General features: G+C 41.4%; 3 protein-coding genes across 7 annotated transcripts; 1 reads left to right on the top strand and 2 right to left on the bottom strand.

Annotated features, from left to right (window-relative positions):
• Positions 1-9,087: 9,087 nt before the first annotated feature.
• Positions 9,088-22,994, bottom strand: LOC307118380 (uncharacterized protein; the record flags this gene model as incomplete). The annotated part of the gene is made up of 12 exons (XM_079803992.1): positions 22,599-22,994; positions 22,076-22,171; positions 20,149-20,259; positions 19,784-19,990; positions 19,519-19,614; positions 19,108-19,371; positions 18,824-18,918; positions 18,613-18,663; positions 17,997-18,381; positions 17,715-17,894; positions 11,770-11,916; positions 9,088-9,092 (listed from the first exon to the last, which is right to left on the bottom strand). Exons 1-12 carry the CDS (start codon positions 22,630-22,632, stop codon positions 9,088-9,090), a joined length of 1,671 nt encoding a protein of 556 aa, XP_079660118.1. The 5' UTR covers positions 22,633-22,994.
• A 9,448-nt stretch (positions 22,995-32,442) lies between these two features.
• Positions 32,443-46,345, bottom strand: LOC307118470 (uncharacterized protein). Of its 5 annotated transcripts, none has more exons than XR_013815547.1 (12): positions 45,902-46,345; positions 45,379-45,474; positions 38,873-38,983; positions 38,508-38,714; positions 38,243-38,338; positions 37,832-38,095; positions 37,548-37,642; positions 37,337-37,387; positions 36,721-37,105; positions 36,439-36,618; positions 35,037-35,796; positions 32,443-32,791 (listed from the first exon to the last, which is right to left on the bottom strand). XR_013815547.1 is itself a non-coding variant. In XM_079804096.1 (11 exons), the coding sequence occupies exons 1-11, from the start codon at positions 45,933-45,935 to the stop codon at positions 35,762-35,764; spliced, it is 1,557 nt and encodes a 518-aa protein (XP_079660222.1). In that variant the 5' UTR covers positions 45,936-46,345; the 3' UTR covers positions 32,443-35,761. The 5 variants fall into 5 exon arrangements, 2 of the variants coding, with proteins under 2 accessions (XP_079660222.1, XP_079660221.1); XR_013815549.1 differs by having other exon boundaries at positions 37,832-38,098; positions 45,902-46,297; XR_013815548.1 differs by lacking the exon at positions 32,443-32,791 and adding an exon at positions 33,515-33,875 and having other exon boundaries at positions 35,542-35,796; positions 37,832-38,098.
• Positions 40,026-41,437, top strand: LOC307119270 (uncharacterized protein). The gene is made up of 3 exons (XM_079805459.1): positions 40,026-40,158; positions 40,698-40,805; positions 41,039-41,437. Exons 1-3 carry the CDS (start codon positions 40,029-40,031, stop codon positions 41,302-41,304), a joined length of 504 nt encoding a protein of 167 aa, XP_079661585.1. The 5' UTR covers positions 40,026-40,028; the 3' UTR covers positions 41,305-41,437.
• Positions 46,346-62,254: the final 15,909 nt, after the last annotated feature.

Below are 62,254 nucleotides of genomic sequence, written 5' to 3'. Positions count from 1 at the left end.
AAACCAATACGGGACGCGATTTGTCCCGTATTTTACACAGGTCCACACATAGTTCAATAAACACATACGGAGTTTGCAGTGTGGAGAATACTGATAGCAAATATAAAGAATCAATTTCACAATAAGTAGTACAGGAGCTCATTTGTGCGTGATTGCGGGCTTTGTTGCTATAGCGGCGGAGTCTCGAGAACATGCGCTGTGCCAGAGTGTGCCTGTAAACTTGCGCGGTTTTTTAAAAACATGTCGAGCTTGCGTTGCGTCCACCGTTTGAAGAACGCAAGGGGATCTCCAGATATAGAACTGAATTAATATCAAAAAGGTATCAATGGGTCTGTCCAGTAACTCATGATGAACCTCAGGCCAACTGCACACTTTATGAGAAGCATTTCAGTGTCTCAGACTGTCTGACTGTGGTGACAGACCAGTCTATGTGACAGACACATCCGTGCTTCTAAAGGTAGGCCTATAGTTTTTTTTAATGGATAATATATTAATATAATATTCCAATACATTATCAGAGCTTGGCAGACAGAATTATTATTTTTTTAGACAGGTTAATTTATAGATTCTAGCCTAATAAATGTTATTATTAATTTATCATTTATTTAGGCTATATCATACATAATAAATAATCCTGTCATTTAAAGTTTATGACATTTAAAAAATATTTAGATAAAAATGGGACAAATAATTACACGATAATATAGTCATAATTTAAGTAAATTATTCAAAGAAAATAAACATTTTTAAAATTCAAAAAAGTGATTAGGCCTGGTTCAGAATGACTTCTTAAAGGGACAGTTCACCCAAAAATGAAAATTCTGTCATCATTTATTCACCCTCAAGTTGTTCCAAACATGTATACATTTCTTTGTTATGTTGAACACGTAGGAAGATTACTGTGGAAGTCAATGGTGCCCCCAAAGCAGCCTGGTACAAACTTTCTTCAAAATATCTTCTTTTGTGTAGGCCTACAGGAGAACAAAGAAACTCATACAGGTTTGGAACATCATGAGGCGTCATAAGTGCACCAAATAGGCTAAGAGTTCTTTAGAATTAAATAAAATAATCAAATGTAAAATAATATAGCATGTGTTCTGTTGCAAATTCACGTACTTGATCTTATGTTTTCTTATGGTTTATTATTGAGCTGTCAAGTTGTTAATGTTGAAATAATCATTTCATGACGTATTCTTTATTTCTGCCCTTTATGCAATTGTTTTTTAGGGGATTTTTTTTTTCGGGGGTGGATATTTGCTGTCAAAGTGAGGCCAAAGTGAATGGGAGTCAATGGGATGCTAACAGCAGGTGATGGCTTGGTTAGCAATGGCTGCCCCTATGGAAGGTACACTTTCCGGGGGCTGGATTACCCCGTTGGGAAAAACCAAACTCTGGTCAGGCCAATCACAGCGTGTGTAGAGTCGGTGGGCGGGCTTTACATAATGACGGTACGAGTTGCGGAGGTTCTGCGTGCCACTCGTAAACACAGAAGGTGGCGAACAGCGGTCTTTTGAATCGGCTTTGACTCTGGAAGACTTGGAGTTAAGCTTGGAGTTAAGCCGTAGTCAACGCTTCTCGTTTACTTTGAATGGGTGACGTCATGCGTTGCCGAACTGAATTGTGGGTTCCGTTGCGTCGCTTCACTCGCGTTGCAAGCATAGGTTGCAAGCGGCAAAAGTTGAAGATTTCTCAACTTTTCAAGCGCCAACGCAGGCGTCATCCAATCAGATCACCCTATGCAAATATCCTAGAGCAGACGCTAGCCAATAGCGTTCGTTTAAAACACTGGTGAATGAAGAGTGAAGAACGATCTAAAATGGAGGAAAAGCTAATAATTGCGGTGGGTAATCACCCGGTCCTTTACGACCAACAAGGCCGGACTTACCATTGGGCTTGACTGGGCTGAAGCCCATGGGCCCCGCCCAATAGGGGGCCCCGCCCTTTTACGTTGATTTTTTTCAATAATATGTCAGTCATTTAATTTTTAATTTAAAGTTTGTTGATTGGAAAACGTGCGTGCTTATTGGGCGCGAAAAGGTCCGAAATCCGTTCAAAATAAGGATGCTAATGTCAAGGCTTCTGAACGCCACTACAAACATCAGAAGAGACTCGATTGATGTCAGAAGTTCGCTTCGTTTGGATGATGTGAACACGGTCTTCCGAACTCGGGTGCGCACCCGCGAACCGTACCAGAGTCCCCTTAAAAAGGGTGGTCTGGGGTACGGTTCATGTGAACTCCGGTACGGTTCGCTGCTGATGTGAACGCAATCGTACTAAATCGCGGAAGTGAACCGATATTAATTACATATGATTTGATAAAAATGTGTGTTTGTGTGTGTTTCACTCATTTCCGCAATCGCAATCGAACTCGGGTTCGTTCCAGGCAATCGAACCAAGTGTGAAAGCACCCTAAAACTCATTTGAATGGTGAGTACTTGCCCAGAGAATGGTTGCTCTACCCACCATCCATCGGTTGTGTATTTTGTTTTGCTTGCCGCCTTTTTGGCAAAGTTTGCCGGTCAATCCCTTTTTGAGTCTGGCTATATGTGATGTAGTAGACATACTGTAGGTCAAAGTCAGCCTAACACTTCCTATATGTGTATGGAGATGTATATAATCTATACAATATGTCAGCACTTACCAAGAACAGTTTTTTTTTTTTTAAGATTTATACACTCATAGATTTAGCTATTTATATGTAATACAAATGATTTGTTTTTCAATATGGTTTCCAGGTAAATAAGTGTTTTATTCTCATTCTGACCAAGACATTTGTGCATTGCAATAAACACATGATCACTTTGAACTTTTTTAATCATTATTTATTTATTTATTGGAAAACTTTTTCAAGCTTCAATCAGTGGTCATATAAATACATTTTCACGTTTTGTATTTTTTCTTTTTTTTTACATGTAACACTGTATACTGTACCAGTCACCTTTTGAAATTAGCTTTGCACTTCAAATAACGATTGGATCGATTATATTGTTACGCCACCAGATGGCGACAAATTACTTTTAAAAAACATTTGTCATTGAATCGTTCATTCAGGAGATTGGTTCAAAGATGCTGATTCATCTATGAAACGATTGTATTTGATTGAGGAATTTAATCATTCATTCAAACCCAAGTTTTTTTTAAATAAATAATTCAGATTAATTAAATTTTTTTATAGACTTCAGCAATTAACATAAATTATGTTATTTTGTTTAGTTGTTTGTTCAGAATCGTGATCTCTATTTTTATTCTCAGTTTATCCAGAATTGTGTTGCTCTAATACATAGCTTATGTATCATTTTGTTCTATTTAAAGTAATGTATAGAAGGTAGGGCCCGAAAGTGACTCAAGCCCAGGGGCCCCCACCACCCTAAGTCCTGCCCTGACGACCAATCATTGTTTACATACTGGGACACAAACCGGAGAGACCAGGCCTGGAAGGAGGTGGCAGAGACGGTTGGAGAATCTGGTATGTATCATGCTTGTATTCTGTCCGTGTACTCTGTTTATCATTGAATGACAGGCAGCATATCATATCATGTGTGGATCAAATAGGCGCTATCGCCCAGCCAAATGAGGAATAAAATATTAAAGTGATCAGTTTTCATACACAAAATAATGAATTACATTTGAGTGGAAGGTGGATTTGACCGTTTATCTGTCAGTTGGCTGGTAGATGGTAAACGCTTAAAAAAATGTATTTATTATGAACCTTGCATAATTGAAATCTATACCAGAACCTGTTTTATTTGGCATGTTTAATTCAGTTCTTATTTTAATAACTAAACAAGTTTAAACACTTGAGCAACACTTGTTGTATTTGAATGAATTGTTTAATTTATTTACATTTTTGCATGTCAGAGGATACATGTAGGACCCGATGGAAGTCACTGGGGGACAGATTTAGGAAGGAGAAGAAAAAAGAAAGGGAAATGACAAGGAGTGGGGCAGGGTCGCCTGGGACCCAACCCTGGCGTTTCATGGCGGTGTTGGGATTTCTCACACCATTCCTTCATGACCGTGAGACGTCCAGCAACATCCCCAGACGACCTCTGCCCCCTTCACATCAGTCCATCAGTCCAGAGCCAGAGGAGGACAGCCAGGTCAGAGAAGACAGCCAGGCCATCACCCAGCAAGCCCCTTCAAGCAGAGGAGATGAGGCAGGCAGTGACACAGGCAGGCAGAACCTAACAAAGCTCTCAAATACATTATTATTTCAGTACTATCAAGGAGGGTTAAGTCATTTAGAAAATCAATGTCAATCTGTGTAGAGCTGAACCATATGCTGCAAAGTTTAGGCCACACAACCGTTGACACCTAATGCGTAATAACGTTATATAATAAATTATTTCAAAGAATGATTTGACATTAAAATCATGCCATGTTCATTGATTATCAATTGTTGCTGTAACTATGCAGGCAGACAGACAGAGCAGGAGGAAACTGTCGAGATCAATGACAAGGGTAGGAAGATAAAAAAAAGGGAAATGTCTTCTTTTGAGAGAGGACTGTTGGCAGCAATTGAGCCCCTGACGCAGATGACCACGCTGCCACATCCACCACCACCGCCGCCGCCTCCAACACCAGCAGCAGATGAAGACGAGGTTTTCTTTCAGAGCCTCTTGCCGTCCCTTCGTAGGCTTTCTGTGCTGAGGAGGGCCAGGCTTCTGCACACACACACACATACATATTACATACATACAGCACTAAAATAAACATATTAAAATAATCGTATGGCTGTATTGTTTTCTCATGTTCATATAGAATAATACAGTAAGTATTTTAAATTTGTCGTATCATACAGCGCTGTCGACGCAATACAATCACTTAAAGGGATAGTTCTCCCAAAAATGTAAATTCTGTCATCATTTACTCACCCTCAAGTTGTTCCAAACCTGTATGAGTTTCTTTGTTCTGTGAAGGCCTTTGTATTTTCTCTCCAGTGAAAATCTGCTCAAATCATGAATGTATTAGTTGAAAACAGGGCTGAAAGGGCAAAGGCTATGTACATTATGACATGGTGATGAAAATATAAAACCAACATGTTAATTTAATGTAAAAAATAATTGTTATGACACTTGGAATCTGCACTTTTAAGAAAAATATAGGTAGCTCTTAAAAGAGCTTTTGGGTTTTGTGGCTCTGAAAAGAGCCTTTGGCGTATTCTATGAATTCGGCTGCCATGGCACTGCACCCTCCTGGTTGAAGTAGTAGGCACAGTACGTCTCTCGGAGTTGGATAGCTCTACGGGTGGCATTGTTGGAGCCCATCCTTGGTGCATCTCGCAGGGCCTCAGGAGCTGAAGATGGCTCAATGGAGGGTTCAGCTCTGTGTGCGCATCTTCTCCCCCTTTCCAGCAGGGGCGGACTGGCCATCTGGCGTACCGGGCGTTTTCCCGGTGGGCCGCTGGACAATGTGGGCCTGCCCGTTGCTACGTAAATATATGAAGAATAAATTATAGTAAAACTACGTAGCCTATATCCTTCCGTCAGCCCAGACGAATGGCCCGCGCAGCCCTCTTGAGGCAAAACTCCATGCAAAACTCTAATCTATAGCCTGCTCAGTCCCAGTGTCTCAGTGGTGTAAAAGCGCTCGTCAATGTCAAAATGTTTGCGATATCCAATCAAATTCAACGAGGCGGGATTTACTGTGCACAGCAGCCGAGCAGCGCGGGCGACACTTGAATGCGAGCCGAGGTAAGAGCTGAATACGAGTCAATGGGCAGCAATATTTCCCGACTGTTAACGATTTTAAAAATGTTAAACGACGGACATTAATTTCCAGGGATGTAAACTACTGTTGAGCTTTCAGAATGAATCAGATTATAATGCCTTTTACGTTATTCGTCGTCAAAGAATTGTAGCAACAATGACCCGATTCAATCAGATTTTGGGCCGAATACATCACCGGATGAGGCTTCTACACACCAACTCGTGACTCTCCTAATCAAATCAGACATAGACAATGGGGTGTGTGTGTAAGAGATATCGAAGTTAATGAACAACCACGATGTCCGCCAGATTGTCTGAGTCTACAGAATGGAGCATCGAATTGTACCGCCTGAAGGCATCCACATGACTTTACACACACACACATATCAGCGCTGAAAGAAGACAATTCTTGCACGACACGTGTTACTTAAAACATGGGACTTAAAGAACTGTCTTAATAATGTTCAAATATATATAATCCGTTGATTTCATGTCTTTATACAATGTATTAGAATAACTAGGATGTTTACTGTTGCCAATCAAAACCTGTATGCCAGTAACTGTGATAATCTTGTATATCTGGACGCGCAAATCGCAGAATGACCGTTCTTAGTATCTCTGTTATCGCAAAATTATGACTAGGCCAAATTTGGTTCAAAAATCAGATTTTGATGCATAATTTCAGAAATACCAGCTTTCTAAAGAAAAAGAGGCTTAGAATTTCCACCCTATTGATTAACTCAGAGGAGGGGGGTTCAGAGAACAATGGAACACTCGCGCCTTCTCGAGAAGATCTCTCCACGGACGTGATTGGATCTTTCCATAAGTCGGGCTCGGCCACTCCATCTATAAATGCAGAAGTTATCATGAACTCCTTGCGCTCCGCCATTCCGCCACTACAAGGACCCTGGCCTTTGACCTTCCTTTGAGAGAGGGATTCCTTTGGCACCAAGCCAAGAGAGAGAGACCTGCAACTTCTGGAGCGACTTTCCTGAACTTCACAGAAATTCTCCGGACTCACCTCCTTAGCGAACTTCCACGACGATTCGAACTCAGACACGTACACGAGAGAGCCTAATGCAAGTATTATATTTCACCTTTAACTGCTTGTACGAGGTTGTCTGAATTAATCCTGATTCACGAAATCATAAATGTCTGAAGGGTTTTGGTGAAGTGATTGAACTGTCTGTCTCTCTCTCTCTCTCTCTCTCTCTCTCTCTCTCTCTCTCTCTCTCTCTCTCTCTCTCTCTCACTTCCGGTGTGGTTGTTGGGGGTGATCGTGTGGAGTGAGTTGAGCGCTGTTGTTGAGAGCGTTTGCTTTTCTTATTTATTTATTTTTTGTTTTGTTTTTTCTTTGTTTCAATTATTTTTATTATTTTTCTTTCTGTTTTTTCTTTCTTTCTCTTTTTTCTTTTCCCCTTGCTAGATTTGTCCACTATAGGGTAGGGAGGCAGAAAGTTTTTTCTGTGTGCGTGCGTGGTTGGTAGCCGCTGGCATGGCGACTGCCAACACGCAGGGCACGTCTAACCTGTCCCTCAGGAATGGCTGCAGGTGTGTGCCTGAGCCCGGGGTGACCGTGGAGGAAATATTGTTGATTATTGGTGATAAACTAGGGTTTGATAACATCGTTTCGGCCTCAAGGATGAATAAAGCGGTGGTTGTGTTTTTAAAAACAGAAGCACTTGTTAACGAGTTGACTGTGAGTGGAATATGGGTTAAAGAGACGTTTGTACCAGTAACCCCGCTATCCGCTCCAGCAACTAAAGTTATAGTCTCTAACGCACCTCCGTTCATTTCAAACGAAGCTATTGTTAAAGAACTGTTAAGATTCGGTAAGATTGCGAGCCCTATTAAAGCGGTACCTCTGGGATGTAAAGACGCCGCTTTAAAGCACGTGCTTTCTTTTAGACGTATGGTTTATATGTTTCTTAGCTCTCCGGAGAGGACACTGGAGGCTTCTTTCCGTGTAACTCACGGAGAGAGCTCTTTCATGGTTTATGCTAGCTCGGAGAGTTTGAGATGCTTTGAGTGTGGAGACTTGGGCCATAAGCGTTTTTCATGTCCGAAAAAACCCGAAGTGCGCGCTTCCACATCGCGCGCTGACGGTAATAACAGAGAACATCATGTAGATGTCGTCGAAACTCCGAGATATGAAGAACAAGATAATGGTGCTACAGAGGAAGTGGAGGGACAGCAAGAGGTGAGTGATTCTAATGTTAATAATGCTGGATGTGTGGAACAACCTGGAGGTAGTCATTTACCTGATAAAGATGTGAGTGCTAGTGTTGACAATATGGGTGATGCTGAGGATAAAAGTATGAGCAGTGAAGTTGTACAGGTAGCTGGATCTCAGGAGCAAATGGATGATGAGTTTGAGTGTTTATCACAGTGCACTGACGATGGGATGAAAGATGATGAGTGGTCTGAGATGACTAAGGAGGCTGAGGAGAATTTGTACAGTGTTGAACAAATCAGTTCCTTTTTAGATCAAACAAAAGGTAAAACAGGGGTTGAGATAAGTGATTACTTCCCGGATACGGAGAAATTCATAGTTTCTGCAATGAGGGCAAGGAAGGTTAGCAGTTATGAGGAACTTTCTATGCAAAAAAGATACCGCCTTAAAAAGCATGTAACAAACTTAGGGAAAAAGCTAGGAAAAGCGAGGGGAAAATTTAGATAATCACTATGGCTGTAAAGGTTTCCTTACTTTTCTTTTGTTTTTTCTTTTTTTCTTTTCTCTCTATGGAGACTCTGAGGGTGGGATCTCTTAATATTAATGGGATGAGGGATGGAAAAAAGAATGAACTACTTTCAGAAATGATTAGATTGAAAGGCTTGAGTGTTACTTTTTTGCAAGAAACTCATAGCAATTGCAAGAATGAAGTTGAATGGGGCCTATGGTGGAAGGGAGACTATATTCTTAGCCATGGTACTAATTTAAGTGCTGGTGTAGCTGTCCTTTTTTCTCCTACTTTTAATGTAAAAATTTTATCAAAACAAGAAGTAGTACCAGGAAGGTTTTTAATTGTTAAGGCTGAAATCAGTCATTTAAATTTTCTTTTTGTAAATATTTATGCTTCTACTGTTGGAGCGGAAAGAAAGTTATTCTTTGCCAAATTAGAAAGCATAATCAAAGAGGAAAGTGATGATTTTTTTATTGTCGTGGGAGGGGACTGGAACTGCACCATAGATTTTGTTCTAGATAGAAATGGGGAAGAACCACACGCACAGTCAGCCTCCTGTTTGGCTAGTGTTTTAAAAAAGCTCAGTCTCTCAGATGTGTGGAGAGTGAATAACCCTTCAATAAAACAATATACATGGGTGAAAGTAAATAATGAGAGGATTCATGCTGCACGTTTGGACCGTTTTTATATATCTTCTAACCTGAAAAATAGAGTTGTTAACACAGAAATTATCCCCAATATTCTTTCTGATCATAAGCTTATTACTGTCGGGTTTATCTTGTCTAAAAGTGTACCTAAGAGCTATTATTGGCATCTGAATACTAAACTCTTAGAAGATAAGTCTTTTTTTTGAAGATTTTGAGTGTTTTTGGGAGAAATGGAAAATAGAACAGAGTAATTTTGAAGATATTATTCAGTGGTGGGAGGTTGGCAAAGCCCATATAAGAGACTTCTCTCAAAAATATACTGCATACTCCTCTGTACGGTTGAAAAATACATTAAAACAGCTGGAATCAGAAATTGCTGTCATTGAAACAAATATGACTGTTAATGATGATGCTAATTTAAAAGACTTGTGGACTGAAAAGAAAAATGTTTTAAGTTCAATACTGGATGAAAAAGTTAAAGGGGCTCTTATAAGAAGCCGCTATGTACATTTGAAGGACATGGACGCTCCCACTTCTTTTTTTTTTTAACCTAGAGCGTAAAGTGGGTCAACAGAAACAAATGATTTTACTGAAGGACAATAATGGACATGTCACATCAGAACCACTGGAGATGCGAAGAATTGCTGTTGATTTTTATTCTAAATTGTACACTGCTGAAAGCTCAGATGAATATTCCAGGACTGAACTGTTAAGAGATTTACCTGTTTTATCTGAAGAAAAAAAACTGTTTTTAGAGAATGATATCACTTTTGAGGAAGTCTCTCGAGCTGTGATGGGTCTATCTTCAGGCCGTTGTCCGGGAATGGATGGACTACCAGCGGAGTTTTACAAGACTTTTTGGCCAATTGTAGGTCAGGACTTTTTTAAAGTGTTTCAGAAATGTTGTCATGAAGGACTTCTTCCAACCAGCTGTCAAAGAGCGGTTTTGTCTTTGCTCCCGAAAAAGGGTGATTTAACACTCCTAAAGAATTGGAGACCTGTTGCAATCTTGTGTACAGATTATAAAATATTTTCAAAGGTTTTAGCAAATAGGTTAAACAAAGTTTTGCATGAAATTGTACATAAAGATCAGTCATATTGTGTAAAAAATCGGTTAATTACAGATAATCTTCATTTAATTAGAGATGTTTTTGATTATGCCAATTGTAATGATCTTAATCTGGGTCTTTTGTCTTTAGATCAAGAAAAGGCTTTTGATAGGGTTGATCATGTTTTTTTGTTTGATACCCTTAATGCTTTTGGTTTTGGGAAAAATTTTATTTCAATGATCAAACTTCTTTATACCAAAGCAACATGTATGATTAAAATGGGTGGTGGGTTAAGTATCCCTATTAATGTAAGAAGAGGTATCAGACAGGGTTGCCCAATTTCAGGACAATTGTACAGTATCGTAATTGAACCATTGCTATGCAAACTGAGAAGGGAATTAATGGGTTTACAGGTTAATACCATGAATTACTCTATTAAATTATCTGCATATGCTGATGATCTCACAATTATAATAAGAGAGGAAAGCGATATTCAGGTACTTAAAGAGTCTTTAGAGTGTTATGGTAAAGCCTCGTCCGCTTTAGTCAACTGGAGCAAAAGTGATGCTTTGTGGTGTGGAAGGGTTTCTAAAGGTCCAATACTTCCTGGTGGGTTACAGTGGGGGAGAACAGGTTTTAAGTGTTTAGGGGTTTTTATAGGGATAGAGGAGTATAGAGATAAAAATTGGGAGGGCCTTGTGGAGAAAGTGTGTGCTCGGTTGTCTCGCTGGAACTGGTTGCTCCCTCAGCTGTCCTATAGGGGGAGGGTTCTGGTATGTAACAACCTGGTTGCTTCTTCATTATGGCACAAAATGATGATACTTGAACCTCCCGAAAAGCTGGTGAAAGAATTACAGCAGCGGATAGTAGACTTCTTCTGGTCGGGACAGCATTGGCTGAAGGCTGCTGTACTATACTTACCAAGGCAAGAAGGTGGCCAGGGGCTGATTGACATCAAATCGAGAATAAAGGCTTTTCGAATGCAGACAGCAAGGAGATTAATCTATGGTGTGGATGTGAGCTGGGCTGAGATCGCATGTGCTCTCCTGAGAAGAGTAGGAGACATGGGACTAGACCGTCACCTGTTTCTGATGGATCTTAACAAACTGAATTTGTCTGGACTGAGTCTCTTTTACAGATCACTTTTTAAATCATGGGCACTTTTTAAGTTCTCAAGGGATGGAAGTGACATTCAGAACTTGTGGCTGAATGAAGAGCCGCTATTCTTCAATCCTGCTCTGGATGTGGATGTTCTTAAATCGGACACTCTGAGAAAAGCCATGAGAGCAGCAAACATCTTAAAGATTGGACATTTGCGAGTTAATAAAGAATGGATTAACCCTGAGAATTTAGCTGGAAAATTGAAAATTAAATCTGTCAGATTGATAAAAAATGTGCTGACTCAGATAATTGAGACCCTGCCTCAGGATTACAAACTGGCAATGGAAAGTTTTGAAAAAGAGACTGATCACTGTGGCTTTCCTCAGTTGCTTTTTTCACCAGAGAATGGAACGTGGCAGGAGAAAGAAGGTTGCTTGTTGTCTTTTAAGAATCATCAGCCGAAGAACTTTTGTAATGCTGATAAGAAGGACATATACACTATGTGTGTGAAATCATGGCATCTTAAAGCACTAGAGACTGTTGGCGAGTCCAAATGGCAAGAGTTTTTTGGGCCAGGCACCTCTCCCAAAGGCAGCTGGAGGTCCCTGTACAAACCTCCCATTGAGAAGAGGTCTGGAGACCTGCAGTGGAGAATAGTACACGGGATTATAGCTACAAACAGACACATAGCACACCTTGATCCACAGGTAGGGGAGGGCTGTCCTTTCTGTGGGGAACAGGAGACAGTTTTTCATTTGTTTTTAAAGTGCAAAAGACTTCAACCAGTTTTTTGTGTTTTAGAAGAGTGGTCTCATAAATTAGGAGAAATTTTTACACCAGTTTCTTTTATTTATGGTCCAAAATACAGTAGAAGTAAGAGGGAGGTGCATGTGTTAATTAATTTTATTTTTGGAAAAGCTAAATTGGCAATTTGGCTTTCAAGAAAATATCGTTTGAACGGGGCTGGGTCAGATGATATTGTGTCCATTTTAAAAGGACTAGTAAAATCTCGCATTAAAATCGAGTTCACATATTATAAACTGGTAAATGACATGGAGAAGTTTAAACATCGATGGGCTGTGAATCAGTGTATTTGTGATATTGATAATGATGATTGTTTGGACTTGTATATTTAATTTAATTTATTTCTCTTTATTTTATTAATTTATTTTTTTAGATGTATGTAGTTTTTGTTGAAAAAATAATGTAAAAATAATGTAAAATTGTATTTTTTAAAATGTTTTGGTAAATAAATGCTTTTTGAGCCTCTCTCTCTCTCTCTCTCTCTCTCTCTCTCTCTCATCTCTCTCTCCCTCGTGGATTCTCTCTTTCCATCATTCTTTTCCCTTTGATTTTATTCGTTAAGTTTGATTTTTCCTTGTTTGTACCATATCGTTTGTTTCTCCTATATATATGCATATTTACCCCTGTGTGATTCGTAGCTTTGTATTCTATAGTGTTTTATTAAAACTCAATAATTGCATTAAACTGAATCCTTATTGTTTTGCTCACAAATCTCGAAGTCACTGAAGCGTAAGATCTAAGCTACCCATTTAAGCTTGATTTTCATGTATTACTACTTTAGTAATACAAATTGTGCAAACATAAGAGATATTATTTGTCCTGATCAAACAGATCAATGTTTCTTAAGGTTTGTAAGATTGATAATTGATGAAGAAATCAATTTGGATAAAGGTTACTTTTAAATGATTAAAGGTTCCGTTATACGTTAATTTTTCTGTACAACAAGCTAATAATATTCATAAACTCATGAATATTCATACCATTTGAATTAATTATTCCCCAGAACTTATTGTTGTTACAGAATGCACAAAGAAACATTAGCGTAGGTGTCGCAGTTTTCAGCATATCAGAGGGAATGTTTGTCTTTCTGTTTCCAGGCTTTCTTCAGTAATTTCACAATCATTTTCAAATGATTCATAATACTCAAAATATCTTTCTCATATATCATGCTAAAACTGGCAACTTTCATATTCAAGTGGCCAATGGAAAGTGACATATGAAAATAAATATATAATTTGCTAGTTACATGCATTATTTTACACACTGGTAATCAAAAGTTTGAAATAATTAAGACTTCTTAAATTGTTTTTGAAAGAAGAAGGCTGAATTTATTTCAAGAGTTTTATTTGTCACATACACAGTTATATACACAATATACAACTGGCAGTGAAATGTAAACAGGTCCGCTCCATGGACAGTGCAAATAACAGTTACAAGAAATTAAATAGAAATAGAATAAAGTTAGAATAAAAAGTATTAACATAAGTAGAATTATAAATAAATCAAGTAAAAGATAAAAATAGGAAATAAGATAAAAATAAAAATATAAAAAATATGTGGATGATAAGTGAGATAAACTGTAGACTTAAAAATAAGTGGTTAACATAAAATATATAATATGTATATATAAAGAAGTATAATGTGCAAGGTTTATTACAGGTTGTTACGCAGTAACAATAGGGACGTAAAGTAAAGTGCAGTGCAATTGCAGTATGTGGATGTTAATGTTGAAAGACCGTATGTTTATGCGTGTGCGGGGGTGAAGTGAGTCACGTGACTGACCAAAAATACAGTAAAACCACAAATATTAAGAAATATTGATACAATTTCCAATAGGCCTAGTTGTTTTCTATGAGAATGTATTGTAAAATGTAATTTATTTCTGTAAAAGCTGACTTTTCAGCATCATTACTTCAGTAAGTGTCACATGATCCTTCAGAAATCATTTTAATATGCTGTATTTTTCATATCATTTTTAAACTCTTTTCCACTATTTGAGCTCAATTCCATAAAATTACAGATGTCTAGATACTATAGCCACTAGAAAGGCACCCTAAAACAGTCCACATTCTGCACTACATCCTAAGTCTTCTAGACCAGAGTCCTGCACGGGTGACGGGTGACCCGCGAATATTGCTGAAACGGGTGAAAAACATCCTACTGTGTCGGATACGGGTGCGGGTCGGACAAGGGAGAACACGGGTCTAAACACGGGTTTTAAAAAGTCACGTGCAAACGAATATAGGCCTATATATAAAAATATATGCATGTATATTGTAGATGTGTTCCTGAAAATATGCATATACAAAAATATGCCTTGCGTGTATTTCAAGTTGATTTTCAAATCCATATCAGTTTATTTGTTCTCCTCCCAGGAGAATCACAACTGCCTGCACTCGTCGAGATGGATCATGAGGAGTTGAAGAAAAGATAGCCGCAAATGTGGAAGTTCATCGCTGAGGAAGCACGCAGCTAACTGTGGTAACAAAACCAAGCACACGCAGTTCAATCGAACAGTATTTTTGTTATGGTTCCTGAGTTTAGTCTCTTAATAACACTGTCTTAGTAGCCTACATTAAGCCACTTTTGTACTTTTGTACATAGTATACGTTATTAGTATTATGTTTACTGAGTTTGGTCTCTTAATAACAGTGTCTTACCTACATTAAGCCACGTTAAGCGTTTTAGAATGTCCCGAAGTTGTCCTTAAGTTAATGGTCGTGTAATAACTTATGTATGCTGGCAATAAACATTTTTGTAAGTGTGTCTGTAGTAAACGTTGTTTGTACGGGAAGAAGGAGGCGGGAACCGGCGGACAATCAAAACATTTAATCAAAATAAAATGGCGGCGACAGCCCCTCACGGTCGACTGCCGCCTACATACAAACAAACACAAAATGAAAATAAAAAGCTGCAGCCCCTCACGGACGACTGCAGCGAACACAAAATAAAACATAACACAAAATCCAGGCCTGGTCCTCTCTCGTCCCTCACTGTCGTCGCTCCTCCTTTATAGTCCCTCACTCCTCCGCGAGGGCCGAGATCGCTGCGGCGCTCAGCTGGCGCTCATCCTCCCTGATGTGCGCCGCCTCGTCCCGCCCTCACGGTCCCTCGGCCTCGCTGCTCGCCACATACCCCCAACGCCCTTCGCAGGCGATCACGGCGGCCGCGGGACCTGGGGGTAAGAACAGCGAGGTGAGAGAACGGAGCGGGGAGCATGAGGAGCGACAGAGACGAGAGAGTGGAGAGAGGAGAAAAGAAAAAAAAAAAAAAAAAAATTCTGGTCCGGTTCCCAGACACACTGCCGCTCGGTCCTCAGCCAGCCGAGAGGCTCTTCCTCGCGGTGCCATGCGGTGGTACTGGACGGCCGGTGGACGGCTCGACACTCCTCCGCCCCCTGGCGGCTGGCGGTGGCTCCTCCTTCTGAGGCCGGCCGGAAGCGAGTCCCCGTCCCGCGCTCCCTGCTCCTCCCCAACCTGGCGGACGGCAGCGCTCCGGCTCCTCCCCAATATGGCGGGCGGCAGCAGGCTTCGGCTCCGGGCAAGCGCTGGGGACTCCTTCGCCCCCTCGCGGACGGCAGCCACCCCACCTCGACCCAGGGGCACGGCAGCGAGCTCTCCGTCCCACCGACCTTCATCCGCTCCAGCACCACCGCTTCGGGCAGCCGCTCGCGGACTTCTCTCCTCCGCGCTGCCCGAAATCCCCCTCAGCTGCGAGGGCTCTTCGACAGCGTGTCCCTCCTTCCTCCCGGGTTTCGGCACCACTGTAGTAAACGTTGTTTGTACGGGAAGAAGGAGGCGGGAACCGGCGGACAATCAAAACATTTAATCAAAATAAAATGGCGGCGACAGCCCCTCACGGTCGACTGCCGCCTACATACAAACAAACACAAAATGAAAATAAAAGCTGCAGCCCCTCACGGACGACTGCAGCGAACACAAAATAAAACATAACACAAAATCCAGGCCTGGTCCTCTCTCGTCCCTCACTGTCGTCGCTCCTCCTTTATAGTCCCTCACTCCTCCGCGAGGGCCGAGATCGCTGCGGCGCGCAGCTGGCGCTCATCCTCCCTGATGAGCGCCGCCTCGTCCCGCCCTCACGGTCCCTCGGCCTCGCCACAGTGTCTATAATGTAATATGCTAAACTGACTTTATTGCGGGTGCGGGTCGGGCGTCGGTTCTATTTTAAGCGGGTCGGGTCGGGTGCGGATTTTAATTAGTGCTGTTGTCGGAGAAGGGGTCGGATGCGGTTTTAAGCACTGCGGGTACGGGCGGGTGCGGGTTTACAAAATCGGAGCTGTGCAGGACTCTGTTCTAGACAATAGCATTTTATATGGTCTGATTTTATGGTAGGTATTGAACTTAATGATATTAAACTACAGTGTATGGAAAAGAGAAATCAAAATTTGTATACAAAAAAAAATAAATACAATTTGCCATGTGCACCAGGAAAGACAAATTATAAACTGAAGAAGTATGCCTGTCATTCAGTATGATAAGCATTTCAATAAAACAATTCATATAATTCATATTTTTGAATAAATAGCTTCTGTGTTTAAAATTGCCCTGTGTATAATGAGCTGGTGGGTTTATGGTGAGGTGTGTTGCACACCGGGTGTGATGGGCCGCTTTGTGCCAGAAAGTCCAGGGCCACTTTTTTGCCCCAGTCCACCCCTGCTTTCCAGTGTCTTCATGCGCAGGAAGTTGTGCAACACACATGTGGCCTTCACACACACCTCTGCAACCTCTGGACTGGTTGCAATGACACGGGCGGTACATCCGCCACCAAGCTGAGAGGATGCCAAAGGCGCACTCAACTACCAACCTAGCCCGGCTGAGGCGGTAATTGAACACCCTTTTCTCTGGTGGGATGTGAAGTCCAGGGTATGGCCGCAAGAGGTTGGTCATCAGTGGGAAGCCCTCATCCCCGGCAGATTGACCATTATTTGGCTTGACACCGGAGTGGTCTGGATCAGGTGATGATGGACCAGGATCGGCTTGGGTTCCTGTCAGGTCGGGGTTGGACTTCTGGTCAAGTCTCGAGCTCAAGCCCTCCACCAAGGACAGCAAGTGTTATCTCCTATCCAATACAAAGATTATATGAACATGTGAACTCATGAATGTTTTTTTTTTTTTTAGCTGATTTACAACAGAACTGAATTCTTGCAATTGCATCACTAATTGTGTTATTTTCCTGTTTATTACTGTGAAGCTGCTGTGAAACAATCTGTATTGTATAAAGCGCCGTATAAATGAAGCTGACTTGACTTGACTATAACAAGAACATGAACACAAATTTGAAAACCTCACTACAAATAATCCAGAATTGAAGATAAATGATATTAATCCTACTCTGTCTGTTACACTACCTCACACCTGAAATCACTGATCGAGTGAATCTCCTGAACTTCTCCTGAACTTCTCCAGATCATTTCTAATCCATTCATGTTGTAACACCTGCTCTAACGTCGGCCGTTTCGTTGGATCCCGGGCTAGGCACTGGCTAATCAGATCACTGCATTCTGTACACATTTTATTAAGGAGAGAGCTGGTTAGTCATGATGACCATGTGACACGAATGTTGGCAATTATGAAAACAGCATCTGGTGAACTATAAACTGAATGCATTTCAACTTGAAACATCTTACATACTTCACCTTTACCTGTTTCTAAACAGAGCCTTTGCTTTATGTGTGTGTGTTTATCGATATTCTTCACTCACCTTTGGATAAGTTGGAGTTCTGAAATGTAACTTTGGCCTGTGTGATTTCCGTTCTATTGCCAAAGGGAGAACGTCCGTTAACCATCAGGTACAACAACACCCCTAGAGCCCAGACATTTGCTGGGACGGCGTGGAATCGAGATTCTGTGAAGACTTCAGGTGGGCAGTAAGAAGGTAATCCTGTGAGCAAGACATTTTTGCACATTGTTGAGCAATTTCTTCAAAGCATCAAATAATCAGAAAGTCACTACATCCAGGTTTCCACACTCCAAAAATACTCACCACGGTATATTTTTGTCTCGTAGCCATCACCACTAAGTAGCTGACCGCAGCCAAAGTCGATCAGCTTGAGCTCTAACGTGTTTGTCTTCACCAGGAAATTCTCTGCATGAACGTCATTATGAAAAACGCCATGCTCGATGCAGTGCTGTACCGCCAGCGCAGCCTGTCGCAGGATGACCCGTGCTGTTGTTTCATCCAGTTGACACGAATGACGAATGATGAAGTCCAGCAAGCTCTCGCAGGGGTCAGGGAACTCCATTATGAGAACGAATGTCCGAGGATGTTCAAACCAGTCGTACAGTCGGACGACGTAGGGGCTTATGGGTTCATGCCTCATCATTAGCAGCAGCGCCACTTCTGTAACGAGAGGTTCGGGATGCCCGGGCTAGAGAAAAGTAGTAGACAGAAGGTTAGCTGGGTAAAAATCTGAAGAAAACCTATCATTTTTAAATGTACTTTTCTTTGATCTTTACAGACACGATCATCAGAGCCTTTCCAGGTTTATTGATCTATTACATTTACACCTAATGCTTCCTACAGGTGTATTGACTACAGTAATCAGCACTTAAACAACAAACAGCACTTAAACAACAAATACAACTTTTGACCAACTTACAATATCAAGATAACGATCATTGTCAATCTTGTGCATCTGCTTGATGGCAACCTGCAAAAAAAAAAACAGCGTTCAATAACGGTATTCAAGCGCCTGACTTTGCACATAACATTTACGATTTGAGCATCTAAGTATTAACCCATCTGTATTAAGAATGTTTTGATGCATGCAAGAGCAAAAATGTTTGTACAATTCAGCAAGATTGCTTTACCTTTTTGCCATCAAACTTCCGTGTTCCCTTGAACACTCTCCCAAAAGTTCCGGATCCAATCATCTCTCCCACGTTATAGAGAGTCTCAAAGGAGTCTGAAAAACAAAATATGAGAAATGTATGAGCTTGCAAACAAGACGATAATAATACTGTTTAAAACAATGTTGGAGAAATAATGTCTTTAATAATTTTAATAATAAATAATACTTTTACTTTAAAAAAAGGTTCCCAGTAAAATGAAATCCAATGTGACTGTACACTGCCCAGCCTTATTTCAGTCTCACCTGTTGAGCTCGTGTTCACCGGTGAAGCCTCCATAAGGCCATTTGAAGTCTCCGTTGGCTCGACGGGAACTTGACCTGGCAGCGGATGGCACATCCACTCTTCGTCGCTCCAACTGCCCTGTTCGTTTCGGCTATCCGATCTATCGCCACTCCACCTCCAATCGACGATGTACGAGCCTCTGCTGCTAAGGCTCAACGACTCTCTGCAGAACCGCCTCACTGTATTGTCCTCAGAGAGGGACAAATATGATGTGGACATGATGCCTGCTGAAGACATTTTTAATAATATTAATAATCAATGTCAATGGTGAAATTGTTACTTTATGTTTTATTTTTTTCAACTTTCTATTTTCAATGACACATTATTTTGTTAACTGAGCCATAACTTGTGTAATAAAAGCCTATTCTGACCTCTGCGAAAGCCTTTAGATGGAGTGGACGGACGTCCATGATCATCTGGGCTCTGCCGGCTGCCGCTCTGCCACTCTCTCTTCCTGTCAGTCCGACCTGTTGGCACAGAAACAGAAAACTCAGAAGACAGAAGCGCTAAATGTGTAGGAAGCTCCTGGATCTGTGATTGCTAGATCCTTTGTTTTATATTAAAAATATCAGTGCAAACAAGACGATAATAATTCTGTTTAAAACAATGTTGGAGAAATAATGTCTGCAGATTGACCATTATTTGGCTTGACGCCGGAGTGATCTGGATCAGGTGATGATGGACCAGGATCGGGCTCTGGCTCCAGATCCGCTGGAGGAACAAAAGACTCCACAACATCCACATCACTGAGACAACAGCAGAGGAGCGAGCGCCTCACAGCCTTACACACGTTCCTGAGGAAAGAACGAACTCGTTTCCTCTTCTTACATTCTGTGGGTTTTTCTGAAATGAAGAAAACAAAACTGAATGATTAGAAACATCTCTGACGTCCAATTAGGCAGTGATAAAATGACATAACTTACGTTTTACTTAAAAAAAAGGTCACCAGTAAAATGAAATTCAATGTGACTGTACACTGCCCAGCCTTATTTCAGTCTCACCTGTTGAGCTCGTGATGTACGAGCCTCGGCTGCTAAGGCTCAACGACTCTCTGCAGAACCGCCTCACTATATTGTCCTCAGAGAGGGACAAATATGATGTGGACATGGTGCCTGGTCAAGACATTTTTAATAATATTAATAATCAATGTCAGTGGTCACATGAAATTGTTATTTTCAATGACACATTATTTGTTAAAGGGTTAGTTCACCCAAACGCCGGCGCTACGTCATATTCTCGCGCATGCGTCGTGGAGGCCTACACGGAAGACAAGAAGAGGTTGAATAAAGGCGTTATTTTGATTTTTTTTTTGGCACAAAAACTATTGACGTCGCCTCGTAAAATTATTGTAGAGCCACTGTGGTGAGATGGACTTTGTAACGACATTTTAAGTGCCTTTTATGGGTCTTGTGAGTGTAAATGTACCAGGGTTTTTCCTACATTGAAAATTTTTTGGCGGCCGCCAAAACAAATTTTTGTCCCGCCAAAGCTTTATTTGATGAGCTATTGTGATTTATGAATGATGTAGAATAGATGCTGCGCTTGTAACTGAGTGACAGAGAGACGATCAGAGCTCCTCCCTCGCTCGCACTCTCTCTGTCTTCAAAATAAGCATTCTTAGCTTTCTAATATTTCACAAATTACGTTAATAAAAATCAAAAGGTCGGAAGACCGAATCCATGTTGCACGTGGCGCTATCAGACGATGTTTTCCTTTCATTGCCGCTGGGTGTGAAATGCGCTCAAAAAACATTGACTGATTCTCTGACCAGCTGACATAAAGCATACTTTCAATAAACGGGAAACAAATCGTGTCCAGTTATGAAGTGTTTTCTGTGTGTTGACAAATCTTTCGCGATGTTCTAACAGACGGGATTCGCACACAACGCGTCTGCTAATGTCCGATTCGCAACCTAATGAACCGAATCATTTTAACGACTGGTTAGAACAACTGATCTGTCCAACACTGAACTAACGAATCAGTTTAAATTTACTCAGAACACCTGAAATGAGAACACAAGTGTGCTTACACAATTTAGCAAGAGTGGGTGTAAGAGTTAGTTTTAATTATCCAGTCTTTCAGCTTATTTATGTTCATAATGTGTAGTAAAATAAATAGCCTATAAATCACTTAGTTTAGACTGTGAGGTGAACCCAGAACAAAGTTGTTGTTAGCTAGCTGATAATTTTATGAAATTGTATATGGCAGAAAATTAGGCTATTTGTTCATTTTTTAAAAACTACTTTTTAATATTGATATGATTATATACCAAAACAATTATCAGTAAATAGTGTAAAAATGAGGAACAAAAACAAACATCAAGGTATCCCACATGAAGAAATACTATAGTATATTATAGTAAAATTACTATAGTGTTTTTGAGCCATACTATAGTAAAGATACTACAGTAAATTGTAGTATATTGTATTATATTATAGTATTTACTACACTTTGTTTATTTACTGTAGTATATTTACTATAGTACAGTTCAAAAACACTATAGTATTTACTAGAGTAATTTTACTATAATATACTATAGTATTTTTTCATGTGGGATCAAAATAAGATAAGCAAAAGTTACAAACTTTCTTTGAATTTATTTAAAATGTATTGTCAGTATTGCGCTTGCAGATCATGTGGGTAGGGGACTTTTTTTACTGTGCGTGCGTGTGTCATGTCTGTCAGCCACCACCGAAGACCATTTTTGACCCAGGAAAAACCCTGTGTACTGAATGCCAATGGAGGCCTATCTGAGGCCTTCTCAGCCATCAGCTTTCAACAAAAAATATCTTCATTTGTGTTCCGAAGATGAAGGTCTTAAGGGTGTCGAACGACATGAGGGTGAGTAATTAATGACATCATTTTCATTTTTGGGTGAACTAACCCTTTAACTGAGCCATAACTTGTGTAATAAAAGCCTATTCTGACCTCTGCGAAAGCCTTTAGATGGAGTGGACGGACGTCCATGATCATCTGGGCTCTGCCGGCTGCCGCTCTGCCACGCTCTCTTCCTGTCAGTCTGACCTGTGGGCACAGAAACAGAAAACTCAGAAGACAGAAGCGCTAAATGTGTAGGAAGCTCCTGGATCTGTGATCTGGGTCTGGTCTGGCAGCGTATCCTGGGGGCCAGTTGCATAAACTAAGCCATTACGTTAAGACAGTGTCTTAAGATCTAGTATGAGCCACTAGCAGTTAGGCAAGTCTATGTTTTTATGTAACTGATTTAAAAAAATGTATTAACAGTCTTAAAGAAAAAAAATGTATGTCTAACTTGTAAGACTAGTCTTAACGGTTTATGCAACCGGCCCAGGCCTGATCACGGTCATCAGAACACTGTCTGTCTCCAAACCTCCTGACCAGCCGTCTGAGAGAAAGCAGCTCTCCTGGATATGGAGCGGCCCGAGGCTGAAATATTTCAGTAACATAACATAACTAACGTTAAAGCACTCACCTTCTCTTTCACCCATCATCTTCGCCATCGACATCCTCCTGCAATCTGGAACAAAAACAATACAAAACACAAAACAAAACAAAACAACACACAATACAATACAATAAACTCTCCTCAAAAATACTCCTCCAAAAAAAAAGAAAACAAAAACAAAGAATTAATCAAACTCGACACTCCTAAAATAAGAAAAGAACAATAAGATAAAAGTATCTACAACTCAAAAATGTAACTCTGTAAAGGATATCTCCTGCGATGTTCTTCCAGAATAAAAGTCTCGTCTCCTCCAAACAGCTTCAAAATTTCAAGGTCAGCACAGAAAATATTCTGCAAAAGTTTGTGAAATCGCCTCAGTCGTCTCTCTCAACAACAGATCAACAACACAATCGGTGCGTGTCTGAGTCTGCGTCAGAATTCATAACAGGCGTCGCCATAGCAACTAAAACGTGAATCATTCATATGAGCGGAGCCGTGAGCGCGCATCGATCTGAACACATTTATTGAATAGTTACAAACTTCATTTGGACGTTTTCTTTATTAAAAAGTTTGAACCTGTTTCATTGACTCAGTTCAAAACTTTGATTCAGTGATTCCTCTGCATCCTCATCACTCAGAAATGCTAGATGTCTGTGCATGCATCAAAATGTGTTGGTAAATACTTTGATTTATTTATTTTTACTATATTTTTGCATATGAATAAAAAATATTAAATAATGTTTCCTTGTATTAGTTTAACCTCTCAATCCGCAGTGGTGCATTAAAGGATTAATGAAATGATAAATTATTAATTTAATGCTTCATTTAGCATTTAATTAAATGCTAAAGGACCGGCCACTTAAACATCAGCATAATAAATGCAGTTACTCATCTTTCATCTCCTATCGTGCAGATCCGATCGGACGAATCCAATAAACACCAGCATGTAAGTGTAAGGGTCCACTCTGAAAAATAGAGGGGGGCAAACAAAAAAATCCTCCTTCATTTACTTGAGCGTATTTGAGTTATATTAGTAATTAATCACGTCCATTTTCAATGCAATAGCGAGTATTCTGAGGATCTCCCCTGCAGTTTAGAGTCTTCAGCTCCAGTTAAACCCTCCCAGGTCTCTCTCCTTCAATCACAGGCCTTCTGATGACTCATTATATACAGGAAGCGCATTACAGGCTCCGTGAGGTGTCAGTCAAAGCGGCTATGGTTTTGGTTGGATAAAGGCAGGCAATGCCTAGCCAATGCCTTGCCAACAAAGGTTTGATTGATGGACGTTGTAACCAATCAAAAGGCATCATCTTGCGAGAGCACACCGCAGTGGAGACTGGCACTTCTTATCAACTAAATTAGTTTTTTACACTTTGTAAATTCTGTAATAGTTGCTTTAGTTTTTCAGTAACTGTATATATCCATTATAATTAGCAGTTTATTGCAGATTTATTTGAATGAAACGCTACTCTTTACAATTACAAATCTTCTGAAATAAAGGGCCTTTTTGAAAGGACGCCTAGAGGTTTTTTGTTTTTTTTTTGACATAAAAGCTTACAGAAGCTACATTTGTAAGAGTATCATCCTCAAATTTGAATCACAACATGATCAGAAATGCAGTTTTATATTTAGGTTATTTTCAGGCCTTTAACATTAAAGTATCATACATTTTTCCCTGAGTGAATTTCAATACAACTTTTCAGGGTAGAGGAGGCGTGCAAGATGGCGCCCTGATCACATGTACGTTTGTGAGCTCAGCAATCCCAAACTGTTTTATAATAGTTACAACGAAACTTTTTTTTTGTTGAGAATTTCCATTTATTAATGTCTTGAATTTTTGGAACAACGATAATGGGAGGATCTGAAAAGAGGAAAGGTGTGAAGAAGTCAGGGAAAACAGTGTCGGATACTCCTGCTGGATCTGCTGGCACAGGTGACGATAAACAAGCAGTCGAACGACATAACAGTACTCCTGCAACCGGGGTATTGAAGGACAGTTTGCTAGCCTAGAAATCTAGACGCACCCTAGCGTAGGGTTGCCACCCGTCCCGTAAAATACGGAATCGTCCCGTATTTACAAGCAAAATGACGCGTTCCGTATCAAACCAATACGGGACGCGATTTGTCCCGTATTTTACACAGGTCCACACATAGTTCAATAAACACATACGGAGTTTGCAGTGTGGAGAATACTGATAGCAAATATAAAGAATCAATTTCACAATAAGTAGTACAGGAGCTCATTTGTGCGTGATTGCGGGCTTTGTTGCTATAGCGGCGGAGTCTCGAGAACATGCGCTGTGCCAGAGTGTGCCTGTAAACTTGCACGGTTTTTTAAAAACATGTCGAGCTTGCGTTGCGTCCACCGTTTGAAGAACGCAAGGGGATCTCCAGATATAGAACTGAATTAATATCAAAAAGGTATCAATGGGTCTGTCCAGTAACTCATGATGAACCTCAGGCCAACTGCACACTTTATGAGAAGCATTTCAGTGTCTCAGACTGTCTGACTGTGGTGACAGACCAGTCTATGTGACAGACACATCCGTGCTTCTAAAGGTAGGCCTATAGTTTTTTTTAATGGATAATATATTAATATAATATTCCAATACATTATCAGAGCTTGGCAGACAGAATTATTATTTTTTTAGACAGGTTAATTTATAGATTCTAGCCTAATAAATGTTATTATTAATTTATCATTTATTTAGGCTATATCATACATAATAAATAATCCTGTCATTTAAAGTTTATGACATTTAAAAAATATTTAGATAAAAATGGGACAAATAATTACACGATAATATAGTCATAATTTAAGTAAATTATTCAAAGAAAATAAACATTTTTAAAATTCAAAAAAGTGATTAGGCCTGGTTCAGAATGACTTCTTAAAGGGACAGTTCACCCAAAAATGAAAATTCTGTCATCATTTATTCACCCTCAAGTTGTTCCAAACATGTATACATTTCTTTGTTATGTTGAACACGTAGGAAGATTACTGTGGAAGTCAATGGTGCCCCCAAAGCAGCCTGGTACAAACTTTCTTCAAAATATCTTCTTTTGTGTAGGCCTACAGGAGAACAAAGAAACTCATACAGGTTTGGAACATCATGAGGCGTCATAAGTGCACCAAATAGGCTAAGAGTTCTTTAGAATTAAATAAAATAATCAAATGTAAAATAATATAGCATGTGTTCTGTTGCAAATTCACGTACTTGATCTTATGTTTTCTTATGGTTTATTATTGAGCTGTCAAGTTGTTAATGTTGAAATAATCATTTCATGACGTATTCTTTATTTCTGCCCTTTATGCAATTGTTTTTTAGGGGATTTTTTTTTTCGGGGGTGGATATTTGCTGTCAAAGTGAGGCCAAAGTGAATGGGAGTCAATGGGATGCTAACAGCAGGTGATGGCTTGGTTAGCAATGGCTGCCCCTATGGAAGGTACACTTTCCGGGGGCTGGATTACCCCGTTGGGAAAAACCAAACTCTGGTCAGGCCAATCACAGCGTGTGTAGAGTCGGTGGGCGGGCTTTACATAATGACGGTACGAGTTGCGGAGGTTCTGCGTGCCACTCGTAAACACAGAAGCTGGCGAACAGCGGTCTTTTGAATCGGCTTTGACTCTGGAAGACTTGGAGTTAAGCTTGGAGTTAAGCCGTAGTCAACGCTTCTCGTTTACTTTGAATGGGTGACGTCATGCGTTGCCGAACTGAATTGTGGCTTCCGTTGCGTCGCTTCACTCGCGTTGCAAGCATAGGTTGCAAGCGGCAAAAGTTGAAGATTTCTCAACTTTTCAAGCGCCAACGCAGGCGTCATCCAATCAGATCACCCTATGCAAATATCCTAGAGCAGACGCTAGCCAATAGCGTTCGTTTAAAACACTGGTGAATGAAGAGTGAAGAACGATCTAAAATGGAGGAAAAGCTAATAATTGCGGTGGGTAATCACCCGGTCCTTTACGACCAACAAGGCCGGACTTACCATTGGGCTTGACTGGGCTGAAGCCCATGGGCCCCGCCCAATAGGGGGCCCCGCCCTTTTACGTTGATTTTTTTCAATAATATGTCAGTCATTTAATTTTTAATTTAAAGTTTGTTGATTGGAAAACGTGCGTGCTTATTGGGCGCGAAAAGGTCCGAAATCCGTTCAAAATAAGGATGCTAATGTCAAGGCTTCTGAACGCCACTACAAACATCAGAAGAGACTCGATTGATGTCAGAAGTTCGCTTCGTTTGGGTGATGTGAACACGGTCTTCCGAACTCGGGTGCGCACCCGCGAACCGTACCAGAGTCCCCTTAAAAAGGGTGGTCTGGGGTACGGTTCATGTGAACTCCGGTACGGTTCGCTGCTGATGTGAACGCAATCGTACTAAATCGCGGAAGTGAACCGATATTAATTACATATGATTTGATAAAAATGTGTGTTTGTGTGTGTTTCACTCATTTCCGCAATCGCAATCGAACTCGGGTTCGTTCCAGGCAATCGAACCAAGTGTGAAAGCACCCTAAAACTCATTTGAATGGTGAGTACTTGCCCAGAGAATGGTTGCTCTACCCACCATCCATCGGTTGTGTATTTTGTTTTGCTTGCCGCCTTTTTGGCAAAGTTTGCCGGTCAATCCCTTTTTGAGTCTGGCTATATGTGATGTAGTAGACATACTGTAGGTCAAAGTCAGCCTAACACTTCCTATATGTGTATGGAGATGTATATAATCTATACAATATGTCAGCACTTACCAAGAACAGTTTTTTTTTTTTTAAGATTTATACACTCATAGATTTAGCTATTTATATGTAATACAAATGATTTGTTTTTCAATATGGTTTCCAGGTAAATAAGTGTTTTATTCTCATTCTGACCAAGACATTTGTGCATTGCAATAAACACATGATCACTTTGAACTTTTTTAATCATTATTTATTTATTTATTGGAAAACTTTTTCAAGCTTCAATCAGTGGTCATATAAATACATTTTCACGTTTTGTATTTTTTCTTTTTTTTTACATGTAACACTGTATACTGTACCAGTCACCTTTTGAAATTAGCTTTGCACTTCAAATAACGATTGGATCGATTATATTGTTACGCCACCAGATGGCGACAAATTACTTTTAAAAAACATTTGTCATTGAATCGTTCATTCAGGAGATTGGTTCAAAGATGCTGATTCATCTATGAAACGATTGTATTTGATTGAGGAATTTAATCATTCATTCAAACCCAAGTTTTTTTTAAATAAATAATTCAGATTAATTAAAAATTTTTATAGACTTCAGCAATTAACATAAATTATGTTATTTTGTTTAGTTGTTTGTTCAGAATCGTGATCTCTATTTTTATTCTCAGTTTATCCAGAATTGTGTTGCTCTAATACATAGCTTATGTATCATTTTGTTCTATTTAAAGTAATGTATAGAAGGTAGGGCCCGAAAGTGACTCAAGCCCAGAGGCCCCCACCACCCTAAGTCCTGCCCTGACGACCAATCATTGTTTACATACTGGGACACAAACCGGAGAGACCAGGCCTGGAAGGAGGTGGCAGAGACGGTTGGAGAATCTGGTATGTATCATGCTTGTATTCTGTCCGTGTACTCTGTTTATCATTGAATGACAGGCAGCATATCATATCATGTGTGGATCAAATAGGCGCTATCGCCCAGCCAAATGAGGAATAAAATATTAAAGTGATCAGTTTTCATACACAAAATAATGAATTACATTTGAGTGGAAGGTGGATTTGACCGTTTATCTGTCAGTTGGCTGGTAGATGGTAAACGCTTAAAAAAATGTATTTATTATGAACCTTGCATAATTGAAATCTATACCAGAACCTGTTTTATTTGGCATGTTTAATTCAGTTCTTATTTTAATAACTAAACAAGTTTAAACACTTGAGCAACACTTGTTGTATTTGAATTAATTGTTTAATTTATTTACATTTTTGCATGTCAGAGGATACATGTAGGACCCGATGGAAGTCACTGGGGGACAGATTTAGGAAGGAGAAGAAAAAAGAAAGGGAAATGACAAGGAGTGGGGCAGGGTCGCCTGGGACCCAACCCTGGCGTTTCATGGCGGTGTTGGGATTTCTCACACCATTCCTTCATGACCGTGAGACGTCCAGCAACATCCCCAGACGACCTCTGCCCCCTTCACATCAGTCCATCAGTCCAGAGCCAGAGGAGGACAGCCAGGTCAGAGAAGACAGCCAGGCCATCACCCAGCAAGCCCCTTCAAGCAGAGGAGATGAGGCAGGCAGTGACACAGGCAGGCAGAACCTAACAAAGCTCTCAAATACATTATTATTTCAGTACTATCAAGGAGGGTTAAGTCATTTAGAAAATCAATGTCAATCTGTGTAGAGCTGAACCATATGCTGCAAAGTTTAGGCCACACAACCGTTGACACCTAATGCGTAATAACGTTATATAATAAATTATTTCAAAGAATGATTTGACATTAAAATCATGCCATGTTCATTGATTATCAATTGTTGCTGTAACTATGCAGGCAGACAGACAGAGCAGGAGGAAACTGTCGAGATCAATGACAAGGGTAGGAAGAGAAAAAAAAAGGGAAATGTCTTCTTTTGAGAGAGGACTGTTGGCAGCAATTGAGCCCCTGACGCAGATGACCACGCTGCCACATCCACCACCACCGCCGCCGCCTCCAACACCAGCAGCAGATGAAGACGAGGTTTTCTTTCAGAGCCTCTTGCCGTCCCTTCGTAGGCTTTCTGTGCTGAGGAGGGCCAGGCTTCTGCACACACACACACATACATATTACATACATACAGCACTAAAATAAACATATTAAAATAATCGTATGGCTGTATTGTTTTCTCATGTTCATATAGAATAATACAGTAAGTATTTTAAATTTGTCGTATCATACAGCGCTGTCGACGCAATACAATCACTTAAAGGGATAGTTCTCCCAAAAATGTAAATTCTGTCATCATTTACTCACCCTCAAGTTGTTCCAAACCTGTATGAGTTTCTTTGTTCTGTGAAGGCCTTTGTATTTTCTCTCCAGTGAAAATCTGCTCAAATCATGAATGTATTAGTTGAAAACAGGGCTGAAAGGGCAAAGGCTATGTACATTATGACATGGTGATGAAAATATAAAACCAACATGTTAATTTAATGTAAAAAATAATTGTTATGACACTTGGAATCTGCACTTTTAAGAAAAATATAGGTAGCTCTTAAAAGAGCTTTTGGGTTTTGTGGCTCTGAAAAGAGCCTTTGGCGTATTCTATGAATTCGGCTGCCATGGCACTGCACCCTCCTGGTTGAAGTAGTAGGCACAGTACGTCTCTCGGAGTTGGATAGCTCTACGGGTGGCATTGTTGGAGCCCATCCTTGGTGCATCTCGCAGGGCCTCAGGAGCTGAAGATGGCTCAATGGTGGGTTCAGCTCTGTGTGCGCATCTTCTCCCCCTTTCCAGCAGGGGCGGACTGGCCATCTGGCGTACCGGGCGTTTTCCCGGTGGGCCGCTGGACAATGTGGGCCTGCCCGTTGCTACGTAAATATATGAAGAATAAATTATAGTAAAACTACGTAGCCTATATCCTTCCGTCAGCCCAGACGAATGGCCCGCGCAGCCCTCTTGAGGCAAAACTCCATGCAAAACTCTAATCTATAGCCTGCTCAGTCCCAGTGTCTCAGTGGTGTAAAAGCGCTCGTCAATGTCAAAATGTTTGCGATATCCAATCAAATTCAACGAGGCGGGATTTACTGTGCACAGCAGCCGAGCAGCGCGGGCGACACTTGAATGCGAGCCGAGGTAAGAGCTGAATACGAGTCAATGGGCAGCAATATTTCCCGACTGTTAACGATTTTAAAAATGTTAAACGACGGACATTAATTTCCAGGGATGTAAACTACTGTTGAGCTTTCAGAATGAATCAGATTATAATGCCTTTTACGTTATTCGTCGTCAAAGAATTGTAGCAACAATGACCCGATTCAATCAGATTTTGGGCCGAATACATCACCGGATGAGGCTTCTACACACCAACTCGTGACTCTCCTAATCAAATCAGACATAGACAATGGGGTGTGTGTGTAAGAGATATCGAAGTTAATGAACAACCACGATGTCCGCCAGATTGTCTGAGTCTACAGAATGGAGCATCGAATTGTACCGCCTGAAGGCATCCACATGACTTTACACACACACACATATCAGCGCTGAAAGAAGACAATTCTTGCACGACACGTGTTACTTAAAACATGGGACTTAAAGAACTGTCTTAATAATGTTCAAATATATATAATCCGTTGATTTCATGTCTTTATACAATGTATTAGAATAACTAGGATGTTTACTGTTGCCAATCAAAACCTGTATGCCAGTAACTGTGATAATCTTGTATATCTGGACGCGCAAATCGCAGAATGACCGTTCTTAGTATCTCTGTTATCGCAAAATTATGACTAGGCCAAATTTGGTTCAAAAATCAGATTTTGATGCATAATTTCAGAAATACCAGCTTTCTAAAGAAAAAGAGGCTTAGAATTTCCACCCTATTGATTAACTCAGAGGAGGGGGGTTCAGAGAACAATGGAACACTCGCGCCTTCTCGAGAAGATCTCTCCACGGACGTGATTGGATCTTTCCATAAGTCGGGCTCGGCCACTCCATCTATAAATGCAGAAGTTATCATGAACTCCTTGCGCTCCGCCATTCCGCCACTACAAGGACCCTGGCCTTTGACCTTCCTTTGAGAGAGGGATTCCTTTGGCACCAAGCCAAGAGAGAGAGACCTGCAACTTCTGGAGCGACTTTCCTGAACTTCACAGAAATTCTCCGGACTCACCTCCTTAGCGAACTTCCACGACGATTCGAACTCAGACACGTACACGAGAGAGCCTAATGCAAGTATTATATTTCACCTTTAACTGCTTGTACGAGGTTGTCTGAATTAATCCTGATTCACGAAATCATAAATGTCTGAAGGGTTTTGGTGAAGTGATTGAACTGTCTGTCTCTCTCTCTCTCTCTCTCTCTCTCTCTCTCTCTCTCTCTCTCTCTCTCTCTCTCTCATCTCTCTCTCCCTCGTGGATTCTCTCTTTCCATCATTCTTTTCCCTTTGATTTTATTCGTTAAGTTTGATTTTTCCTTGTTTGTACCATATCGTTTGTTTCTCCTATATATATGCATATTTACCCCCGTGTGATTCGTAGCTTTGTATTCTATAGTGTTTTATTAAAACTCAATAATTGCATTAAACTGAATCCTTATTGTTTTGCTCACAAATCTCGAAGTCACTGAAGCGTAAGATCTAAGCTACCCATTTAAGCTTGATTTTCATGTATTACTACTTTAGTAATACAAATTGTGCAAACATAAGAGATATTATTTGTCCTGATCAAACAGATCAATGTTTCTTAAGGTTTGTAAGATTGATAATTGATGAAGAAATCAATTTGGATAAAGGTTACTTTTAAATGATTAAAGGTTCCGTTATACGTTAATTTTTCTGTACAACAAGCTAATAATATTCATAAACTCATGAATATTCATACCATTTGAATTAATTATTCCCCAGAACTTATTGTTGTTACAGAATGCACAAAGAAACATTAGCGTAGGTGTCGCAGTTTTCAGCATATCAGAGGGAATGTTTGTCTTTCTGTTTCCAGGCTTTCTTCAGTAATTTCACAATCATTTTCAAATGATTCATAATACTCAAAATATCTTTCTCATATATCATGCTAAAACTGGCAACTTTCATATTCAAGTGGCCAATGGAAAGTGACATATGAAAATAAATATATAATTTGCTAGTTACATGCATTATTTTACACACTGGTAATCAAAAGTTTGAAATAATTAAGACTTCTTAAATTGTTTTTGAAAGAAGAAGGCTGAATTTATTTGATCAAAAATACAGTAAAACCACAAATATTAAGAAATATTGATACAATTTCCAATAGGCCTAGTTGTTTTCTATGAGAATGTATTGTAAAATGTAATTTATTTCTGTAAAAGCTGACTTTTCAGCATCATTACTTCAGTAAGTGTCACATGATCCTTCAGAAATCATTTTAATATGCTGTATTTTTCATATAATTTTTAAACTCTTTTCCACTATTTGAGCTCAATTCCATAAAATTACAGATGTCTAGATACTATAGCCACTAGAAAGGCACCCTAAAACAGTCCACATTCTGCACTACATCCTAAGTCTTCTAGACCAGAGTCCTGCACGGGTGACGGGTGACCCGCGAATATTGCTGAAACGGGTGAAAAACATCCTACTGTGTCGGATACGGGTGCGGGTCGGACAAGGGAGAACACGGGTCTAAACACGGGTTTTAAAAAGTCACGTGCAAACGAATATAGGCCTATATATAAAAATATATGCATGTATATTGTAGATGTGTTCCTGAAAATATGCATATACAAAAATATGCCTTGCCTGTATTTCAAGTTGATTTTCAAATCCATATCAGTTTATTTGTTCTCCTCCCAGGAGAATCACAACCGCGCGCGCGCTCTGCCTGCACTCGTCGAGATGGATCATGAGGAGTTGAAGAAAAGATAGCCGCAAATGTGGAAGTTCATCGCTGAGGAAGCACGCAGCTAACTGTGGTAACAAAACCAAGCACACGCAGTTCAATCGAACAGTATTTTTGTTATGGTTCCTGAGTTTAGTCTCTTAATAACACTGTCTTAGTAGCCTACATTAAGCCACTTTTGTACTTTTGTACATAGTATACGTTATTAGTATTATGTTTACTGAGTTTGGTCTCTTAATAACAGTGTCTTACCTACATTAAGCCACGTTAAGCGTTTTAGAATGTCCCGAAGTTGTCCTTAAGTTAATGGTCGTGTAATAACTTATGTATGCTGGCAATAAACATTTTTGTAAGTGTGTCTGTAGTAAACGTTGTTTGTACGGGAAGAAGGAGGCGGGAACCGGCGGACAATCAAAACATTTAATCAAAATAAAATGGCGGCGACAGCCCCTCACGGTCGACTGCCGCCTACATACAAACAAACACAAAATGAAAATAAAAAGCTGCAGCCCCTCACGGACGACTGCAGCGAACACAAAATAAAACATAACACAAAATCCAGGCCTGGTCCTCTCTCGTCCCTCACTGTCGTCGCTCCTCCTTTATAGTCCCTCACTCCTCCGCGAGGGCCGAGATCGCTGCGGCGCTCAGCTGGCGCTCATCCTCCCTGATGTGCGCCGCCTCGTCCCGCCCTCACGGTCCCTCGGCCTCGCTGCTCGCCACATACCCCCAACGCCCTTCGCAGGCGATCACGGCGGCCGCGGGACCTGGGGGTAAGAACAGCGAGGTGAGAGAACGGAGCGGGGAGCATGAGGAGCGACAGAGACGAGAGAGTGGAGAGAGGAGAAAAGAAAAAAAAAAAAAAAAAAATTCTGGTCCGGTTCCCAGACACACTGCCGCTCCGTCCTCAGCCAGCCGAGAGGCTCTTCCTCGCGGTGCCATGCGGTGGTACTGGACGGCCGGTGGACGGCTCGACACTCCTCCGCCCCCTGGCGGCTGGCGGTGGCTCCTCCTTCTGAGGGCGGCCGGAAGCGAGTCCCCGTCCCGCGCTCCCTGCTCCTCCCCAACCTGGCGGACGGCAGCGCTCCGGCTCCTCCCCAATATGGCGGGCGGCAGCAGGCTTCGGCTCCGGGCAAGCGCTGGGGACTCCTTCGCCCCCTCGCGGACGGCAGCCACCCCACCTCGACCCAGGGGCACGGCAGCGAGCTCTCCGTCCCACCGACCTTCATCCGCTCCAGCACCACCGCTTCGGGCAGCCGCTCGCGGACTTCTCTCCTCCGCGCTGCCCGAACTCCGCGGCACCGCGATCCCCCTCAGCTGCGAGGGCTCTTCGACAGCGTGTCCCTCCTTCCTCCCGGGGTTTCGGCACCACTGTAGTAAACGTTGTTTGTACGGGAAGAAGGAGGCGGGAACCGGCGGACAATCAAAACATTTAATCAAAATAAAATGGCGGCGACAGCCCCTCACGGTCGACTGCCGCCTACATACAAACAAACACAAAATGAAAATAAAAAGCTGCAGCCCCTCACGGACGACTGCAGCGAACACAAAATAAAACATAACACAAAATCCAGGCCTGGTCCTCTCTCGTCCCTCACTGTCGTCGCTCCTCCTTTATAGTCCCTCACTCCTCCGCGAGGGCCGAGATCGCTGCGGCGCGCAGCTGGCGCTCATCCTCCCTGATGAGCGCCGCCTCGTCCCGCCCTCACGGTCCCTCGGCCTCGCCACAGTGTCTATAATGTAATATGCTAAACTGACTTTATTGCGGGTGCGGGTCGGGCGTCGGTTCTATTTTAAGCGGGTCGGGTCGGGTGCGGATTTTAATTAGTGCTGTTGTCGGAGAAGGGGTCGGATGCGGTTTTAAGCACTGCGGGTACGGGCGGGTGCGGGTTTACAAAATCGGAGCTGTGCAGGACTCTGTTCTAGACAATAGCATTTTATATGGTCTGATTTTATGGTAGGTATTGAACTTAATGATATTAAACTACAGTGTATGGAAAAGAGAAATCAAAATTTGTATACAAAAAAAAATAAATACAATTTGCCATGTGCACCAGGAAAGACAAATTATAAACTGAAGAAGTATGCCTGTCATTCAGTATGATAAGCATTTCAATAAAACAATTCATATAATTCATATTTTTGAATAAATAGCTTCTGTGTTTAAAATTGCCCTGTGTATAATGAGCTGGTGGGTTTATGGTGAGGTGTGTTGCACACCGGGTGTGATGGGCCGCTTTGTGCCAGAAAGTCCAGGGCCACTTTTTTGCCCCAGTCCACCCCTGCTTTCCAGTGTCTTCATGCGCAGGAAGTTGTGCAACACACATGTGGCCTTCACACACACCTCTGCAACCTCTGGACTGGTTGCAATGACATGGGCGGTACATCCGCCACCAAGCTGAGAGGATGCCAAAGGCGCACTCAACTACCAACCTAGCCCGGCTGAGGCGGTAATTGAACACCCTTTTCTCTGGTGGGATGTGATGTCCAGGGTATGGCCGCAAGAGGTTGGTCATCAGTGGGAAGCCCTCATCCCCGGCAGATTGACCATTATTTGGCTTGACACCGGAGTGGTCTGGATCAGGTGATGATGGACCAGGATCGGCTTGGGTTCCTGTCAGGTCGGGGTTGGACTTCTGGTCAAGTCTCGAGCTCAAGCCCTCCACCAAGGACAGCAAGTGTTATCTCCTATCCAATACAAAGATTATATGAACATGTGAACTCATGAATGTTTTTTTTTTTTTTAGCTGATTTACAACAGAACTGAATTCTTGCAATTGCATCACTAATTGTGTTATTTTCCTGTTTATTACTGTGAAGCTGCTGTGAAACAATCTGTATTGTATAAAGCGCCGTATAAATGAAGCTGACTTGACTTGACTATAACAAGAACATGAACACAAATTTGAAAACCTCACTACAAATAATCCAGAATTGAAGATAAATGATATTAATCCTACTCTGTCTGTTACACTACCTCACACCTGAAATCACTGATCGAGTGAATCTCCTGAACTTCTCCTGAACTTCTCCAGATCATTTCTAATCCATTCATGTTGTAACACCTGCTCTAACGTCGGCCGTTTCGTTGGATCCCGGGCTAGGCACTGGCTAATCAGATCACTGCATTCTGTACACATTTTATTAAGGAGAGAGCTGGTTAGTCATGATGACCATGTGACACGAATGTTGGCAATTATGAAAACAGCATCTGGTGAACTATAAACTGAATGCATTTCAACTTGAAACATCTTACATACTTCACCTTTACCTGTTTCTAAACAGAGCCTTTGCTTTATGTGTGTGTGTTTATCGATATTCTTCACTCACCTTTGGATAAGTTGGAGTTCTGAAATGTAACTTTGGCCTGTGTGATTTCCGTTCTATTGCCAAAGGGAGAACGTCCGTTAACCATCAGGTACAACAACACCCCTAGAGCCCAGACATTTGCTGGGACGGCGTGGAATCGAGATTCTGTGAAGACTTCAGGTGGGCAGTAAGAAGGTAATCCTGTGAGCAAGACATTTTTGCACATTGTTGAGCAATTTCTTCAAAGCATCAAATAATCAGAAAGTCACTACATCCAGGTTTCCACACTCCAAAAATACTCACCACGGTATATTTTTGTCTCGTAGCCATCACCACTAAGTAGCTGACCGCAGCCAAAGTCGATCAGCTTGAGCTCTAACGTGTTTGTCTTCACCAGGAAATTCTCTGCATGAACGTCATTATGAAAAACGCCATGCTCGATGCAGTGCTGTACCGCCAGCGCAGCCTGTCGCAGGATGACCCGTGCTGTTGTTTCATCCAGTTGACACGAATGACGAATGATGAAGTCCAGCAAGCTCTCGCAGGGGTCAGGGAACTCCATTATGAGAACGAATGTCCGAGGATGTTCAAACCAGTCGTACAGTCGGACGACGTAGGGGCTTATGGGTTCATGCCTCATCATTAGCAGCAGCGCCACTTCTGTAACGAGAGGTTCGGGATGCCCGGGCTAGAGAAAAGTAGTAGACAGAAGGTTAGCTGGGTAAAAATCTGAAGAAAACCTATCATTTTTAAATGTACTTTTCTTTGATCTTTACAGACACGATCATCAGAGCCTTTCCAGGTTTATTGATCTATTACATTTACACCTAATGCTTCCTACAGGTGTATTGACTACAGTAATCAGCACTTAAACAACAAACAGCACTTAAACAACAAATACAACTTTTGACCAACTTACAATATCAAGATAACGATCATTGTCAATCTTGTGCATCTGCTTGATGGCAACCTGCAAAAAAAAAAACAGCGTTCAATAACGGTATTCAAGCGCCTGACTTTGCACATAACATTTACGATTTGAGCATCTAAGTATTAACCCATCTGTATTAAGAATGTTTTGATGCATGCAAGAGCAAAAATGTTTGTACAATTCAGCAAGATTGCTTTACCTTTTTGCCATCAAACTTCCGTGTTCCCTTGAACACTCTCCCAAAAGTTCCGGATCCAATCATCTCTCCCACGTTATAGAGAGTCTCAAAGGAGTCTGAAAAACAAAATATGAGAAATGTATGAGCTTGCAAACAAGACGATAATAATACTGTTTAAAACAATGTTGGAGAAATAATGTCTTTAATAATTTTAATAATAAATAATACTTTTACTTTAAAAAAAGGTTCCCAGTAAAATGAAATCCAATGTGACTGTACACTGCCCAGCCTTATTTCAGTCTCACCTGTTGAGCTCGTGTTCACCGGTGAAGCCTCCATAAGGCCATTTGAAGTCTCCGTTGGCTCGACGGGAACTTGACCTGGCAGCGGATGGCACATCCACTCTTCGTCGCTCCAACTGCCCTGTTCGTTTCGGCTATCCGATCTATCGCCACTCCACCTCCAATCGACGATGTACGAGCCTCTGCTGCTAAGGCTCAACGACTCTCTGCAGAACCGCCTCACTGTATTGTCCTCAGAGAGGGACAAATATGATGTGGACATGATGCCTGCTGAAGACATTTTTAATAATATTAATAATCAATGTCAATGGTGAAATTGTTACTTTATGTTTTATTTTTTTCAACTTTCTATTTTCAATGACACATTATTTTGTTAACTGAGCCATAACTTGTGTAATAAAAGCCTATTCTGACCTCTGCGAAAGCCTTTAGATGGAGTGGACGGACGTCCATGATCATCTGGGCTCTGCCGGCTGCCGCTCTGCCACTCTCTCTTCCTGTCAGTCCGACCTGTTGGCACAGAAACAGAAAACTCAGAAGACAGAAGCGCTAAATGTGTAGGAAGCTCCTGGATCTGTGATTGCTAGATCCTTTGTTTTATATTAAAAATATCAGTGCAAACAAGACGATAATAATTCTGTTTAAAACAATGTTGGAGAAATAATGTCTGCAGATTGACCATTATTTGGCTTGACGCCGGAGTGATCTGGATCAGGTGATGATGGACCAGGATCGGGCTCTGGCTCCAGATCCGCTGGAGGAACAAAAGACTCCACAACATCCACATCACTGAGACAACAGCAGAGGAGCGAGCGCCTCACAGCCTTACACACGTTCCTGAGGAAAGAACGAACTCGTTTCCTCTTCTTACATTCTGTGGGTTTTTCTGAAATGAAGAAAACAAAACTGAATGATTAGAAACATCTCTGACGTCCAATTAGGCAGTGATAAAATGACATAACTTACGTTTTACTTAAAAAAAAGGTCACCAGTAAAATGAAATTCAATGTGACTGTACACTGCCCAGCCTTATTTCAGTCTCACCTGTTGAGCTCGTGATGTACGAGCCTCGGCTGCTAAGGCTCAACGACTCTCTGCAGAACCGCCTCACTATATTGTCCTCAGAGAGGGACAAATATGATGTGGACATGGTGCCTGGTCAAGACATTTTTAATAATATTAATAATCAATGTCAGTGGTCACATGAAATTGTTATTTTCAATGACACATTATTTGTTAAAGGGTTAGTTCACCCAAACGCCGGCGCTACGTCATATTCTCGCGCATGCGTCGTGGAGGCCTACACGGAAGACAAGAAGAGGTTGAATAAAGGCGTTATTTTGATTTTTTTTTTGGCACAAAAACTATTGACGTCGCCTCGTAAAATTATTGTAGAGCCACTGTGGTGAGATGGACTTTGTAACGACATTTTAAGTGCCTTTTATGGGTCTTGTGAGTGTAAATGTACCAGGGTTTTTCCTACATTGAAAATTTTTTGGCGGCCGCCAAAACAAATTTTTGTCCCGCCAAAGCTTTATTTGATGAGCTATTGTGATTTATGAATGATGTAGAATAGATGCTGCGCTTGTAACTGAGTGACAGAGAGACGATCAGAGCTCCTCCCTCGCTCGCACTCTCTCTGTCTTCAAAATAAGCATTCTTAGCTTTCTAATATTTCACATATTACGTTAATAAAAATCAAAAGGTCGGAAGACCGAATCCATGTTGCACGTGGCGCTATCAGACGATGTTTTCCTTTCATTGCCGCTGGGTGTGAAATGCGCTCAAAAAACATTGACTGATTCTCTGACCAGCTGACATAAAGCATACTTTCAATAAACGGGAAACAAATCGTGTCCAGTTATGAAGTGTTTTCTGTGTGTTGACAAATCTTTCGCGATGTTCTAATGGTGCGTTCACACCGGACGCGATTCGCGCGATTCGCGCGAGTGATTTACATGTTAAGTCAATGCAGAGACGCGAAATGGCATTCTGCGGCGCGATTCGCGCGAATGAGGCGGCGAGATTCGCGCGATTCGCGCGATTGAGGCGGCGAGAAGGACGCGACTTGAGCGTTTTGAACGCGAATCGCTCGAGTTGAAAAATCTGAACTCTGGCGGAAATTCGCGCCGCGTTGACCAATCACAAGCTTGCTCTAGTAGTGACGCATTTACAAGCGGAGGCAGAAATCCGAACAACAATGGAGGACAAGATTATCGTGGCTGTGTGTGGGTACCCGGAGCTGTACGATACGTCCTCCTATCATTACAGGAACAGGAATAAAAAGGATCTTGCTTGGAAGAAAGTGAGTGAGGAGGTCGGACAGTCTGGTAAGTTGTAAAAAAACGTCCTTTACTCAATTTGAGCTATACATCGAGACTACAAGCTAGATAAAGCAGTCACATTCGCTGTACTTTACAAATACTTTCCCGCTGAGTTGATTTGCTTTATTCAGATGAATTGTGCAGAAAGAGGTGGAAGGGTCTCAGGGACACATATTTGAAGGAGAGGAGAAAAGAGATGGATAAGAGGAGTGGGTCAGCAGCAGGGTCAGGAAAAAAGTGGAAGTACTCTGCGGTCCTGTCTTTCCTCGACCCCTTCGTCTCCCCACGGGAGACAAGTGGAAATATGGAGAGGGGGGATGAGGAGAATCAGGCCGCAGGGTACGACCACCCTGATGAGAACCAGGGCGAGACAGCAGCAGCAGCAGGGTACTCAGAGACAGGTGTGTTGACAAGTGAAGCAACACAGCAGGGCATATATGTTGTTGTATTTTTATGATGAAAGGTCTAAAAAAAAAAATTCTCTAACTCGTGTAACGTGCAATGTGTGTAATGTTGTAAAATATATTTAATTTTTGTCATAACAGAGCCGATGGGCTCTTTTGATGGCAGTGAGGCTGGGTCCCCTCTGCCAGAACCTGCTGCTGCTGCTTCTTCCCCTGCTGGCCCTTCAGCATCTGCTGCTGTACCCACAGGTGTGTACAGGCAATAATGTCCATGTTTAGATGCATATTATATATACTGTAAGCACTCGTAGTTTAATCCTTTTCTGGGGATGTATAATTTTAGGAGAATCTGTGACAGATAAAATATATGGCATTAAAAAATTGAGTGTTTATAAATATGTGTATATTATATCTACTGTAAGCACCCGTAGTTCTATCATTTTCTGCCTTCTCAATGTACAAAATGTTATCATTTGATACAGTGCCACCAAGAGGAAGAGCCCAGAGAAGGCGCAGGGAGCAGCCTTCAGAGGTGGAGCGGCAGCTCCTGGAAGCCCTCAGGACCCGTCCTGTGGCTCCAGCGCCGCCTCCACGCTCAGAGGATGAGCTCTTCCTCTTAAGTCTGGTCCCTTCCCTGCAGAGGTTACCGCCTCAGACGAAAGATTTCGTCAAATTTCAAATTCATAAATTAATTTATGAAAGCAGCACAGTTCTGCTTAATTTGGAACATTTGGAACCCAGTCAGTAATTTTTAAGAGGCAGAAATCTCTGCAGGGAATGAACCAGACATTCTCTCCTTTCTCCTCTCCTTCACTTTGTCCCTCACTCTTCCCTCTTCCAAGCAAGATCCTTTTTATTCCTGCATGTTAATTGTAAATAGTTTTAAATGTTCTTTGTATATTTTTTTAATATATTGTTTATTTTATTTGATTAATTTTGTATAAATAAATGTTTTATATAATGAACAAAGGTTTTGGGATGTTACTTTGTGCACAACATAGTAAATCATAATGTATAGTTGTTACATAAATATTATTTCTATGTTTAGACTAGAATACGTATGGCAAACATTTGTACATTAATTCTAATTATATCCTATTGCAAATACACTCACAATAGTATAGTAAAAATTTGTTATTTGTTATTGGAACAGTGTTGTGGTGTAGTGTAATGAGAATGCAGCAACGAGACAGGTATGCTTTTTGGAGGCTGGCTCCATTTATCATTTGAAAACGAACAACAACTGATGGGTGATTTACAAGATAAAAGAAAAAAGATAACAATATTTACAAGAGAGGATAAAAAGATGTGATTTAAAATATAGTACAAAAGAAGAAAGAAATATATACACAACTATTCAGTCGGTTGCCATGCGACTGCTCCCTCGGCTGAAAAGTGAGCCATGAAGCTGTCCCTGACCCGGATGGCCTCTCTGGCAGAATAGTTTGCGGCAACCCGACCAAGACTCTGCAGCGAGTCCTCTGCACCTTGCACCCCCCCACTCACAGCAGGTGCCTCAGCAGATCGCCGCATGAAATTGTGGAGGATGCACGTCGCCTTCACACAGCGCTCCACAACATCAGGCTGAACCTCTATGAGGCGACGATACATCCTCCACTGAGAGGACAGGATCCCGAAGGCGTTCTCCACCACCAGCCGGGCTCTGGAGAGACGGTAATTAAAAACTCGTTTCTCTCGGGGAAGGGTGCGCCCAGGGAATGGCCTCATGAGGTTTTTCCTGAGGGGAAAGGCCTCATCTGCCACAAAGACATGGGGCTGGGGTCCTCTGTGGTCCGCTCCTGGAAGAGGATGGTCAGGTGGCAGATGGAGGGTGCCACCACGGAGTGCCTGGCCAAAGGCGGAGTTGGCCAGAGTTCCACCATCACTCGTCCGCCCATATCCCCCGACATCAATGACCCTAAAACAGTACTTGGAATCCACAACTGCAAGGAGAACTAAAGAAAAAGTTCCCTTGTAGTTGTGGAACTGGGAGCCGGTGTTGGGGGGGGCCTTGATGAGGACGTGCTTGCCGTCCAGTGCTCCACAGCAGAGGGGGAAGTTCCACCTCTCCTCGAAGCCCTCTGCGATTGACCGCCATTCATCCGTGGAGGGCACAGCCATGAACTCGTCCACCAAGCAGTCCCAGATTGCAGTCACCACATCTGGGACAACCTGGCAGACAGTGGAGACACCAACGCGGAAGCTGCTGGCAATGGTCCGGAAGGAGTCTCCAGTGGCAAGATATCTGAGAGAGAGAGAAAAAAATTAAATAAAATAAACATTGTTATAAATGAAAATTGCAATTTCATATTAGCAAATATAAATGTATAATACTGATACAATACTGGGGTTTTTGAGGGGTTTTTTTTACAGTTAAACAAGCTTGCTAAATGCCCTTAACTTTGCATTTGCTCTGATTTGCTTGCTACATTGCAAAAACAAACTATTATTCAATATTATAATATAGCAATTACCTGCATGATTCAAAATTCACTTTGACTGTTGTATTTCAATATTTCAAAATTTAATAACATTTCTCATTTCAATAACCATGAAAAAATACTATAGTATATTATAGTACAATTACTCTAGAAAATACTATTGTGTTTTTGAACCATCCTATAGTAAAGGTACTACAGTAAATTGTAGTATATTATAGTATTTACTACACTTTGTTAATTTACTGTATTTTATTTACTATAGTACGATTCAAAAACACTAGTATTTACTAGAGTAATTTTACTATAATATAATATAGTATTTTTAAACAACCATTTTCATTAAAAATTCATATTAAAGTGCTATATTGAGAACTGTGTGTTCAGAATATATGAGAGACTATATATTCTGTTATATAACATATAACATGTATAATAATTATATGTTCTCATCAGTCATTATTTAACGTTACTTGTAATCACACAGAATATTAAATGATTTACTGACCGGAGACAGATGGACAGGCGCTCTGCAGGTGGAATGCAGCGCCTGTAGTTGGTATCCTGGAGGGAAATCCTCTCACCGACACGGGACAACAGGTCATCAAACTGGGACCGGCTCAGTCGGAAGTACTGCTGAAAGCGGCCGTCATCCAGTCGCAGCTCCTGGAGGAGTTGATGAAACTCACCGAGCTGGGTGCGCTTCTGGAGGATCTGATGGACCCAGACACGGCGCCGAACGAGTCTACGCCGCTTTTCAGCCTTCCACATCAAATATAGCGCAGCTACCCTCTCAACAAAATCTATGTCAGCCATTTCAGAACGAGACTGGAGCAGAAAAAAAGAGCAGGAGCCAGCGGCAAATGTGAGAGAGACTAGCCGAGGAAAGGCGGGTCTCGCCGGGTAAACGGGCGTGGAACGCCGCTGATTGCCTGGATCTCACAACTCCGAAAACGCTAGGCAAAATGCTTAAATAGGCACTCTTTTTATAAATTAATCACAGATTTAAGCTTTAAACAACTATATTACCGACTGAAAAAGTATTTAAACTACGTTTTGTCACACGTTAATAGTATTATATTTTACAAAAAAGACCTCAAGTGACCGAGACGAGCTGGCTATAGGCTCATATAGGGCAGAAGCCCCTCCCATGACGCGAATTCGCGTCTGTTGTGTAGTTGTCACACGCGAATTTCACGCGCGATTCGCGCGAATTTCACGCGCGATTCGCGCGAGTAAACTCAAAATGTACACGCGTCCACCTTCGCGCGATTAGCGCGAATTATTCGCGCGAATCGCGTCCGGTGTGAACGCCACATTACAGACGGGATTCGCACACAACGCGTCTGCTAATGTCCGATTCGCAACCTAATGAACCGAATCATTTTAACGACTGGTTAGAACAACTGATCTGTCCAACACTGAACTAACGAATCAGTTTAAATTTACTCAGAACACCTGAAATGAGAACACAAGTGTGCTTACACAATTTAGCAAGAGTGGGTGTAAGAGTTAGTTTTAATTATCCAGTCTTTCAGCTTATTTATGTTCATAATGTGTAGTAAAATAAATAGCCTATAAATCACTTAGTTTAGACTGTGAGGTGAACCCAGAACAAAGTTGTTGTTAGCTAGCTGATAATTTTATGAAATTGTATATGGCAGAAAATTAGGCTATTTGTTCATTTTTTAAAAACTACTTTTTAATATTGATATGATTATATACCAAAACAATTATCAGTAAATAGTGTAAAAATGAGGAACAAAAACAAACATCAAGGTATCCCACATGAAGAAATACTACAGTATATTATAGTAAAATTACTATAGTGTTTTTGAGCCATACTATAGTAAAGATACTACAGTAAATTGTAGTATATTGTATTATATTATAGTATTTACTACACTTTGTTTATTTACTGTAGTATATTTACTATAGTACAGTTCAAAAACACTATAGTATTTACTAGAGAAATTTTACTATAATATACTATAGTATTTTTTCATGTGGGATCAAAATAAGATAAGCAAAAGTTACAAACTTTCTTTGAATTTATTTAAAATGTATTGTCAGTATTGCGCTTGCAGATCATGTGGGTAGGGGACTTTTTTTACTGTGCGTGCGTGTGTCATGTCTGTCAGCCACCACCGAAGACCATTTTTGACCCAGGAAAAACCCTGTGTACTGAATGCCAATGGAGGCCTATCTGAGGCCTTCTCAGCCATCAGCTTTCAACAAAAAATATCTTCATTTGTGTTCCGAAGATGAAGGTCTTAAGGGTGTCGAACGACATGAGGGTGAGTAATTAATGACATCATTTTCATTTTTGGGTGAACTAACCCTTTAACTGAGCCATAACTTGTGTAATAAAAGCCTATTCTGACCTCTGCGAAAGCCTTTAGATGGAGTGGACGGACGTCCATGATCATCTGGGCTCTGCCGGCTGCCGCTCTGCCACGCTCTCTTCCTGTCAGTCTGACCTGTGGGCACAGAAACAGAAAACTCAGAAGACAGAAGCGCTAAATGTGTAGGAAGCTCCTGGATCTGTGATCTGGGTCTGGTCTGGCAGCGTATCCTGGGGGCCAGTTGCATAAACTAAGCCATTACGTTAAGACAGTGTCTTAAGATCTAGTATGAGCCACTAGCAGTTAGGCAAGTCTATGTTTTTATGTAACTGATTTAAAAAAATGTATGAACAGTCTTAAAGAAAAAAAATGTATGTCTAACTTGTAAGACTAGTCTTAACGGTTTATGCAACCGGCCCAGGCCTGATCACGGTCATCAGAACACTGTCTGTCTCCAAACCTCCTGACCAGCCGTCTGAGAGAAAGCAGCTCTCCTGGATATGGAGCGGCCCGAGGCTGAAATATTTCAGTAACATAACATAACTAACGTTAAAGCACTCACCTTCTCTTTCACCCATCATCTTCGCCATCGACATCCTCCTGCAATCTGGAACAAAAACAATACAAAACACAAAACAAAACAAAACAACACACAATACAATACAATAAACTCTCCTCAAAAATACTCCTCCAAAAAAAAAGAAAACAAAAACAAAGAATTAATCAAACTCGACACTCCTAAAATAAGAAAAGAACAATAAGATAAAAGTATCTACAACTCAAAAATGTAACTCTGTAAAGGATATCTCCTGCGATGTTCTTCCAGAATAAAAGTCTCGTCTCCTCCAAACAGCTTCAAAATTTCAAGGTCAGCACAGAAAATATTCTGCAAAAGTTTGTGAAATCGCCTCAGTCGTCTCTCTCAACAACAGATCAACAACACAATCGGTGCGTGTCTGAGTCAAGCCTGTAGTGCTCCAGTCAGAAATTGAAGCTTTCGGGCCTCGATCGCCCCCCGGTGGCCGGTCCCAGTATAGCTCCTAAACCCCGCCTCTCCATGTATTTGTATGGGCGCGAGACACACTAAACAATTTAATTACACTTCAAATAATTGTTTCCTAAAGATGGTTTCTGTCATTTTAGGCAGTTTTTATTACAATAATTTCATTTCAAGTGTTCGTTTTTTAAATAAGTTTAGTTTTAGTGAGTTATTTGATGCTATAAAAACGGGGGGTGACGTCATGATTGACAGCTGAGATTGACGGCTTCTCTGAGTGAAGTTGTCACTGAGGCACTAACGGACTTTTTTCTGGATTTTTGGGAGGAGATTGGAGCTTTAGCTTTAATTTCTACACTTCCATAACTGTTTATTTCACACCAACATAATTAATTGTTCTGCATCTGCGAGAGTGTGGGCGGGCTTTTGATAATCGCGCCTCTACTTCCTGTTCTCTACTGCGCAACTCCGGTCCCGAGATCGCTACTGCGCAGACTCGGTCCCAAGATGTCAGCGCCGTGAGCGGGCCTATGAAAGCTTCAACTTTGGTCAGCGGAAGTCAATGAAGTCGCGTCGTCCATATTTTTTTACGGTCTATGGTCTGAGTCTGCGTCAGAATTCATAACAGGCGTCGCCATAGCAACTAAAACGTGAATCATTCATATGAGCGGAGCCGTGAGCGCGCATCGATCTGAACACATTTATTGAATAGTTACAAACTTCATTTGGACGTTTTCTTTATTAAAAAGTTTGAACCTGTTTCATTGACTCAGTTCAAAACTTTGATTCAGTGATTCCTCTGCATCATCATCACTCAGAAATGCTAGATGTCTGTGCATGCATCAAAATGTGTTGGTAAATACTTTGATTTATTTATTTTTACTATATTTTTGCATATGAATAAAAAATATTAAATAATGTTTCCTTGTATTAGTTTAACCTCTCAATCCGCAGTGGTGCATTAAAGGATTAATGAAATGATAAATTATTAATTTAATGCTTCATTTAGCATTTAATTAAATGCTAAAGGACCGGCCACTTAAACATCAGCATAATAAATGCAGTTACTCATCTTTCATCTCCTATCGTGCAGATCCGATCGGACGAATCCAATAAACACCAGCATGTAAGTGTAAGGGTCCACTCTGAAAAATAGAGGGGGGCAAACAAAAAAATCCTCCTTCATTTACTTGAGCGTATTTGAGTTATATTAGTAATTAATCACGTCCATTTTCAATGCAATAGCGAGTATTCTGAGGATCTCCCCTGCAGTTTAGAGTCTTCAGCTCCAGTTGAACCCTCCCAGGTCTCTCTCCTTCAATCACAGGCCTTCTGATGACTCATTATATACAGGAAGCGCATTACAGGCTCCGTGAGGTGTCAGTCAAAGCGGCTATGGTTTTGGTTGGATAAAGGCAGGCAATGCCTAGCCAATGCCTTGCCAACAAAGGTTTGATTGATGGACGTTGTAACCAATCAAAAGGCATCATCTTGCGAGAGCACACCGCAGTGGAGACTGGCACTTCTTATCAACTAAATTAGTTTTTTACACTTTGTAAATTCTGTAATAGTTGCTTTAGTTTTTCAGTAACTGTATATATCCATTATAATTAGCAGTTTATTGCAGATTTATTTGAATGAAACGCTACTCTTTACAATTACAAATCTTCTGAAATAAAGGGCCTTTTTGAAAGGACGCCTAGAGGTTTTTTTTTTTTTTTTTGACATAAAAGCTTACAGAAGCTACATTTGTAAGAGTATCATCCTCAAATTTGAATCACAACATGATCAGAAATGCAGTTTTATATTTAGGTTATTTTCAGGCCTTTAACATTAAAGTATCATACATTTTTCCCTGAGTGAATTTCAATACAACTTTTCAGGGTAGAGGAGGCGTGCAAGATGGCGCCCTGATCACATGTACGTTTGTGAGCTCAGCAATCCCAAACTGTTTTATAATAGTTACAACGAAACTTTTTTTTTGTTGAGAATTTCCATTTATTAATGTCTTGAATTTTTGGAACAACGATAATGGGAGGATCTGAAAAGAGGAAAGGTGTGAAGAAGTCAGGGAAAACAGTGTCGGATACTCCTGCTGGATCTGCTGGCACAGGTGACGATAAACAAGCAGTCGAACGACATAACAGTACTCCTGCAACCGGGGTATTGAAGGACAGTTTGCTAGCCTAGAAATCTAGACGCACCCTAGCGTAGGGTTGCCACCCGTCCCGTAAAATACGGAATCGTCCCGTATTTACAAGCAAAATGACGCGTTCCGTATCAAACCAATACGGGACGCGATTTGTCCCGTATTTTACACAGGTCCACACATAGTTCAATAAACACATACGGAGTTTGCAGTGTGGAGAATACTGATAGCAAATATAAAGAATCAATTTCACAATAAGTAGTACAGGAGCTCATTTGTGCGTGATTGCGGGCTTTGTTGCTATAGCGGCGGAGTCTCGAGAACATGCGCTGTGCCAGAGTGTGCCTGTAAACTTGCGCGGTTTTTTAAAAACATGTCGAGCTTGCGTTGCGTCCACCGTTTGAAGAACGCAAGGGGATCTCCAGATATAGAACTGAATTAATATCAAAAAGGTATCAATGGGTCTGTCCAGTAAATCATGATGAACCTCAGGCCAACTGCACACTTTATGAGAAGCATTTCAGTGTCTCAGACTGTCTGACTGTGGTGACAGACCAGTCTATGTGACAGACACATCCGTGCTTCTAAAGGTAGGCCTATAGTTTTTTTTAATGGATAATATATTAATATAATATTCCAATACATTATCAGAGCTTGGCAGACAGAATTATTATTTTTTTAGACAGGTTAATTTATAGATTCTAGCCTAATAAATGTTATTATTAATTTATCATTTATTTAGGCTATATCATACATAATAAATAATCCTGTCATTTAAAGTTTATGACATTTAAAAAATATTTAGATAAAAATGGGACAAATAATTACACGATAATATAGTCATAATTTAAGTAAATTATTCAAAGAAAATAAACATTTTTAAAATTCAAAAAAGTGATTAGGCCTGGTTCAGAATGACTTCTTAAAGGGACAGTTCACCCAAAAATGAAAATTCTGTTATCATTTATTCACCCTCAAGTTGTTCCAAACATGTATACATTTCTTTGTTATGTTGAACACGTAGGAAGATTACTGTGGAAGTCAATGGTGCCCCCAAAGCAGCCTGGTACAAACTTTCTTCAAAATATCTTCTTTTGTGTAGGCCTACAGGAGAACAAAGAAACTCATACAGGTTTGGAACATCATGAGGCGTCATAAGTGCACCAAATAGGCTAAGAGTTCTTTAGAATTAAATAAAATAATCAAATGTAAAATAATATAGCATGTGTTCTGTTGCAAATTCACGTACTTGATCTTATGTTTTCTTATGGTTTATTATTGAGCTGTCAAGTTGTTAATGTTGAAATAATCATTTCATGACGTATTCTTTATTTCTGCCCTTTATGCAATTGTTTTTTAGGGGATTTTTTTTTTCGGGGGTGGATATTTGCTGTCAAAGTGAGGCCAAAGTGAATGGGAGTCAATGGGATGCTAACAGCAGGTGATGGCTTGGTTAGCAATGGCTGCCCCTATGGAAGGTACACTTTCCGGGGGCTGGATTACCCCGTTGGGAAAAACCAAACTCTGGTCAGGCCAATCACAGCGTGTGTAGAGTCGGTGGGCGGGCTTTACATAATGACGGTACGAGTTGCGGAGGTTCTGCGTGCCACTCGTAAACACAGAAGCTGGCGAACAGCGGTCTTTTGAATCGGCTTTGACTCTGGAAGACTTGGAGTTAAGCTTGGAGTTAAGCCGTAGTCAACGCTTCTCGTTTACTTTGAATGGGTGACGTCATGCGTTGCCGAACTGAATTGTGGGTTCCGTTGCGTCGCTTCACTCGCGTTGCAAGCATAGGTTGCAAGCGGCAAAAGTTGAAGATTTCTCAACTTTTCAAGCGCCAACGCAGGCGTCATCCAATCAGATCACCCTATGCAAATATCCTAGAGCAGACGCTAGCCAATAGCGTTCGTTTAAAACACTGGTGAATGAAGAGTGAAGAACGATCTAAAATGGAGGAAAAGCTAATAATTGCGGTGGGTAATCACCCGGTCCTTTACGACCAACAAGGCCGGACTTACCATTGGGCTTGACTGGGCTGAAGCCCATGGGCCCCGCCCAATAGGGGGCCCCGCCCTTTTACGTTGATTTTTTTCAATAATATGTCAGTCATTTAATTTTTAATTTAAAGTTTGTTGATTGGAAAACGTGCGTGCTTATTGGGCGCGAAAAGGTCCGAAATCCGTTCAAAATAAGGATGCTAATGTCAAGGCTTCTGAACGCCACTACAAACATCAGAAGAGACTCGATTGATGTCAGAAGTTCGCTTCGTTTGGATGATGTGAACACGGTCTTCCGAACTCGGGTGCGCACCCGCGAACCGTACCAGAGTCCCCTTAAAAAGGGTGGTCTGGGGTACGGTTCATGTGAACTCCAGTACGGTTCGCTGCTGATGTGAACGCAATCGTACTAAATCGCGGAAGTGAACCGATATTAATTACATATGATTTGATAAAAATGTGTGTTTGTGTGTGTTTCACTCATTTCCGCAATCGCAATCGAACTCGGGTTCGTTCCAGGCAATCGAACCAAGTGTGAAAGCACCCTAAAACTCATTTGAATGGTGAGTACTTGCCCAGAGAATGGTTGCTCTACCCACCATCCATCGGTTGTGTATTTTGTTTTGCTTGCCGCCTTTTTGGCAAAGTTTGCCGGTCAATCCCTTTTTGAGTCTGGCTATATGTGATGTAGTAGACACACTGTAGGTCAAAGTCAGCCTAACACTTCCTATATGTGTATGGAGATGTATATAATCTATACAATATGTCAGCACTTACCAAGAACAGTTTTTTTTTTTTTAAGATTTATACACTCATAGATTTAGCTATTTATATGTAATACAAATGATTTGTTTTTCAATATGGTTTCCAGGTAAATAAGTGTTTTATTCTCATTCTGACCAAGACATTTGTGCATTGCAATAAACACATGATCACTTTGAACTTTTTTAATCATTATTTATTTATTTATTGGAAAACTTTTTCAAGCTTCAATCAGTGGTCATATAAATACATTTTCACGTTTTGTATTTTTTCTTTTTTTACATGTAACACTGTATACTGTACCAGTCACCTTTTGAAATTAGCTTTGCACTTCAAATAACGATTGGATCGATTATATTGTTACGCCACCAGATGGCGACAAATTACTTTTAAAAAACATTTGTCATTGAATCGTTCATTCAGGAGATTGGTTCAAAGATGCTGATTCATCTATGAAACGATTGTATTTGATTGAGGAATTTAATCATTCATTCAAACCCAAGTTTTTTTAAAATAAATAATTCAGATTAATTAAAAATTTTTATAGACTTCAGCAATTAACATAAATTATGTTATTTTGTTTAGTTGTTTGTTCAGAATCGTGATCTCTATTTTTATTCTCAGTTTATCCAGAATTGTGTTGCTCTAATACATAGCTTATGTATCATTTTGTTCTATTTAAAGTAATGTATAGAAGGTAGGGCCCGAAAGTGACTCAAGCCCAGGGGCCCCCACCACCCTAAGTCCTGCCCTGACGACCAATCATTGTTTACATACTGGGACACAAACCGGAGAGACCAGGCCTGGAAGGAGGTGGCAGAGACGGTTGGAGAATCTGGTATGTATCATGCTTGTATTCTGTCCGTGTACTCTGTTTATCATTGAATGACAGGCAGCATATCATATCATGTGTGGATCAAATAGGCGCTATCGCCCAGCCAAATGAGGAATAAAATATTAAAGTGATCAGTTTTCATACACAAAATAATGAATTACATTTGAGTGGAAGGTGGATTTGACCGTTTATCTGTCAGTTGGCTGGTAGATGGTAAACGCTTAAAAAAATGTATTTATTATGAACCTTGCATAATTGAAATCTATACCAGTGTAGCAATTATGGACGCAGACATATAGATGAGTTAATCTTCCAATGATTCGATCAAATTAACATCCTTTTCAACAAAGCACAATGCAGCTCCAGGAAACCATCATCATCACGAGTGAGATGGGGGGTTTGTTTCTGCCCGGAGCTACTAGTTCTGACTTCCTATGGACTCGCCACCAAACTCAGTTAAAAGAGGACAAAGGGCTCGTGGTTGTCACAAGACAAAGAAACAACCAGACCTCTGTCTTTGCAATGACCGGTAAATGAACTCCACGACACAGCTAAAAAACTCCAAGTAAGCTCACAGAAACTGTCACATATGGAGTGCAGCAAATCACGGATTATTGGACTTTTTCATTTCAAATAGCCTTCGACGTAGCTTGTTAGTGTGTTTACAACTAATACACGTTAGTTAGACTATTAGGCATGTATATTACTCACAATTCATGCAATTATGTAACTATTGAATGAGTGGATGAAAAAGCATCGTGTTTGGTACCGGTGCGTTCGTATGGGTATAATCCAACAGATGAGCTGAATGAAATCTTTATAGAATTGATCATGTCCTTATAGTAAGAAATTAGGTCTAAATTTACTCTCTGCTTAAGAGCAGGAAACTAAATTCTAGAGATAACCTAATTTTGTGGGAGGGGTGGAGACACAGTCACCCCTGAAGCCTAATTGGCCAGAACCCATCCAGGGGATGGGCAAATGTTTGAGTTTAGTCTCAGAACACGAACGAAAAGTTCAGTTCTGTTCTCAAGTTCAGGTCTCAGTTCTGTTTTCAGTTCTGTCTCCAGTTCTGTCTCCAGTTCTGTTTTCAGTTCTGTGTTCAGTTCTGTGTACGGTTCTGTCTACAGTTCTGTGTACGGTTCTGTCTACAGTTCTCTACAGTTCTGTTCTCAAGTTCAGTTCTCAGTTCTGTTCACAGTTCTGTTCTCTACAGTTCTGTACAGTTCAGACCAGAAGCAGTGCAGAGTTCAGCTCAAGTTCGGTTCCAGTTCGGTTCGAGCTGGTTCGCGGCCTGTTCGCAGTTCAGAGATGAGCTCAGTCCTAGCAGTATGACCAGAGAGAGTTCGGAACGGAGTTCCCAGGAGACGATCTGACGATCGTGACAGACCAACATCAGAGAAAATGGGTTAACAACGATTTCATTCAGGCCATCTGCTTTTCTCTCACTTTCCTTTCTTTTACTTAAAGTTTATTTTATTTCCGCTAAGTCTCGGGTCTGTTAAAGTTTCGCCGTAAAAGTCTCTCAACAACGAGTTTCTAACAGCGCGCTCCAACTTCAAACAACGCCCACAAGACTTTCATCCAGCCGCCAACACCCCACGTGTTCGGCCTCCCCAGACGTCGACCAGACCTTCAGCGAATCAAAGATCCGGGAAAATCCCTGTACAGCCAGGAGAAGGGAATCCCCCTTTGTCAGACGACACGCGAAACCCAAACGCAAGTAACGCCTTTTTGATTCCAAGCTGAACTGGTGCATTAGATCAAATGTAATAACCCTGCCTAAGAAACGATAGGAGGTTAAATTACTGATCAATGGTTTCTTCAGGTCATGTTTCATAAATGCATAGATTGCTTAGGATTTCATAATTTCTCTCTCTTAGAACTTATTCTTTCCTCACCTTCTTCCTTTCTGCAACGTGTGAATGTGCGAGTGTGTGTGTTTATGTTAGATATTAGTTTGATGTGTTAGATTAATCAATAAAGTTCCGTTTGTATTCAAAGATAACTGTTCTTGTGTTACGTGCTTATCAATTTAATGTCTTGAACTGCCGATCTAAGTTACCTGGCTGTTAAATAGTGTTTCACTATTGTTCGGATATTAATATCCGCTGCAGAGTTGATATTTACGGCCCGTTCAAATGAACGCTAGAAGAGTCATTTGCTCGGCTGTAAAATAGACTCTCAAAATTCCCTATGAATTCATTAAATTCATTCATTTGAGCTAAATATACATGTTTCCCTTTAACAGAGCCCCCTTTAAGTCCTTACATATCGGCGGACGAATAAGTTAAGGTGTAAACATTAATTCTGAATTATTTATACTACATAGTGTCATTCGAGTCTTTCATTTTAATTCAGTTCCCCGTTGAGTTATTATTTTATCTGACTCATAGTCGCTACACCAGAACCTGTTTTATTTGGCATGTTTAATTCAGTTCTTATTTTAATAACTAAACAAGTTTAAACACTTGAGCAACACTTGTTGTATTTGAATTAATTGTTTAATTTATTTACATTTTTGCATGTCAGAGGATACATGTAGGACCCGATGGAAGTCACTGGGGGACAGATTTAGGAAGGAGAAGAAAAAAGAAAGGGAAATGACAAGGAGTGGGGCAGGGTCGCCTGGGACCCAACCCTGGCGTTTCATGGCGGTGTTGGGATTTCTCACACCATTCCTTCATGACCGTGAGACGTCCAGCAACATCCCCAGACGACCTCTGCCCCCTTCACATCAGTCCATCAGTCCAGAGCCAGAGGAGGACAGCCAGGTCAGAGAAGACAGCCAGGCCATCACCCAGCAAGCCCCTTCAAGCAGAGGAGATGAGGCAGGCAGTGACACAGGCAGGCAGAACCTAACAAAGCTCTCAAATACATTATTATTTCAGTACTATCAAGGAGGGTTAAGTCATTTAGAAAATCAATGTCAATCTGTGTAGAGCTGAACCATATGCTGCAAAGTTTAGGCCACACAACCGTTGACACCTAATGCGTAATAACGTTATATAATAAATTATTTCAAAGAATGATTTGACATTAAAATCATGCCATGTTCATTGATTATCAATTGTTGCTGTAACTATGCAGGCAGACAGACAGAGCAGGAGGAAACTGTCGAGATCAATGACAAGGGTAGGAAGAGAAAAAAAAAGGGAAATGTCTTCTTTTGAGAGAGGACTGTTGGCAGCAATTGAGCCCCTGACGCAGATGACCACGCTGCCACATCCACCACCACCGCCGCCGCCTCCAACACCAGCAGCAGATGAAGACGAGGTTTTCTTTCAGAGCCTCTTGCCGTCCCTTCGTAGGCTTTCTGTGCTGAGGAGGGCCAGGCTTCTGCACACACACACACATACATATTACATACATACAGCACTAAAATAAACATATTAAAATAATCGTATGGCTGTATTGTTTTCTCATGTTCATATAGAATAATACAGTAAGTATTTTAAATTTGTCGTATCATACAGCGCTGTCGACGCAATACAATCACTTAAAGGGATAGTTCTCCCAAAAATGTAAATTCTGTCATCATTTACTCACCCTCAAGTTGTTCCAAACCTGTATGAGTTTCTTTGTTCTGTGAAGGCCTTTGTATTTTCTCTCCAGTGAAAATCTGCTCAAATCATGAATGTATTAGTTGAAAACAGGGCTGAAAGGGCAAAGGCTATGTACATTATGACATGGTGATGAAAATATAAAACCAACATGTTAATTTAATGTAAAAAATAATTGTTATGACACTTGGAATCTGCACTTTTAAGAAAAATATAGGTAGCTCTTAAAAGAGCTTTTGGGTTTTGTGGCTCTGAAAAGAGCCTTTGGCGTATTCTATGAATTCGGCTGCCATGGCACTGCACCCTCCTGGTTGAAGTAGTAGGCACAGTACGTCTCTCGGAGTTGGATAGCTCTACGGGTGGCATTGTTGGAGCCCATCCTTGGTGCATCTCGCAGGGCCTCAGGAGCTGAAGATGGCTCAATGGTGGGTTCAGCTCTGTGTGCGCATCTTCTCCCCCTTTCCAGCAGGGGCGGACTGGCCATCTGGCGTACCGGGCGTTTTCCCGGTGGGCCGCTGGACAATGTGGGCCTGCCCGTTGCTACGTAAATATATGAAGAATAAATTATAGTAAAACTACGTAGCCTATATCCTTCCGTCAGCCCAGACGAATGGCCCGCGCAGCCCTCTTGAGGCAAAACTCCATGCAAAACTCTAATCTATAGCCTGCTCAGTCCCAGTGTCTCAGTGGTGTAAAAGCGCTCGTCAATGTCAAAATGTTTGCGATATCCAATCAAATTCAACGAGGCGGGATTTACTGTGCACAGCAGCCGAGCAGCGCGGGCGACACTTGAATGCGAGCCGAGGTAAGAGCTGAATACGAGTCAATGGGCAGCAATATTTCCCGACTGTTAACGATTTTAAAAATGTTAAACGACGGACATTAATTTCCAGGGATGTAAACTACTGTTGAGCTTTCAGAATGAATCAGATTATAATGCCTTTTACGTTATTCGTCGTCAAAGAATTGTAGCAACAATGACCCGATTCAATCAGATTTTGGGCCGAATACATCACCGGATGAGGCTTCTACACACCAACTCGTGACTCTCCTAATCAAATCAGACATAGACAATGGGGTGTGTGTGTAAGAGATATCGAAGTTAATGAACAACCACGATGTCCGCCAGATTGTCTGAGTCTACAGAATGGAGCATCGAATTGTACCGCCTGAAGGCATCCACATGACTTTACACACACACACATATCAGCGCTGAAAGAAGACAATTCTTGCACGACACGTGTTACTTAAAACATGGGACTTAAAGAACTGTCTTAATAATGTTCAAATATATATAATCCGTTGATTTCATGTCTTTATACAATGTATTAGAATAACTAGGATGTTTACTGTTGCCAATCAAAACCTGTATGCCAGTAACTGTGATAATCTTGTATATCTGGACGCGCAAATCGCAGAATGACCGTTCTTAGTATCTCTGTTATCGCAAAATTATGACTAGGCCAAATTTGGTTCAAAAATCAGATTTTGATGCATAATTTCAGAAATACCAGCTTTCTAAAGAAAAAGAGGCTTAGAATTTCCACCCTATTGATTAACTCAGAGGAGGGGGGTTCAGAGAACAATGGAACACTCGCGCCTTCTCGAGAAGATCTCTCCACGGACGTGATTGGATCTTTCCATAAGTCGGGCTCGGCCACTCCATCTATAAATGCAGAAGTTATCATGAACTCCTTGCGCTCCGCCATTCCGCCACTACAAGGACCCTGGCCTTTGACCTTCCTTTGAGAGAGGGATTCCTTTGGCACCAAGCCAAGAGAGAGAGACCTGCAACTTCTGGAGCGACTTTCCTGAACTTCACAGAAATTCTCCGGACTCACCTCCTTAGCGAACTTCCACGACGATTCGAACTCAGACACGTACACGAGAGAGCCTAATGCAAGTATTATATTTCACCTTTAACTGCTTGTACGAGGTTGTCTGAATTAATCCTGATTCACGAAATCATAAATGTCTGAAGGGTTTTGGTGAAGTGATTGAACTGTCTGTCTCTCTCTCTCTCTCTCTCTCTCTCTCTCTCTCTCTCTCTCTCTCATCTCTCTCTCCCTCGTGGATTCTCTCTTTCCATCATTCTTTTCCCTTTGATTTTATTCGTTAAGTTTGATTTTTCCTTGTTTGTACCATATCGTTTGTTTCTCCTATATATATGCATATTTACCCCCGTGTGATTCGTAGCTTTGTATTCTATAGTGTTTTATTAAAACTCAATAATTGCATTAAACTGAATCCTTATTGTTTTGCTCACAAATCTCGAAGTCACTGAAGCGTAAGATCTAAGCTACCCATTTAAGCTTGATTTTCATGTATTACTACTTTAGTAATACAAATTGTGCAAACATAAGAGATATTATTTGTCCTGATCAAACAGATCAATGTTTCTTAAGGTTTGTAAGATTGATAATTGATGAAGAAATCAATTTGGATAAAGGTTACTTTTAAATGATTAAAGGTTCCGTTATACGTTAATTTTTCTGTACAACAAGCTAATAATATTCATAAACTCATGAATATTCATACCATTTGAATTAATTATTCCCCAGAACTTATTGTTGTTACAGAATGCACAAAGAAACATTAGCGTAGGTGTCGCAGTTTTCAGCATATCAGAGGGAATGTTTGTCTTTCTGTTTCCAGGCTTTCTTCAGTAATTTCACAATCATTTTCAAATGATTCATAATACTCAAAATATCTTTCTCATATATCATGCTAAAACTGGCAACTTTCATATTCAAGTGGCCAATGGAAAGTGACATATGAAAATAAATATATAATTTGCTAGTTACATGCATTATTTTACACACTGGTAATCAAAAGTTTGAAATAATTAAGACTTCTTAAATTGTTTTTGAAAGAAGAAGGCTGAATTTATTTGATCAAAAATACAGTAAAACCACAAATATTAAGAAATATTGATACAATTTCCAATAGGCCTAGTTGTTTTCTATGAGAATGTATTGTAAAATGTAATTTATTTCTGTAAAAGCTGACTTTTCAGCATCATTACTTCAGTAAGTGTCACATGATCCTTCAGAAATCATTTTAATATGCTGTATTTTTCATATCATTTTTAAACTCTTTTCCACTATTTGAGCTCAATTCCATAAAATTACAGATGTCTAGATACTATAGCCACTAGAAAGGCACCCTAAAACAGTCCACATTCTGCACTACATCCTAAGTCTTCTAGACCAGAGTCCTGCACGGGTGACGGGTGACCCGCGAATATTGCTGAAACGGGTGAAAAACATCCTACTGTGTCGGATACGGGTGCGGGTCGGACAAGGGAGAACACGGGTCTAAACACGGGTTTTAAAAAGTCACGTGCAAACGAATATAGGCCTATATATAAAAATATATGCATGTATATTGTAGATGTGTTCCTGAAAATATGCATATACAAAAATATGCCTTGCCTGTATTTCAAGTTGATTTTCAAATCCATATCAGTTTATTTGTTCTCCTCCCAGGAGAATCACAACCGCGCGCGCGCTCTGCCTGCACTCGTCGAGATGGATCATGAGGAGTTGAAGAAAAGATAGCCGCAAATGTGGAAGTTCATCGCTGAGGAAGCACGCAGCTAACTGTGGTAACAAAACCAAGCACACGCAGTTCAATCGAACAGTATTTTTGTTATGGTTCCTGAGTTTAGTCTCTTAATAACACTGTCTTAGTAGCCTACATTAAGCCACTTTTGTACTTTTGTACATAGTATACGTTATTAGTATTATGTTTACTGAGTTTGGTCTCTTAATAACAGTGTCTTACCTACATTAAGCCACGTTAAGCGTTTTAGAATGTCCCGAAGTTTTCCTTAAGTTAATGGTCGTGTAATAACTTATGTATGCTGGCAATAAACATTTTTGTAAGTGTGTCTGTAGTAAACGTTGTTTGTACGGGAAGAAGGAGGCGGGAACCGGCGGACAATCAAAACATTTAATCAAAATAAAATGGCGGCGACAGCCCCTCACGGTCGACTGCCGCCTACATACAAACAAACACAAAATGAAAATAAAAAGCTGCAGCCCCTCACGGACGACTGCAGCGAACACAAAATAAAACATAACACAAAATCCAGGCCTGGTCCTCTCTCGTCCCTCACTGTCGTCGCTCCTCCTTTATAGTCCCTCACTCCTCCGCGAGGGCCGAGATCGCTGCGGCGCTCAGCTGGCGCTCATCCTCCCTGATGTGCGCCGCCTCGTCCCGCCCTCACGGTCCCTCGGCCTCGCTGCTCGCCACATACCCCCAACGCCCTTCGCAGGCGATCACGGCGGCCGCGGGACCTGGGGGTAAGAACAGCGAGGTGAGAGAACGGAGCGGGGAGCATGAGGAGCGACAGAGACGAGAGAGTGGAGAGAGGAGAAAAGAAAAAAAAAAAAAAAAAATTCTGGTCCGGTTCCCAGACACACTGCCGCTCGGTCCTCAGCCAGCCGAGAGGCTCTTCCTCGCGGTGCCATGCGGTGGTACTGGACGGCCGGTGGACGGCTCGACACTCCTCCGCCCCCTGGCGGCTGGCGGTGGCTCCTCCTTCTGAGGGCGGCCGGAAGCGAGTCCCCGTCCCGCGCTCCCTGCTCCTCCCCAACCTGGCGGACGGCAGCGCTCCGGCTCCTCCCCAATATGGCGGGCGGCAGCAGGCTTCGGCTCCGGGCAAGCGCTGGGGACTCCTTCGCCCCCTCGCGGACGGCAGCCACCCCACCTCGACCCAGGGGCACGGCAGCGAGCTCTCCGTCCCACCGACCTTCATCCGCTCCAGCACCACCGCTTCGGGCAGCCGCTCGCGGACTTCTCTCCTCCGCGCTGCCCGAACTCCGCGGCACCGCGATCCCCCTCAGCTGCGAGGGCTCTTCGACAGCGTGTCCCTCCTTCCTCCCGGGGTTTCGGCACCACTGTAGTAAACGTTGTTTGTACGGGAAGAAGGAGGCGGGAACCGGCGGACAATCAAAACATTTAATCAAAATAAAATGGCGGCGACAGCCCCTCACGGTCGACTGCCGCCTACATACAAACAAACACAAAATGAAAATAAAAAGCTGCAGCCCCTCACGGACGACTGCAGCGAACACAAAATAAAACATAACACAAAATCCAGGCCTGGTCCTCTCTCGTCCCTCACTGTCGTCGCTCCTCCTTTATAGTCCCTCACTCCTCCGCGAGGGCCGAGATCGCTGCGGCGCGCAGCTGGCGCTCATCCTCCCTGATGAGCGCCGCCTCGTCCCGCCCTCACGGTCCCTCGGCCTCGCCACAGTGTCTATAATGTAATATGCTAAACTGACTTTATTGCGGGTGCGGGTCGGGCGTCGGTTCTATTTTAAGCGGGTCGGGTCGGGTGCGGATTTTAATTAGTGCTGTTGTCGGAGAAGGGGTCGGATGCGGTTTTAAGCACTGCGGGTACGGGCGGGTGCGGGTTTACAAAATCGGAGCTGTGCAGGACTCTGTTCTAGACAATAGCATTTTATATGGTCTGATTTTATGGTAGGTATTGAACTTAATGATATTAAACTACAGTGTATGGAAAAGAGAAATCAAAATTTGTATACAAAAAAAAAAAAATACAATTTGCCATGTGCACCAGGAAAGACAAATTATAAACTGAAGAAGTATGCCTGTCATTCAGTATGATAAGCATTTCAATAAAACAATTCATATAATTCATATTTTTGAATAAATAGCTTCTGTGTTTAAAATTGCCCTGTGTATAATGAGCTGGTGGGTTTATGGTGAGGTGTGTTGCACACCGGGTGTGATGGGCCGCTTTGTGCCAGAAAGTCCAGGGCCACTTTTTTGCCCCAGTCCACCCCTGCTTTCCAGTGTCTTCATGCGCAGGAAGTTGTGCAACACACATGTGGCCTTCACACACACCTCTGCAACCTCTGGACTGGTTGCAATGACACGGGCGGTACATCCGCCACCAAGCTGAGAGGATGCCAAAGGCGCACTCAACTACCAACCTAGCCCGGCTGAGGCGGTAATTGAACACCCTTTTCTCTGGTGGGATGTGATGTCCAGGGTATGGCCGCAAGAGGTTGGTCATCAGTGGGAAGCCCTCATCCCCGGCAGATTGACCATTATTTGGCTTGACACCGGAGTGGTCTGGATCAGGTGATGATGGACCAGGATCGGCTTGGGTTCCTGTCAGGTCGGGGTTGGACTTCTGGTCAAGTCTCGAGCTCAAGCCCTCCACCAAGGACAGCAAGTGTTATCTCCTATCCAATACAAAGATTATATGAACATGTGAACTCATGAATGTTTTTTTTTTTTTTAGCTGATTTACAACAGAACTGAATTCTTGCAATTGCATCACTAATTGTGTTATTTTCCTGTTTATTACTGTGAAGCTGCTGTGAAACAATCTGTATTGTATAAAGCGCCGTATAAATGAAGCTGACTTGACTTGACTATAACAAGAACATGAACACAAATTTGAAAACCTCACTACAAATAATCCAGAATTGAAGATAAATGATATTAATCCTACTCTGACTGTTACACTACCTCACACCTGAAATCACTGATCGAGTGAATCTCCTGAACTTCTCCTGAACTTCTCCAGATCATTTCTAATCCATTCATGTTGTAACACCTGCTCTAACGTCG

Source organism: Gobio gobio, assembly GCF_949357685.1.
Source record: "Gobio gobio genome assembly, chromosome: 22".
In the NCBI taxonomy this organism is placed as follows: Eukaryota; Metazoa; Chordata; class Actinopteri; order Cypriniformes; family Gobionidae; genus Gobio; species Gobio gobio.
The sequence above is the reverse complement of the archived record's forward strand: the minus strand, read 5'-3'. Positions and strand labels throughout refer to the sequence as shown.

Excerpts from the sequence above, each read along its gene's own strand:
- LOC307119270 (XM_079805459.1), top strand. The coding sequence starts at position 40,029 with ATGGAGGACAAGATTATCGTGGCTGTGTGTGGGTACCCGGAGCTGTAC. Across the intron at positions 40,159-40,697 it reads TGAGGAGGTCGGACAGTCTG|AGCCGATGGGCTCTTTTGAT; the intron begins GTAAGTTGTAAA and ends TTGTCATAACAG. Across the intron at positions 40,806-41,038 it reads ATCTGCTGCTGTACCCACAG|TGCCACCAAGAGGAAGAGCC; the intron begins GTGTGTACAGGC and ends CATTTGATACAG.
- LOC307118470 (XM_079804096.1), bottom strand. The coding sequence starts at position 45,935 with ATGTCGATGGCGAAGATGATGGGTGAAAGAGAAG. Across the intron at positions 38,984-45,378 it reads ATCTAAAGGCTTTCGCAGAG|GCACCATGTCCACATCATAT; the intron begins GTCAGAATAGGC and ends TGTCTTGACCAG. Across the intron at positions 38,339-38,507 it reads CGGCGTCAAGCCAAATAATG|GTCGGACTGACAGGAAGAGA; the intron begins GTCAATCTGCAG and ends CTGTGCCAACAG.